Raw genomic sequence first — 72,089 nt, 5'->3', positions numbered from 1 at the left:
GGCTCTTTGATTTAGTGTTTGTTATATTTTCTGTCTTAATCTCTACTCGGTAAGCATGGTCATTGCATGCAAGATGCTCACTATGTCTCTAGTCCTCATGTTATTACTAGCTAAATCCTTGTTAAGTATAAGTTTTCCTATTGCTTGTCCAAGTGTAAGCAAAACGATAGGTTTCCTGAGTGATCTAGGGTTGAACACAGAGAATTGATATCAAATATTAGCTATAAAGCTTACTTCTTCATCTAAGCGGTATAAAATATTTATTTATACAGTATAAAGTAAAGTATCTAAGTTAATTTAATATCTACAACATTAGAGACTTCGTAAAAGGTGGTTAAGATGGTGGAAAGATGGAAATGTGGACTAACTTGTATTAAGAAATGGTGAAGGAATACTTTACATTACTAGGCGATTAAGCCATATGGCAACCTTGATGCGATAAAAATTAGTTAAGTAGCTTCTAATTAAGGCGAGCACCTCTTAGTGTCTTAAACGCCACACTTGTCGACTGCTCGGAATGAAAATGATAAAGCTTGATTAAGCGATGTCTATCTAAAAGCGTTTACTTATAAGACTTATATTACCTCTCTTTTAAGGGTGGCAACCTCTCGGTGCCAAGTCACCACACTTGTTCTCCTTTCAGGACACAAACAGTGGAGGTTTAATTACCAAAGTGGAGTTTGTTTCCAAACTCTCTCTTTCTCGTGTTAGTCATATCCTTGCTACTTACTCTCTAGGGTAGTTGGCGACATTCATTGGCCAAGCAATGATTATAGCTCAACTAATGCGATAAACCTTATAAGCTAAGCTTCTTATCAAGAACTTATCACCAAGCATAAACTACTTATAACATAGTGACAGATGAACAGTAAAGGAATGATGGATTGAAAGTGGATAAACATGTATGTATTAAAGAATATAGGCCTTAGGCCACTGTAGAATGTGAACAATATACATTATAATGAAATATACAAGTGGAAAGTAAAAGGGAATGAGAAATATTACAAGTTAGGGGAAACTAAAATGGTGAAGTCTTCTCTGATCTCTCTCTAATCTCTCACTTATAGACTGACCAAAGAAGAAGAATGATGCTTTTAAAAAGGGGGAAAGGCTAGTCCTTTCCGCCGGCTCCAATAAAGCTCTCTAGGGTTTGGCCCATTCAGGCCAGACTGTTCATTTGGTAGAGATTAAGTTCTTTTATAGGAAACTTTAGGCGGGAAACTTTTATTCTTCTAAACATATGTCAGCACCGATTGTAGCCTTTGTCACATCATATCAACTGCAACTACTATTCTTGTCTGCTAGTGATCTTCTTCGTGTGATGATGTGGTTCCTCGCCTAGGGATTTTATTCGCCAGACAGGGTTCTTATCGCATAGCCTTTACACGCGATCCTTTGCAATTCACTATGTCTTCTTTTATCTATAAACCTGTGATAAAACACTTAAAACCAGGGTAATGCAGTCGTGGAGACTTATGTAAGTTTCATTATCTAATTAAGTTGCATTATCTAATAGTTATGAATTTGCGATAGATGCTACGCGTTTTGACACATTTATCATGCATTTTGACTCCATTGTTCTACCTAAAAGGCATAATAACTTGTATATCTACAAGTTATGTAACACCACAAAATTTTGAGGTAATTTCTTAACGTTATTATAATAAGTTATTAAGATTTTTATATTTTGGGTGTTAGGTTATTTGTTTTTGGTGAGAACGAGAAAAGAAAAGAAAATGATAATAATAATATAATATAATATAATTATATTTTATTGTATATTATTATTATTTTAAAAGTGACCTAGCTTTATGTGTCATCCATCTTTCTTCTTCTCCTTCTTCTTCCTTCTCCACTTATGACCAGCACCGTACACGCCCCTTTCCTTCTTTGTTTTCTTCGTCTGACCGAACTTCCTCCCTTCCTATCAATCATCTGTTGATCTCCATCTCTATCGTTCAAGTCGTAACTCTATGAAGTACCGTCGTTCAGATCTAAGCCATGTTGTTCATGGAAGCTTCGTCTACCTTCGTTCAGCATCCGTTCGGTCGAAGCTGCCAATACTCCATCCGACGTCGTTGCTCTCCGTCAGCTGAGCAACCATCTCTAACCTCATCGTCCTTACGTCTCAGGTAGCCAACTGCTGTTCGTCACACGAGAAGTCCATCGCGGAGCTGAAGTTGGTCTTCTTTCTAGCCGTGCATTTGAGCCACGCTTTGCTTCTCCATTTGAGTCGCACATCCTCGTCCGACTATCATATTGAAAGCCCACTGCTTTTGCACGCCATTGTTGACTAAGTTTGTGCGTCACTGCCCTCCTTTTTACTGTGAAGCGCTATGGATGTTTGGTAAGGGCGAATTTGTTAATTTTGTAGTTATTTTCCATAGCCATTTTAAATGTAAATGTTGGAATAATAGGTTGGATTAATTGGTTAAGTTACTAACAAATTCTTGAAGGTGTTGGAGTCGAGTTCTTGGAATATACCACAGGTTTGGTTGGAGTTCGATTCTCTGTTTACTTAGATAAATGGTAGAATTTGAAATTGGAGTTTGGGTTGGGCAACTTTGCTTGTTTTAGTGTTTGAAATCCTTATGTTTATGGTTAGGTTGATTCTTTGGACTTCAACTTGATTAAGGAACATAGCTAAATTTCAGGTAAGGGATTTCTACTACTAGACTAAATTTGAGATTGGCATGTGTTGACAGATATGAAAATTATGATATAATGACTTGGTTCAACTGTTTGTATAGATAAAAATTATTGTTGGTTTATGCTTTTAACTGAGTATAGACATCATAACTACTATGTGTAGTTTAGTTACCTTGATGGGCTACGACATTGATTGAGTTTAGACGCCTGGACTGTTATGTGTTGTTTATGTATATATACTGATGGTTCATGTTGTTGATTGAGTTTAGGTGAGTTGACTGTTATGTGTAGTTGGATGTTAATAGACTGTGCTGTTGGCTGAGTTTAGATGATCTGATTGTCATGTGTAGTTATATAGTGATGGTTTGTACATTTGATTGGATTTGGATAGCGTGACTACAATGTGTGTCCTGGATATAAGTATATTAACGAATGTTACTGTTGACTGAACTTAAATTGTTGACCGAACTTAGACTGTTGACTTGTTATGCGTAGAAAGTGAACTGTTACTTTGATTTGTGTTTTAATATGACTATCATGGACTGTTTAAGCTGGAAAGAGGGGGTAACTTTTCGCTTTATCTATGGGATGGTATACCTTGCAAACACGGTGTCCTACGGAATCATCACATGTTGTGTATCCTTTGGGATCACTAGACTAAAATGTGCATCCGACGGGATCACTAGACTGATATGTGCATCCTATAGGATCACTAGACTGATGTGTGTATCCTACGGGATGATCACTAGAATGTTATGTGCAGGGTACCCTTAATAGGAAGCTAACGGTTATTACCCCTAACGGAACCAGTAGTGGGTCTCTCACTGGGTATATCTTATACTCACCCTTTTATGTTTAAATTGAGTTATGATTAGAACATCTAATTTTTTTTTTTTGTTTTAATGATTTCATAGACGATGTCCTACATTCTTGAAATTGTTTGAAATAGGGTTCGAAGACAGTTTCTTTATTATTGGATGTTTAATGATTTTAAACAAGTTTTATGAAATCTTTATATTTTGATGAAGTGTATTAGTAGTAAAGTAATGATCTCAGCTTAGTCTGAAAAGTTGGGTCGTTACAAGTTATCAATAACTACTTGCGAAGCGACTAAGGAGGAAGTATGGCTGAGGAAATTCTTGATCGACATGGAAGTTGTTCTAAATATGGATTTGTCAATCACTTTATATTGTGACAACAGTGGTGCTGTTGCAAATTCAAGGGAACGTAGAAGTTATACATGGGGAAAGCATATCACACATAAGTACCATATTAATTATCAGGAAAATTGTACATCATGGTAATGTTGTAGTGACCCAGATATCTTCTGAGCAAAACATTGTTGATCTATTTACAAAAGCCTTCACGGCTATAGTATTTGAGGGTCACATATAGAGTTTAGGTCTACGATGTTTGTAACTAAGACAAGTTGGAGACTTATTGGATATATGCCTAGTTTATTATATTCTTATGTTTATTGTACTTGTATGTATTATTCTCTCACGATTAAATTCATCATTGTTTTATATCACTAGGAGCTTTAGTCCAAGGAATTTATGTCCTAAAACTCATAGTTTGGAATTTAAAATCATATTCTATTTCAATAAAGATGTTATTGAGAAATTATTAGTGAAATTGAAAACTATAATTTCACTAATAATTTGAATAAGTTAAGCTAAGGTTTCGAGACTATCTTAATTAAACTTAAACTTTATGCAAAGACATAAACATGGATCGATTTTGAGTATATAGCCAGAACGGTCTATAGTATATGAATAAGGTTGGCGCCTTATTTTAGGGACACTATGGATACGACCCACCTTGTAGTTAGTACAAATGATGTGATTCTGAGTCGTTCATGTGGAGACATGAAAATGGGAGTATCCTATGTCAAGAGGATAAGACTAAACCATAAAATAGTCACTTTTACATTATAACACCGTTTACTATATAAAAAAATTAATGATTTTGATTATTGATGACCTAGGTAACTTAATCTTAATATAAAAGTCGATCATGTTCACATGGGATTATCCTTATATCTACATAGGTAAGGGTAGCTCATCAATGTTGGCCCAAAAAGCCTCATATTTAAAGGGTAAGACCGAGTGCATCGTTGGAGACATAGGATGCAAGACTGAATTCACTTCTACCACCTTTAGGGTTAGTAGATAGGTTGTTCCCTTAAGGATTGAACCAAGGTCTTGAACAAGGAGACCTTAAATCAATTGTTCAATAGTGGATCAATAGGACTTAAGGAGCAAGATGTAATCTCATAGGTAAAACGGTAATTTGATCCTACCAAGATTACAAACATTTTATGAAGGATTAACTTACTAATCATGGTTATATCAAATAGACATAAATATATCTACATTGAGAGAAGTGCAACTACATGACTTTAGTGGAATCACCCGTTAGTTAACGAATGTTGATTAGCTTGGTCGAAAAGAGTTTAGATATTAGTCTCGAATCGTTGGATTCCATGATCTATAGGTCCATTAGGTTCTCCTGCTAGCTCATATAGATTACACTTAGAACAATATGATGGACTGATTCAAATTGTTCAATTAGGTGAGGAGAGAGAAACCAACAAGTATATGTGATATAGTCATCGATTATCATATTAGAGATAGATTTTTATGTTTAAATGAGATTTAAATATAGAAAATATGAATTCAGAGTCATACTCAGATGCTCGAAATTAATGAAAATGGTCAAAGAGTTGTAAAAAGTCAATCGGGTTCATGCTTGGAAGGTTGACTTTAGTTAAGATGAACAAAATGGTAAAAAGTCAAAATCTTGACTTTTGGTCTAAAAAGCAAAGATTGACTTTGACCAAATGACCATTTTAAGTATATGTGATATAGTCATCGATTATCATATTAGAGATAGATTTTTATGTTTAAATGAGATTTAAATATAAAAAATATGAATTCAGAGTCATACTCAGATGCTCAAAATTAATGAAAATGGTCAAAGAGTTGTAAAAAGTCAATCGGGTTCATGCTTGGAAGGTTGACTTTAGTTAAGATGGACAAAATAGTAAAATGTCAAAATCTTGACTTTTGGTCTAAAAAGCGAAGATTGAATTTGACCAAATGACCATTTTGCCCTCTAACAAAAGTTAGTGGAAAAATCCAACATTTTGTTGGATAATCTCACTAACTCTAGTGGGCTAGGTGTTACCTTATTATGAAGACATAAGCATACTAAATGTTAGTGAATAATGTGTTGTGGGATTTTGGTGAAGAACAAATATGTATAGTTTTTTCTCATAAATTGGGTTTTGCATCACCAAAATTATTTCTCAACCCTAAGCTCAATTCCTCAATTCCCATTTCTTTTGCTCTCTCGTTTCCTTCATCCAATAGGTCCTACAACTCAATTTTGAGTCTAGAGGATAGTAGATCAATTCTAATGGTGGTTTGGGGTCGAGTATGCATAAAGATTTTCAAGTAATTGGAGCTATGAAGATAAGTTTTCTAAAAACTCTAATGTCTAATTAGTTTACAATTTAGGGTTATTACATGTTAATCCTAGCACTTAAGGTAGAATTTTGATCTGATTTCTGTTGCTCATGTCTAAATTCCATCAATATTAAGGCGAGCAACCTCTTGGTGTCTTATCGTCACACATACTCACATTTCTAATATGTATATTAAGAAAGAAATTAGAAACAAGAACGTATTTCTACATTCTTTTCACCTCCCATTTAGTTAAGTTCAGTCATCACTCTTTCAAGTGACAACTTTCAATACTTTATTCTTTCTCTCAAATAGAATGAGGTATGGATTGCAGCACTTACTGAACAAGATAAATAAAACAAACATCCAGATTTAATGAACTAATTACATCATGCTTCTTATCATTTTTACAAAAAAAAAAAAACTAATATTGTGAAGAGATAAATAAATGGGAGACTGAAAGTAGTAGGAAATTTCATTTATAAATAAAACTTTAGGTCTTTTGGCCATGGGGTTCGAATTACAAATACAAAGTAAAAATAAAATATAAGTGAAAGCATAAAGAAGTTGGTTGAGCCTCTGAGCATAATCTCTTACACTCATCAGCTCCATTTTCTGCCTATTACATTGAGGAAGAGAATGGGTATGGTTTCCACTCAACTATGCTTTAAGTTCTCACCTAAAACGCAGAAGGAAAGTAAAGGATGAAATGAACTTGTTCTCTAGATTCACGCATGTTATTTTTAAGTGATAGCTTTGTATTTATAAGTGAGGATCAATGAGACTAAACATCGTCTGGGCTTCATTAATTTTCTGATAAAGTTGTGTGGTGCCATAGATGTTCCTTTTGTCCTTTTCTGACATTTGCGCCAACCATTTTTGTCTCCTAACGATGTAGATCACCTAGCATTATTTCACTAATCATCCGGTTGTCGCATGTCTTCTTGTCTGACGTTTGTCACTTGGCTATTCTTCTTTCTTTCGATTAAAAAAAATCATGCATTTAGACATAAAAATCATGATAAATAGGAATAATACTCTTTTGATACTTCTAACGCATAACTCTCTTATTCTATCTATTTTGCTATGTGTTTTCTTCCTTTTTCCCATTTAAAGGCTTCATTATTCTACCTAAAAGGCCACAATAACTTGTATTTCTATAAGTTATTACATCCCTCGTAAACAAGAGTTCATGACTTAGTCTAACACTTAGGATTAAGACTAAGTTACATAGGTCATCCTAATGAAATAAAAACCTAGCTAGTCAACAGAGTTACATCTAGTGGTTACTATTTCGTCATTTGGTCTTATGTAAACTCATTGCATAAGATACCACACTCACATGTCACGTACACAAATGCATTGAATTGTTGCATTTGTATCAAATACAACGTGGGACATATATAAGATGTTACTAGGATAAGGTACCTAGCCTTATCCCTATTCTATAGATCGTTTAAGCTATATCTCTAACATTAATCCATGTATGTTTTTACATACAGTTCAAGACTCATATAACAGCTTAGGATGTTAGTTTATAGGATTTAGATTATTGAGACATTAACACTTTATTGAAATTACAATAATAATACTTTATTAATAACTGTCAGTAGATTACATTTACCGTATACAAATTTAGGGACAAAAACCCAACAATTACAAGTGTAATTATTTAACTAATTACATATTTGAGCCTTAATAAATACAATTACAAACTGATACCTTTATAAACTAAACAAGTAGCTTCTAACTTCAAAAGGATACTTCTAACTTCTAACGACTAGACTTGAGATTCGCTTTCACCAGCGTTTCATCACCTAGACTTGAGATTCACTTTCACCAGCATCACACAATAGACCTGGGACTCACTTTCACCATCATCTCACAATTGAATTGGCATTTCTACCAGCGTCTCGTAGCAATCTCAATCTCATCTCAGACCTAGGACTCGCTTTCACCAGCATCTCATCGCCTAAACGTGATATTCACTTCACTAGTATCTCACGATAAACCTGGGATTCACTTTCACCAATATCTCTTATTTCCTTCCTCGCATAGATCTAGGATACACATTCACCAACATCTAGCATCAAGAACACAACTCATCTCGCTCAGACCTAGGATCCACTTCTACTAGCATTTACCCTCCAGACTTGGGATTCACTTCCACCAGCGTCTCGCATTAAACCTAGGATTTCCACCAGCATCTTGCGATATATCAATCACCATTACTCGTTACATAAATAACACCAACATCAAGTGTGAGACATTAGCTTAACAGATCAGACATAATACCGATATCACACAACAAGCATCAAAACAAAAATTTCAAATGAATGCTTTTCATACAAACATTCATAAAATACTTCCTTTCATTTGTAAAGATCAAAATTACAACACTTATGTGATAAACAACATGCCTTCATTTAGAAAGATCATTCATTCAAGAAATCATTTATGAACAAACATTCATTTTTAAGGATCACTCACAACTACACTTAGCCTCAACTCTTCCTCCATTTGGCTTCCGCTTCTTGCCTAGTGGTTTCCCTTAACTGGCTTCTCAACATTCCAAAATCTCCTCTCACCAACTCAGTAAAATGTTTAGCATTTTATTGCCATTTCTTTCAGTCTTGGTCCTATTTATAGGAAGCTTTCACATCCAATGGTCACTTATACACTTTACACATGTCACCTTATTGTTTCGTCGTACCTATGTAGACAACTCAAACTTGCCACGTAAGCTAAACGTCAGTTACGATTAGACACTTTTCTGAGACACCAGCCTTATCTTTAAGAAAGCTGAACTTCTTTAAATCGCCTGACTTTCTTCTCGGAAATGAACAAACATTTACTTTCCTCAAAGGGGCATTTAGTACTTCAACCAAACACTCACCTTAACGCTATATTCTTAGGCATAGGTACTTCTTCCCATGTTGCTACCTCGATCACCTAATTCTTAACGAAAAACGCAGACTTTTTCTTCACCAGCAGCCTCAATGTGTTACCTACTTCACGTGATGGCTCAAATACTTCTCTTCGCATCACCCTTTTTCCAATTGTATCCTTCTTTGCAGAAGACCTCTTTCTACACTTAGTTAAAGTAGCCTATCTTGACGAAGTTCTTCTTCAACAAGACTTCCTTGTTGGATCAGGCCTCACACACTATGTATTTTGTCTAATCTTTTGGATGTTTTGTTTTCTACCCCCCCCCCCCTCATATCAAGGGCATTCAATGTTTGATTTGTCGTCTTGATCACCTTTTGGTCATAGTTGCATCACATCTTCTTGTTATTGACAACCTCAAACCTTGTTGCATAACATGTAGACTAGTTGGGTGAAAAAGGGATATTTTGTACTTAAAGTTGTTTGTACTTAAACTACTTTGTGTAGACTCTTACATTGTTATGAAATACTTTTTTTATAATGATTTCTGATTTAAAACGTCCAATGTGTTATGAGTTAGCCATTTGATATGTTGCATGCCTTATGTGGAATTAGTCCACATGATACAACATTAGGCGATTTAGTAATAAGTCAGTGTCTAAGCGTTCCATAGAATGAAGTCTTCCGCTAATTTAACTAAGTCTATGGTGTGCACTAAAGAAGTAAAATATTGAGGAGAGAATTCTGTTTACTAGGCCTTCGACACATTATCTTGCAGTGAGATAGGCTTTGAGAGCCTAGGCCGTCATATCTTCTTCGATTTTTGTGGGTTGACTTTGGTGATGGAAAAAACAAAGCACTAGAGACATGCAGCAGCGGAAGATATAGATCATGCTTTACTCTATATGCATCTAAACGATTTGATGCATCTACCATGTGATGAATCTAAACGAAGAGAGAGGAAGGTAAACGATGTACCTACCTTTGTAGTTCTCAACTTCTTCTCTTACTGAAAATCACGAGCAAGGACAACCACCAAGCTGACCTACTATGCTCAGGACCAAGAACGGAGTTGTGGGACTTGGTTATGCAAAGAGAATTTTAAAGAAGGATGGGATTAAATCGTTTAGGTGTTTTTCTAGAGAAATCCTCATCCTTTTCTCATTCGGTAATGAGAAGTTTTATATGAAATTTACATGCAAATTTCATGTAAATTATTTCATATCTTATCAACACCTAATCAATTTATTAAATCGTTAATGAAATTAGTGGCTTCAAATTCATAATAATTTGCCACATTTCCCATTAACTGTTAATTAATAAAGTAATTAGCCAAAGGGGCATTTTGGTCATTTGACCAACTTAAGTCAAAGTCAAACTTTGACTTTTCTTAGTTCAAAGTCAACATTTTGACTTTTTACTATTTTTTCCATTTTGACTAATTCTAATCTCCTGAGTATGAAGCCGTATTCATTTTTTTAAAATTCAAATCATATTTGAATATAAATCCGGTCAAAGTTCAAAATCAACATGTTGATTTTAACCGTTTTCTAAACTTTTCAAGCTTTTAAATATGAATCTATATTCATATTTATTTAAATCATATTTAAACACAAAACCGACTTATATCTTATATACATATCGGTTTCTCTCTCTTATCTTTATTCGAACAATTCGAATTACTTCAACATACTTGTTCTTAGTTGAATCCATATAAGCTAGTAGGGGAACCTAATGGACCTATAGATCATGGGCTCCAACGATTCGAGATTAACTGGCTAAACTCTTTTAGATCAAAATTAATCAACATTCGTTAACTAAAGTCATTCCACTAAAGACTCTTAGCTGCACTCCCCTCACTATAGATATATTTCTGTCCACTGATATAACCATAATGGGTAAGTCGATCCTTCACAGGTTGTTCTTAATCTTGGCTGGGTTAAAATACCGTTTTACTCCCGAGATTACATCTTACTCCTTAAGACCCACTGATCCACTATTGAACAATTGGTTTAAGGTCCAACCTATAAACCAGAATCCTTCTCGGACCAATGAGAAGGTGGGGCCCCTTGTTCAAGACTTGGATTCAGTCCTTAAGGGAACAACCTATCTACTATCCCAGAAGTGGGTAGGAGTGAATTCCATCTTGCACCCTATATCCCTAGCTATCCACTCGGTCTTACCCCTAAAATGAGTGGCTTATTGGACCAACAATGTTGAGCTTCCCTCACCTATGCAGATCTAAGGATGCTACCGAATGAACAGAAGTTCATAGTTAGCTCAAGATTCAGATCAAGTTACCTAGGTCATCATAAATGAAATAGTCAATTTATAGTTTACGGTGTTATAACTAAAAGTGACTACTTCGTGGTTTCAGTCTTATGCAAACCATTTACATAGGATGCCCCCACTCCCATGTCTCTACATGAACGATTCAGGATTACATCGTTTGTATTAACTACGGAGCGAGTCGCATCCATAGTGTTTATCCAGAATAAGGCACCCAACCTTATTCATATACTAATAGACCATTTGGGCTATTAACTTGAACTTAATCCATGTTTATGTCTCCACATAAAGTTCAAGTATATATGACAAACTAATAAATAGCCTCGAGACCTTAAAAAATATTGGTTTTAAGATTATAGTATTCAATAATAAATTTTATTGAATCAAATAACAAAGTATGAGTTTTAGGACACAAATTCCAACATTTGGGAGAGGTTGTGACAGTTCATAGTTGATAATATTAAAGAAGAAGGTCAAAAGAAAATTGTATATAATTGACACCAACTTGAAGTATGCATAAATCATCCTACGACATGTAAGTTTGAATAATTAACTCTAATTATCAGTTTGTAATGCACTTTACCATAAATAAAATTGTACCAAGTTAATTACGTATTGCTTGTTAACTTGGTATAGTTGAATTTAGAAAGTAATGTAATATAGAAAGTAAGAGAATATATAAGTACATATATAAGTAACGTAATTTAAAAATAAAAAAGTTCATAAATAGTTATCACAAAAAAATTATAAATCTTCAAAACAATAAATATGAGGCAAAAGTGCAAAAAACAAATAAAAACCTAAACTCAACCAGATATTGGATTTATACCTGCTCTAGAATTGTGACCCCTACCCTCACAACCAGAACACCATATTGTCTTTCTAATCTCTAAGCAAGATTGGATTCTCTTTTTTCTTGGCCCTCGAGATGGACATTTGAATTGAGAAGGACGTATAGGGTTTTCATTCGAACTTTATAGACTAAAAATTTGTGGCACATTACTAATAGGTCGAATGTCCTTACTATATAATAAAATTAAATGAAAACAAGATAAACAATATGTGTGCATATTCCAATCCAAGACTCCAAAAAGCCAAGGAACTACAAGCATAAGAACATAGTATATCATCTAGATCCCATTAACCACACAAACAATTACAGTTGAGGATGTTGACTAAAAACTGTTTGGTCCCATTATGGACTCTAAACTCATGTTGGTTGGTAAGACATCTCTGTAAAATAAATATTCTAAAAATTAAAATCAATGATACATACGATAAATTAATTAAACATTCAAACAACTAATTAATCACTCACATCCATTGACCTTTATCCCTTAATGCTTTTTGCAGCACATCTTCTGCATATGAGATTGATTTAGAATGTCAAAAACTAGAATAATTACTACGACATTCATAGAACCATGGTAGACTCAAACTTTGAATAAATTCAAGAAGGCCAATAACAAGTAGCTCATGGGCTTCCTTTAGACTGTTGTTCAAACTTTTAGATCGTGGTCATCAAAGTGTACCTTTTTTCTTGTACAAAATGCCATGAACCATGTATGTCCTAATTCTTCTAATTCAAGCCTAAGTGAATCATCCAACTACCTCATGTAATTTTCATAATTAATAATTGTATAGGCCCTAGCACAACTTTAGAATGGTTCTCTAATTGGAGCTTACTTGTAATATTTTTTTAAGATTCTTAAATATGTGAAAATAACACAATTCATGTTCAGCTGAATTATAGATATTACTTATAGCCTCTGGAATACTTGTATGCCAATTAGACATAATAACAAAATCATTACACTCCCAAAATGCAACTTTTAAATATTGAAAAAACCAAAGCCATGAATCATCATTCTCTAAATCAACAATAGAAAATGCAAGGGAAATGGTTTTTTAGTTACCCACATCCAATGTACTCACAACTAGTGTAGTACCACATAATTTGTTCTTCAAGGTTGCACCATCAACTGATATAATCAAAAATCAATACTCTCATGCATGAATTGAAGCAACAGGAGCCATAAAATAGTACTTGAATATGTCATCTTCATTTACTTCTTATTTTGTATATGTAATTATCAAAAGTTAAATACAGAAAAGAACCATAGGTTGATAAATGGGTGATAGACTGTATAAGTATGCACTGTAATTAGTATTTAAAACCTATCTGGATTCTTTTCAATCAAAGTATTGGAGAATGAAGGCAACAAAGCATATGATGACTCCGAAGACCCACAAAATGAATTTAGGGCAATTACATAGCCTCTCTAAGCTTTATCGATCATACCGAACATTAACCTCATGTTTTCTTTTCATGAAATTTATTGCATTACAAAGATAACAATGAGTCGTGGAATTCTAATTGAAGAAGGACTTCAGATACTATCCACAAAGTAGCCCAACTATGAGCATCCTTTACAATGATAATAGAGCATTTATGAACATTGTTAAACTTCCAAACAATCCATAAACCACTCTTTTTATAAAAAGAACAACCTAAGAAACCATCTATAAGAAATATCTTCGCAAGAAAGTTCAAGAGACGTTTGATTGGAGTGAGCAATCCTAAACTTAAAATTATGTTTCATAGAAAACAAATACATAGTTTTCTTTAAGGCATCTTTGCTATCAAAATTTGAACCTTTTTTTTTTTTTTTTGTTGAAGTTTACGGCACACGAATCCAAATTTATTATGTCAATGACATTAGCTATGCTACTTGAACTTCTCGATGAGAAATCCATTTCATTGTTTTTGGACCTAGAATATAGTGAAATAGGAGAATTTAATGAACAAGATAAGCGTATGGTCGACAATAATAGAAACATCTTTAGAGAAGAAACCTGAAACAAAGGACAATAACCATAACACATATCTGCTTCGACGATCCTAATAACATTAGGATTCCTACAACCATCATGATGTATGTCAATCGAGAAATTATATATTCAAAGGAAAGAAAAAGTTTAAATTGGATTAGATCAACAAGCCTGTTGAAAAGATGTGTTCAAAGGAACACAAACTTCAATGAAATGGTATTCATGATAATGATTATTTTCATCACATCTACCATTGAACCAATCTTTTAAACATTTAACATCCATTGCAAGAGATTCTTCATTAAAGGAGATAAAGAAAGCTAGACTATGAGTTCAAAATTCAAAATTTGAAAATTAAAATCTATTACTAAAACTTATTTTAATTTTAAAATATCAACTCTTGGAATTCATGGCAAACTTATCACTTAAAAAGAATTAATTGACCTTGAAATTAGTTTGAGATGCATATCTAAACCGACTAATTACAACCTTTGAATATTGTTAATATTAACTAAATTCATAAATAGATATATTAAGTAATATAATATGTTATTTCAAAGTTGAAAACAACTTTTAAAAGTTGCAGCTACAGTCTAAGATTCAAAAATTAAAAACAACTACTGAACTTGTTTAAATATTTAAACAAACTATCAAACCCTGAGATCATATATTAGGAAAAAGTTACAATTGGAAAGAAGACCTTATAAAAATTAGAAATTAATTATAGTGTCATAAGTGTATAAATCGAATTAATTATACTACAATGACAATAGGGCACATATCCAAACAATTAATTACAGTACCATAAATACAAATATTGAAATAATTACACTTCAGTGGCAATGAGTGCATTTTATTACTTCAGAAAGTATGATACACGTGATATACATGGATTTTGCTCAAACTTAAAAGGATATCAAGTTTTGTCATATTACAAAATAAAACTTAAACTGATACTATAGGCCTAGTTTAAGTATTTAATCATGGTATATTTGAAATAAATATTTATAAAATTAACCTACTTTATTATTATGAGATCTCAAGCATATGTCAAATATAATGAAAAATGAAAATCAATGACATATATCATAGTTTTTTTTTAAAACAAATATAATGAAAATATAAAGGAATTTTTTAAAAAAATATAATAAATCGGTAAAATATTTACACTTGTATAGAAAAAATTTGAAAACAGAAAAAGCTTACAGGCCCACGATGGAAAATATAAAAATACCCAAGTCAACACACGATTAATCAGTCACACGTGCACGTGTAATTCTTCTTCTAAACGATCATGATAGTGATCGTGTAGCAAATAATACAAGATGGTGTAGCAAATGATGGAAAAAATGCTTCGTGTAATTCTTCTTCTAAATGATCACGATACACGATCGTGTATGAAATTATACACGATCGTGTAGAAGATGATACACGATTGTGTAGTTCATTTTAACAATAGGAAAAATGCTTCGTGCAATTCTTCTTCTAAATAATCATGATGCCACTAGAAGAAATATGGTCTTTAATGTCGGTTGAAAAAAATGAAAACGGTGCTTTAATGTCGCTTTTTAAAATGTGGATGTTTTGTCGGTTTTAAACCGACATTAAAGAGAGAGCTTTAATGTCGATTTCAAACCAACATTAAAGGTATTTTTTTTAATTTTTTAAAAACTTAAAGTATCTTCTCTCTTACTTTACTTTTTTCTTTCTCACGATGCCCACATGATTTCTTCCCTCTCCATATCAATTTCTTCCATCTCTTCTCAATCTCACTTTCAACCCTCTCTTCTCTGGCGAATAGTCACCGCGCACACAGTTGTCGTCGTCCCTCGTGCCCAGCAACCGTTGCGTCTGTCACTGTTGTGCTCGTTCGTCGTCCGTTCGCCGTCCTCGTTCCTTACGTTTGCGTGTTTGTGTCCAGCCTTCGTTACCACCGTGCCCAGCCCTTTCGTCGACCACTAGCCGCTAAATAGCTTTTCGTACTCTTTCGCGACTTCATCGGCGTTCTTTCTTCTTGTTCTTGCTGTGAAATCTCATTTTCTATACTTTAGTTCTTTTTCCATACGAAATTGGAGAACATAGTTTCATTCGAGGTTAGGGATTTTCTTTTCTGTTAAAGCATTTATGTGTGGTTTTATCCTTTTAGGTTTAATATATACATATGTTCCATTAACTCTGGAAATTGAAAATTTGATATTCAGATGTTCTTCAACTTGGCGCCGAATTGTTTACGATCAGGGAAGCTTTATAAATCTTCTAGCGAAGCTTAGAAAATGGTTAGTAACTTTCTTACGTTCAGATTTCAACACTTTTCTTTTGTATGCTAGTTTAGTTTAGTTGCTACGTTCGTATGTAAATTCTAGTTGACTTATTTCTTATACTTTCATTAGGCTTTTCGACTTGGTATGATGCTTCTTGTTTTGAATGCTTCTTAGATATTGTCATTTATCTTGTTTGTTAATTTTCAGATTCTTTTCTTTGGTTTGTAGGCTACTTTGGCTGATTCCTTTCTAGCATATCTTGATGAACTCTCTAATGTAAACAAGTTTTAGGTTTCTAAAGGCTTTTTACTTCTCCGTGTAAATGAAGTAATAACTATGTTGGTTGTTATGCAAGTGAAGTCTTTAATTTGTTTGGTTTACTTGGTGACTTTAATTTGTTTTGTTAATTTGATGGAGTTAATTGTTGTAATGTTTATAAGACTTGACCTTAAACTTAGTTTTGTAGCTATATTTATTAGTTCTTACTATAGCAAATAACTTTCTTATCTTAAAGTTTTGATGAGAAATTTTCATGAGCTTTTATTTTGACAATTGTTTATTTTAAAGTACTTTTCATAACTTAGTATAACCTTTTTGTTGTAGTTAAGGTGTTTGAAAAAATATCTGAGAGATCTTCACTAGATTTTCATAATTACTAATGTGGCAGCTATTGGGTCTCCATGGTTGTCATTAAAGTTTAACTTTATTTTGAGATGTATTTACGAAACTGTGAGCTATAAAATATGTTTTCTTGTCATGTTTCATAAGTAGAAATCTTCATGGAGAGTTTGAAGACTTGTCACAGACTTAAGCTAATACAATTTCGTACTCATCTTTTTCATTAGAGAAAAGTCATTCTACTGAAAAAAAAGAAGAGATATTCTCCCTCTCTTCCTTTTGTTGTGGTGGAACTCATAGAAATGACTTTTCCTTTTTCGATTTTGGTTTTATAGTAAGTGAGTGGTCCAGGGGCTTTATAAAATAGCTTGAAGCAAACTCAATGGCTTGATTGCTGGGGCTTGGGGATGTCTTTGAGAGAAAAAGGTATCTATAACATGAATCTAATGACACTCATTGTTTTTGTTACTTGGCTTTGAGCTCACTATGGTTTAATTGCTTAAAGAGATCATGGAAGTATCAAAGAGATACATAGGAGGTTTGTTCTATTTCAGTATACTTTCTATTCATCTATTTAGGCTGTGAAGAATATTTCAAAAGGACCATTGTAACTGGGAAGGCTAGTATTACAAATGGTAAGACATGTCCATATTTTCAAGAATTAGATATTCTTTATAGAAATGGAGTGGTAAATACTGAAGCTGTCTTTGATAGTACAAATACTGAAAATAATTCCAAGGCTGAAAGAAGTATAGATCCTTTTCATGAAGATGCTTGTTAGCAGCAACAGACAATATTTATTTCTACCAAACAGAAGTATACAAGTAGGTTGCCCTTTGCTAGCAGCAGACAAGACAAGGAACAAAAACTTTGTATGATATTTATTTTTGGTAATTGTTCTCTTGATACAAATCAAGGAACCATTTTTTTTGTTTAACCCGTTCTATACTCTTTCTTTTTTAATTTGGTTTTGTTGGCTATTTTTCTCCATTTGTTGGCACACTTGTTATTGAGTTAATTTTTTTAGAATTATCTGTTGTGCAGGTTATAACCTTGGATATGGGCCTTCTTGTAGCTGGCACAAAATATCGTGGGGAGTTTGAAGAAAGATTAAAGAAACTGATGGAGGAAATAAAACAAAGTGATGAAATAATTCTATTTATTGATGAGATGCATACATTAATTGGAGTAGGGGCTGTAGAAGGAGCTATTGATGCAGCAAACATATTAAAACCTGCCCTTGCAAGGGGTGAACTGCAAGTATTCTCGAGACAAAATAGTTCACATAAAAAAGTCCAAAACAACTAAGAGGTTATGATTGTGGGAAGCTATTGCATAAAGAACTTCCACTCTAGGTTACAGAAAGAAAAAAATAATGTATGGCAACCTAACAATTTTCTGTGATAAGAAACCGAACACTCCCAACAAAATAAGGCCAAAACAATTTAGAGTCCTGGGCAGTGTAAAATACTGAAATTCTTGTAAGTAAATGGATAGTAGTTGAAGACATCATCTTTTTTCCTATGGATTTGTGTAGATTTAATGCTTAATTTCTCTGGTTATTGAATTAGTTAGTTTGTAAGAGGAATAGGTCGATATTCTGAATTCTCCAACAGTTTCTTTAACCGAGGTTAGTTCTTGACATCAAATGATTTCGTGATATGTTTTCTATTGAAAGCTTTGATCTGAAAAGTAAGTTACAATATATATGTGTGTGTGATATGTTAGAATAAGTCACAACAGTATATGCTGCTGCTGATGATTAGTTCTTAAAAAAAATTCTAAGAATTGAAGCAAGTGATATGAAATCTTTTTTGAGTTTCAAATTTATTTTGGTTGGAAGTGTGGGTTTCTTTGCTCTGTTTAGTCGAAGATTGTAATTAAGAGTTATGCCTTCTTGTGTGTTCTCCCATCTACTATGTTTTCTCAACAATAATTTTGATATTGCTTGTAGAATGATTGAGGTCATCCGATTGAAAGCTAAGCGATTGTGTAGATAGCCAGACGATCGTTGAAGGTTGAAGATTGAGAAGGCGTTTAGAATTTCTTATTTAAGTCTTGTATTAGGATCTTGTTTCATGTACTATTGTAGAATGTATATATAAACACAATATTAAGTTTTCATTTTGTGTATACAAATTTAAAAGAAATATTATAGTTTCTAAAATAATATTAATTTTATTAATTTGTTGGAGCGAGAAAAAAATATTTATCTATATGGACAATAATACAACAATTAAATAAATATAAATTTCTAAAAATGGACAAAAACAAGCCTTTAATGTCGGTTTTAAACTGACATTATTGGCCTCTTTAATGTCGGTTTTAAAACAACATCATAGCCCAGTCGACATTAAAGGGCTTCAATAACACTATCAAAAATGTCGGTTTAAAACCGACATTAAAGCCCAACCGACATTAAAGGGCTTCAATAACACTATCAAAGATGTCGGTTGAAAACTGACATTAAAGGCCTTTAATGTCGTTTTTAAACCGACATTAAAGCCCAACGGACATTAAAGGCCTTTAATAACGCTCACAAAGATGTCGGTTGTCAAGTGACATTAAAGGTCAGATTTCTTGTAGTGTGCACAATCGTGTGAGAAAGATACACGATCGTGTAGGAAATGACACACGATCCTCTAGCAAATACTTCAAATCTAAATAATTTTTTAGATCATATCAAAGTGATATTTAAACAATCTTGATATTCTAAAAGATGAGCTATAAGAAAGAAAGAGAAGATGAAGGAAGAAAGAAAAAAAAAGATGAAAAAAAATCTTGGAAGAAATCTTTATTTTATTTATCCAAAAAAAGATGAACGCAGGAGCTGAAGAAATCTGAAATAAAAATAAAAATAAAAGAAGAATGAGCTGAAGAAATCTGGAAGAGAAGATGAGTAAATTACAAAGAAGAAGAAGAAAAAGAAGTGACAAATCGTCCGCAATATCAAGGAAAAATATGAAATTTTATGAAAAATTCTACCGACTTGATGGGCTTTTTGATTTTGTTATACAAACCGTAAATATTTTGGTATTTTTTTTATATTTATGAAAATTAACCAAATATAAATATATATCACATATCTCGTTCAGTGTATAAGATGACATATTATACATATTGTCTTAATTTTTTACACTCATCTGATGGAAAGCGGTAGACAGGTGTTGCAAAAATACAGATCAATTTTACTCTAATTGCATCTAAACTAGTTAGAAATTAACATGCTACATCTACTCTAATTATGTAAAATTAGGGTTAAAAAAATATATGTTCGAAGCTTCCCAATCTTTGTAATCTCTTTACAAACTCAAACATGGGACCACCACTAGTGTTGATCCGCCATCGTCTGGACTTATAACTAGGTTGTGGGAACCAATAAGTCAAGGAATTAAGTGAGAAAGAGATGAAATTTGATGGTGGGATTTAGATTTGAGAATTGAAAGAGAAAATTGTTTTGGTTTTAATTTAAAAGTCAACAACACAAAATTAGCAAAAGTTTTTATTTTCATTTGAAATGAATCCTATAAATAATCTAATTACATGCAAAAATGCATGTAATTAGTTCACCAAATATCAGCACCTAACTACTAACTATTAGTGGAACTTAATAGACAAGGTGTTTACATCTCATGTAGTCATTTACCCATTAAGTATTAGTGGGATTATCCAACAAAATGTTGGATTTTCCTACTAAGTTTATTACAAAGGCAATATGGTCATTTTACCATTCAAGTCAAAATCAAACTGTCTTTTTCAATTCAAAAATCAACATTTTGACTTTCCACCATTTTGTTCGATTTGACTAATTCTGACCTCTCGAGCATGAATACACATTCATTTTTTTAAATTTTAAATCACATTTGAATATAAAGTCGGTCAAAGTTTGTCTCTACATAAAATTCAAGTCTGCACTAGATAGCCTTGGAACCTTAGTTTATTGGATTCAAGATTATAGTATTCAATTTTCACTAATAAGTTCTCAATAACCACTTTATTAAATAAAATATAATTTAAACTATAAACTACGAGTTTTAGGACATAAATTTCAACATTATCAAATATGTCATTGTGCTAACATGAGCTCAGCTCAACTAGCATCTGTATGTACTTGAGGACAAGAGGTCCTAGCTTCAAATCCCCCACCCATTAAATGCATAGAGTTGTATATATCAAGTATTGTCATGCCCCCACCTTAAAACACGTCCCTCCCTTGCATTCCGAGCATGGTCATGACTTAGGCATCTTCAACGCTCTTAAGCGAGCACCAGAATGCCCAGACTTTAATTTAGACTCTTCTCAAGCTTAAAAGTTACACTTTATTTTAAGTGAATACCATAACGCCTACTCATAAGACTTCAAGCTTTAATAAGAATGTGCCTTGTGATAATTTAACAATTTTATTCCTTTAATAACGAACTTAGTACAATTACAAGGCAATGCTTAAATAACTTAAAACTTCTATACTTAAACTCTAATGCCTTGCATAGCTCTTAACCCCTGGTACAACCACTACAAGAAATTAAGGTTCTCCTGTGCACAAAATTCTATTGAGGTAAGAGATATCAGGAAAGAGGCCTTCCACCCGATGCCATAAGGGCTACATCAGGCGAGTGAATAAGTCCCAATGTTTGGCTTCTGACGTCGGGCAAAGCTCAACCATCCCTGACGCCATATAAATAAACGTCGGGGAAAGAACAATGATTAAATAAAAATTTACTTTTCCCTAACGTCATGCAAATAAACGTCGAGCATGACTTCCATATTTTCAACATGAACCTTTATCGCGTCGGCGGAAAGGAAATTATTATTTAATTGTTTTTTTTCCTGACGCTATGCGTATGTACGTCGAAAAAGTGTCGACTATTCTCGATTTGTCCATTCATGGCATAGGGAAAATGGATATATGTTCCCTACGCCATTAGTAATGCGTCAGTAGTATGGGTTTTAATTTCTGACGCATTACTTATGGCATCGAGAATAACAGTGTTCTCCTGACATTTTTCATTACGCGTCAGAAGTTTCCCAATAAAAAAATCCTCTTTAGTTCTGTAATTCATAGAACTGAAAGAGAAGAAGAAATTACAAGAAAGAGAGAGACCGAGAAGGAGAGAGTTTGCCACTGCATCGTGCCCGCCGCATCTCATCGCTATTCCCTTCCCATCGTTCATCGTCGTTTGTCGCCCCCGCTCTTAATTCTGGTAAGTGGTTTAGTTAGTTTTTATTTTTGGTTATTTTTTGTTTAGTTTTAGTTTTGGTTTATATTTTTATTTTGATTCAGATTTAGCTTTAGGATTTAGACTTTAAATTAGTTTTAGGATTTAGATTTTGAATTAGTTTCAAGTTTTCATATCAAATTTGAATTTGAAGTGGTTTTAGGATGTAAGAATTAATTTGAGAGTAAATTTAAGATTGTGATTGAATTTGAATTTGATATTATGATTGAATTTTAATTTGAGATTATGATTGAATTTTAATTTGTTATATTGAATTTGAGGGGGGTTGATATTGAATTTGAGTAATTGTTTTAAAATTTTCGTAATTTGTGGTTGAGATTTGTTTTGACTACCCTACAATTATGGTAGCCTTTAGTTAAAACTTAGTTGTTTATTTCTTAGTAGTTTTGTTTGTTGGAACTTTTAGGTAACTTTTAAAGATTGAAGTAACTTGTTGTTGATTTGTTATGGTTATCCTGCAGATATGGTAGCCTCTTTAGTTTAAACTTGGTTTTGAATTAGTTAGTAGTTTTGGGGTTCGAAATATTAGGTAGCTTGTAAAGTATGTTGGAAGAGTTAGGTAGGTTGAAGGTTGAAGTTAATTATGGTTAGTTTGTTCTGGCTATCCTGCTGTTATGGTAGCCTCCATAGTTTAAACTTAGCTTTAATGAAAATTTTGGGAGATTGGGCATAACTTATTCATGGAGTAAGTTTGAGCATTTGAAAAGAGGAATATAAGACTAATCAAACCTATTTATGTTTTAGGTCTTTAACGATGGATAAGGGATGGATGAAACTTAGGAATAAATTCTCGGTTAAGTATAGAAAGGAAGTGTCCCAATTTTTAGAGGTTGTCGAGTTTCACGTCGACGATTACGAATGAACAAAGTGTCCATGTAAGAGATGTACGCGAACTCAATTCGAAGTCATTAGAGGGTGTGGAGCGACATCCTATACAACATGGGTGTATAATGGAGAGCTAGTGAACCTGCATATAGGTATAGAAAACTTTGATAAAAGAACTAGTAGTAACCCTTTTGATGAAGGAAGTAGCAGTGACCCTTTTCATGAAGAAAATGAAATGTTGGGTATGCTTAATGATTTACAAGCTTCGACTGAACATGAAGAGGAAACGAAGGAAGGTATGGAAAATGAGACGTTGTTTAATATTGGTTCAGAACAAGAAACAACAAACATATTTCAGGAGTTATTGAATGAAACACATAATGAGCTATACTTTGGTTGTTCAGAATTTTTCTCCCTGAACTTTTTGGTTAAGTTTATGCATGTCAATGTTCTCAACGGTTGGAGTAACAAGTCATTCGACATGTTATTAGAATTGTTAAAAGCATCGTTTCCAATGTGTAATACTACTATCCCTAGTTCATTTTACAAAGACAAATTAAAACTGCGTGACTTGGGTCTAGGATACAAGACTATTCATGCATGTAAGTACGACTGTGTGTTATACTAGAAGGAGTTTGACGATTTGCATCATTGTCCAACTTGTGGTAAGTCTTGATACAAGGTTAGTCCTAAAAAAGGAAAAAAATTCTACATAAGGTATTGCACCACTTTTCGTTAATACCGAGATTACAACGCTTGTTTGTATAGCAAGAAGGTTCGTCTAAGGTGAGATGACATAAGGATAAACGAGTTGAAATAGAGCATGTCTTGAGACATCCAGCTGATGCAGAGGGATGGAAGCATTTTGATTGTGAATTTCCTGATTTTGCTTCAAATTCACAGAACGTTCGTTTAGGATTAGTTTCAGATGGGTTTAATTCGTTTGGGAATATGAGTACCTCATACAGAATGTGGTATGCGGTGTTAATTCTTTACAATTTGTCATCTTGAAAATGCATAAAAGAGTCAAACTTTTTCATGTCATTGCTCATACCTGATCCAAGATCTCCTAGTAGGAAAATTGATGTTTACCTCAAACCATTGATTGAAGAACTGAAAGAGTTAGGGACTTTTAGTGTGTACGTATGATTCTCTTACTGATCAGTTCTTTCAGTTGTATGCAACCTTGTTGTGGGCAATTAATGACTTTCCGGCATATAGTGACTTATTCAGGTGGAGTATGAAAGTGTATCGGGCATGTCACATATGCATGGGATAGATCATCATTCGAGATAAGATGATATCTTCTAGAAAATCACATTTGGCGTAGAAGTAAGTTACACAATGGAAAGGTAGAGTATAGAGTTCCTCTAGTGGTAATGAATGAGCATGAAATCTTAGAACAACTAGATTTATTAGATTTTACGTTATGAGTAAACATCCCTCACAAAAAGATAAAAAAAGAAAGAGAGCTCTTAATTAGACTAAGAGAAGTATCTTTTCAAACTTCCCTACTAGTTGAGACTACTATTACATCATAAACTTGATGTAAGCATATTGAGAAGAATGTTTGTGACAACTTGGTTTGTACATTGTTGAATATTGAAGGAAAAACAAAGATACCACAAATGCTCGGTTGAACCTACAAGATTTGAAAATAAAAAAGGATTTACACATGATATAAGTCGGTAACAAATTGGTGAAGTCACATGCAAATTACACGTTGACTAGCAGTGAGCGAGTTTCGTTTTGCAAGTAGCTGAAATCAATTAAGTTTCTCGGTAGATTTGTTTCTAATATTTCATGATGTGTGAATGGTAGAGACGAGAAAATATTAGGTCTTAAAACACACAACTATCATGTTTTGCTGCATTGACTTCTCCCTATTGGTGTTTGCTTGGTTTGTTTACGCGTTACATTTTTACAAGTATTATGCTCGTAGATTTAACATGAGGGGCTCTAAATGAGCAACTATTAGGCGACTAAATAGGGTGATGCGATAAAAGGTGTGCTCCTATATTCATGTGTTGCTAATCAAATAAAAATAAACGTTATAGCGTAAGTTTTCCTCTCTATCACCCAAGTATAAGCGAAGAAAGGTTTCCTTGTAAGTCTTGGATCGAATACAGGGAATTTCAGCTCCTAATTTATCCTATCGTGCGATATAAGCTATACAGTATAATTATGAATAGTATACTAACTATCCTAACTGTTTACACCATTAAGCTTGGAGCTGTAAGATGAGCATGGTGAGATGGAACAATGGAATATGAACTCATTGTAAGCATGGTGGGGAAGGAAAAATTTAATTATCTAAACGCAATAATTTATGCTTTAATACTTCAAGGCGATACAAAGCATGTATTAACTAAGAATTAGGGCGTGCAACCTCTTAGTGCTTTTGCCATACTTGATCACCTTTCGAGATGAAAATACACAAAGTTAAACTATGATTTGTATATGATTGTCTAGAATGCTCTATTAGTAACTTATCCTTAATCATGGCGGGAAACTACTCGATGCTATCACCACACACAATATCCTCTCGGTAATATATGCAAAGGATGAGTTTGGCGATAAGACCATATTATTATAATCTTCTTGCCACTCGCTTAGCTAAATGCATCTTACTTGTCAAACGATTACGATCTATATCATTGCTCTTCTCTCGAATGCATAATGTTCAGATATTCGCGTTTAATTTAACAAAACTAATAGCACATCCATTCTGATTTTCTAAGTATCAAAAACACATTTTATTACTAATTAGCTAACCAAACAAATTGAACATGGGAAGAATAAGAAATATGGAAGAATGGAAGAAAAAATGCATTGCTTTAATACAAACAACTTTAAGCCTCATGGCCATGGTGTTCATCTTACAAGACAACACAACAGAAATATAAATTGGAATACAACAGAAGATGTTACATTGTAGAATCTGATTTCTCATACTCTTTGGCTTTGTTTTTCGCCTGTTTATGAGGGGAAGATGGAGGGATGATTCTCTCTCTCTTTTATTTTAAGCTATCACCTAAAACTCAAGAGAAGGGAGAAGATGAACGATGTAAGAACTTGCACACGGACCAAATACATGCACTTCTTTTTTGGAGTGAGAGGCTCTATTTAAAGGCGAGAGTTGATGTTGACAGGACTCCACGCTCCATTAAGACCTCTAAAAAGCTGCAACGGCGTTTCGCAGATGTCATTTCATCCTTTCTCTGAATTTCCCGCCAACAAATTTTGTTTGCTATTGCCTTAAACGCCTATCTTCTACTTCTTCTCGTTGAAAAGGTTAAACTGGTCTTCTCGCGTAAAAATTATATCGCCAAACTTCACTCCATTTTGTCTAAAATCCTGCAATACAACCACTAAAACATAGTAAAACAGATGAAGGTTCTTTTGTATCATGCATTTAGCAAAATAATCAAATTGCCTACTTTTTTCTCTGTTGTCTTCTATATTCATCCAATAAGACTTATTATTTTACTTACAATGCTATAATATCTTGTATTTCGTTAAGTTGTCACAGCCCCAAATTTAAAATAATGCTTTTCTTCAAGCATCATCTCAGGATTCTAAACATGCTTTCTTTCGTGCATATCGCTAAACCTTTCATGATGATTTTTTAATTTATCTTCCACTCTAGCATTTCTTCTTTTCTTCACCTACTCTAAACTTGAAAATATTTCTTGATTCTAAACACATCAAGCTTAAGTCTCAAAATATCCTTGTTCGTTTTCAGAAAAATCTTATTTCTACTTTTTGTAAAATGGTCACTATTTTTAAAAACTCTTAGATCCTTTCTTTTTCTTACAAACACTATTATTAACCAAGTTATTTATTTACATTGGGCGTTGAGTGGGAAATCATAGGTACTCTATGAGTACATTCCTCTCCTAAACTATAACTCTTATCCGCACTTGTTTATTTACTCTAAGTTTCGTATGAAGCTTTGCTTCTTATTTATTTTGGTTAAAGGCGGCAACATAGGAGTTCTTATTTCAATTGAATTTAGAATCAACAAATGGGTTTGTTTTTTTTTTCTTTTTGAAAAAAAATGGGTTCCTTGATTTTTCAAAAGCTTTGACTCAAACCTCACACATCCCCAAATTTAGAGTTTTGCAAGGTCCTCATTGCGAAAAAGTGAATGATTAGATGAATGTTAAAAATTTACAAAAGAGGTATGCGGTAAAGCTTGCTCACCTAAGGATTACAAGAAACATTTACTAAGTTCATTTCGCTAGGAAAAGCCTCATTGCTAGGTACAAGGTAAATTGCACTTAGCATAATTTTCATCATGAAGGTTATCCTTGTGTGGAACAAAAGAAAGCAAGCAAAGAATATATTAATGAAGCATGCATCAAGAAAAGTGCATCGAATGAATAATAAATAAAAAAGGACATAATAGAAGTTTGATTGATACTTGCAAAAAGTTTCATACAAAAGAACATAAAATGAAGAAGGTAAAATACAAAAACTTCCAATACGACGCTCCTAAATTTAATTCTCTAGGCGAGGGTCAAAATCATCAAGAGCAAGATCTGGAATCTGAATGGGAGTAATTGATGCAATCAATCCAGGCTCGATGATGGGCTAAGGAACACGCTATAAAAATAGTGCATGTATTCCATTTGTGCTACAAATTGCCTATCGTATCGCTCCATAATTTAACGTGACTGGATGGAGTGGGTCATCATCAAACTGGATAAGTTTGTTAAGGCAAAGGAGAGTTGTGCTACCATGGAGTTGATGGTGGAGATTATGGCTTCTAGGCCTTACGCCTGAGTGTTAAGGTTGCAATTTGATCCCTCATCGCCACATTCTCCAAGAGCACTTCTTTCAAAATCGTGTTCATAGGCTTCGTGATGACATTGCAGAGTACATTGAGAAGATCAACTTCTTTCTCCGCATGGGCTTTCTTCTCTAGTTGTGCTTCTTCCTCTGAAGGTGCTTCTTTCTTTGAACTTTTCTCGCATGCACCTTCCTCAACAGGGATGTCTTGGAAGAGTGAGTCATAAATGGTTAAGGGAAGCTCAGGGTCAACTATTTCTATCTCCTCTGTCGCCTTCTATGTAGGAACATCCCTTTCAGATAAATTCACAATGGGAACATTCAAATCAATATGCTCAGGATCCAAGTGATGATAGAAGGGTTAATGGGTGCATGGCTAGGCAACACAAATGATCATCGTGAAGAAGAACCTTGAGGGGTTTGGAATTTTGGAGGAGGTTAGATGTGATGAGAGTGGGGTGGAGAGGTAGAGTGAATATGCGAGGGGTTCCATGATAGGAAAGGGATGAGAGAGGTGGATTTTGCAACAAACAACCAGGCGAAGGTTGTACTGACTAGGGAAAATAGGTGATTTAGGCAGGAAGGGTGAAGTTGGTGGAGGCGGGTCAAAATTTTCTTTGCTCGATAGTGTGGAAGGGTCTTCAATATCTTCGGAAGGAAAAGGTGGGTTATCTTCATTTTGTAGAGAGGGAGAGGGTATTGAGTCATCTTGGCGAGGAGATTTGGTGGGGGAATCGTCATCAAGGATTCATTTAACAGTTTATTTTCTTTGCTTCTATTGCAGTGATTCCTTGATGGATTGGTCTTCTTGGGTTGGATCAACCGCTACCCTTGCGGTTGTTGATTCCCTTTTAAGCACTGAAGAAGGTGAGGAAGTATCATCTTCTTCATTATTCTCATTTCTTAACTGTTGTGTCTTCAGTTGGCGTTCTTCCTCCTTGTTCTGATGGAGGGTCCTTATGTAATTCAAGTTTTCCAAATTACATTTGCCTCCCACTATAGCAATTTGCAGGTATCTCGCGAGGGTAGACAAATATTTAAGACACAACTTCTCCACCATGAACAAGAATGGTTTAGCGCCCTTTGGGTTCCTCATCTAGCCAAGGAATGCTATATACCCCTAGTTGAATGGTTATTTCACCATAATGCAATACAATAGAATTAATAAAGAACAACTAGACATTCACCTCAGTTGTTAATTGATGCAGATAGAGCTGAAGCCTCCCAATTGGCGTCCACGTCCAAGTTGTCCCTGGCCATGAGATTAGTTTTATGATTTTATTCACATCTCCCTCCTTGGGGTCTGCAATAAGCCTTTGGCCAGGGTACACTTCTGGATCATTAGGAAAATCGTACAATTCATTTATCTCTTATGTGATGAAGTAGCACCTTCTTGCCTTTCATTATCACGTACGATTCGTCCGAATGGAACTTTGCTGCATAGAACATATCCACTATATCCAACCTAAATTTTGTCTTGCCTATGAAGAATTTCCCATTTCATTGCTTTGATGGGGTCATGGAGAAAGTCTGCTAGAAGACCATTGAATGGGAGCAGTCTCTTCTCAATTTTGATAAATTTATCTAAATCCTGGGCGCTCATTCTGTTTCCTCTCTCGACATCCTCAGGTCTGGATGTCCCCGCCTTACTTTTACTTTTCTTTAGGAGTTGGGCGTTGACTAGCCCTGGTTCTTCAGGCCTTAGACTTGGTTCCAATGGACACATTCCTTCTATTTCTCTACTTAGTTCTTTCGCCACAACATCCCTACGATCTACCTCTTAATGCTTAGTCGCCTTATTCCTCATGACCACACTCTCTACTTGCTCACTTAGGCCTGTAAGCGTTCCATTTTTCTTCTTTTTTGCGGTTTAGATCTTCGTTAACTTTGTATTTGTCTCCACCAAAGACGTAACATTTTTCTTTTCCTCTTTAAAGGTTTGGCAGAGACACTCATCTTCCTCGCGATCTTTTTCTTTCTCCCTTCTTTCTTTCGCTTCCTTTTTCCTTTTCTCTTCCATCATACACGCCTTGTGTGTGCATCCCTATTTTTTCTTTCTTCATCCTCCTTTATTTTTTACTCATCTTCAGCCTTCTTTCTATAAACTGCCTCACTTTTCTACCTTTTTACTACTTGCAGCTTTTCCATAAACTTCAACACTATCAGAAAACTAAGAAGGTACTTATATTCCTTCCTTCTTGCTTGCCTCTCTATGACCCACAAGCACCTTATAGCCCCATGCTTCAATTGTTTATATTTGGGCTGGTTGTCATCAAGCCGTATCGTCTCCATGTCTGGCTCCAAATCTGGCAATCCTTTACAAATGTTCTCTTCTCGCCTCATCCATTCATCTTCGTCGAGAATGGAATCTGTGGTGCCCTTTTTAGGCCTTTGTGCTTGCTTCAAAACAGATCTAATGGAATGAGCTTGGGACATTAATGTTTGCATTCAAGGCTTGAGAAAGACCTTCCTAGAACCTTCAGATTTGGATTTCTAGGAAGAAAATTCAAGTTTCTTGGATGCTTCGAGGCATTTCACTTGTGGTTGAATGGAAGAAGCATCCTTTTCGAGGTAAACTGGGTGGTTGGGAAGTTTCAGGTGTTTTTTGTGTTGGTCAGCCATTGGGATATAAAGAGGATGAAGTTAATATTGAGTTTTATGGTGAAAGGATGATTTTTTCGACGAGGGTTTGAGAGATTTCTTCACATGAGACTCTGAAGGGTTCGTAAAGAGGTTGAGAGGGTTTCACTTTCCTATTTATATGCGAAACGCAATCATTACACTAATCAAGCCAATAAATGCATCTGACATAAAGTCGGTCCATCTTTTCAATACCCTCTATGACCGTTAGATGATGGTTACACTTCGATTCTCTCATGTGGTACACATTTTAGAATTCCAAATTTAAAAACTTTGTCACCTTATCTCATATCGCGTTATTTTTACAACATTCTCATCTCACGTAAAGGCTTTTCTGCGTACCCCATAGGCACAAAATGTTCTAACTAAGCTAGATTATAAAGCGATCAAAGAAAGTAATAAAGGAAAGCAATAAAGTAAAGCAGTAAATTGCAAGAAAACAAATAAAAAAAATAATAAAGGGAAAAGAATGAAATAAAGCAATAAAGAAGCACAATATAATGCGTTCCGTATAATTAATATGATCTTGCGAGAAGGTCAAAAATGCATTTATGTGTTTAAAGGTAATGTTCATAAAGGTGTTTTACAATAAATTCATAGAGAATTTGTTGCATTGTTCACCTTTAAGGTATGCCTTCGGTCTTTGTCCCTTTACCTTAAACGCATTAGTCTCGTCTAGAGACATGATCTCCACAGCACCACATGTGAAGATTTTCCTGACCAAAAACGGTCCTGACCATCATGAATGAAACTTACCTGAAAACAGTCGTAGACGAGAATTGAATAATAGCATTTTCTTTTCAACTTTAAATTTGCATTTACAGATGTAGTTATCGTGTCATGCCTTCGTCTTTTCCTTATAGATTTTGGCATTCTCGTGAACTTGAGAACGCCACTCTTGAAGCTCATTTAGTTGTAGTAACTTAGCCTCTCATGCGGTGTTATGATCGAAGTTGAACTTTTTGCACGCCCATAACGCTTTGTCCTCCAACTCTAGTGGTAAATAGCATGCTTTCTCAAAGACTAATGTGTAAGGAAACATTCCAAGAGGCATCTTGTATATGGTGCAATATGCCATTAACGCAGAATCCAGGTGATCCACCCAGTCCTTGCGAGACGAAAATACCACTTTCTCCAATATCTTCTTAATTTCTCTATTGGACACTTTCGCAAACATAGTCAATACCAGATAATTGACTATGTCTGCATACTAGGGCTCCTTTATTTCAAAGTGGAAGAGTTGCTCATCAGGAAATCCATCTTCTGTCACACCCCCTCCCGTACCACCTGCTGTCTTAGCCCGAAAGACGGTGTGAAGCCAACAAACATCGTCTCCTCTAACGATCCCTACTGACCCTACTGAACGTTAAGCCCGATAAACATACCAATCTCAGATATAGAATATTCAACATGGAACACCACACAGAGGAAACCACGAAAACCTTCGCCTCATACATAAGATGCAGCCCTGACATCACTTGGTTTGTAAAATAACCTGATATAAATATCACGACCAAAACCTATACAACTAGAGTTTTATGACCACGACCTCTAAGACGATATTATACAAACCTTACAAAACATTTCAACATGAACATACTCAAAATACAAATCCAACCATGTACTGGAGTTTGATCCAGAACTTTCAGCAGACGTTGGCAGTGTATCAGGCACCGAGAGCTCAATCTCTACCTGAAAAGTGGGAAACATTTTGAAAAGAATGAGCTACGAGGCCCAGTGAGTGACTAAATTTAAAACTTTAAATCTGGACGTCAGAACATGCGATAAACCTTTAGACATATAAATATGCTCAAACAAAGCATTTAACATAAACGTGTAATAAATAAGGTTTCCTAAAATATCTTCCAAGTTCATCATAAAAAAAAATCTAACAAAGCATAACAAGTACATCAACCGTTTTAACTAACATGACCGATCTACGTGGTGTAGGACACGCCCAGTACAACCAACGTTTACTAGTCCGACGATGTAGTGGGGCTCGCCTAACACTCCCATCGTCTTTGTCGTAGTGGGGCCTGCCCAGCACTCACGACAGCATCGTTGTCACGGAGTACACTCAACGTCGACAACGGAAATATAACCTGTGTGCACACGGTACCATATAGCCTCAGGCTCAATATCTCAGTCATGTAATCAATGGAAAGCTCCACGAAGTCACATAAAATCATTTAAACATGCCTATTTATCATTGTCTTTTGTAAAACTCAAGTTTATTCAGTTTGCTTGTGAAAAACTTTAAATCATCATACAATATTTGCTAACACATGCTTTACTTTAAAAGATGTCGTTTCAACTACTTTTTATTACGCCATTAGTCACGTGCTCGAATATAACCCTCATTAGGAAATCTAAGCTTAAAACTCATGTTTGAAACTGTTTACAAAAACATGTATCATTCATAGAAAAACATGTAAAACATGTAGTTATGAATAATTGTTTAATAACATTTTAGAAATTGTTTTGTCACTCACAGTCTTATCTAGTTTCTTGGTTTGTAGACTCAGCCTGTCGACAACCAAAACCGAGCATTAGAACCATAGATAGCTTTTGTACTTCCATGCTCATGAATTTCTAAACAATTAGATTAAGAATCACATTACAACCCACATTTCCAGATTTTCCAGATTCGATATCCTAACTTCTAACACCCATAACTTCCTCAACAGTTAACCAAAATTAATGAAATACACATACAAATCTTTAATTGCGAACACTCTATAACTTACCTGAATAAATGAAAACGAGATTCCCAACCAATTCGTCCAGAATTGCCCCGAACACAGACAATACTGAATTGAAGGTTCTCTACCACTCCTTATCTATCTCCTGCAATTAACCCCACTTAAAGTCATTTTTGGCTCACACAATCTTCATGAACGTTGTAGGATATTGAATAAAATTTCTAACCATACCAAATAGAGCTTCTGATTCGACTTGTGCACTTCTAGAATACTCAAAGCATCAGAGAACACCAGAAATCCTCCTGGTTCGCTCGAAAATCCTGTGCTCTGTTTTCCATTTCAAAAACCATTAACTTCTCATACTATTCAGCTCAAGCTTCCTTCATGCAATTTATTATAAAATGAACTAACTTTCAAGAAAATCAAACCTTACCTCTTAGTTCCTTCTAGATAGCTCAAAACAAACAAAACAATCAGAGGTTGACAGTTGCACCCAGATTCTGCAATGGCTGGCTTTGCATGAACCTTTCCCTATCTTCTTCAACCTCAAACCACTAAATTCTTCTTCTTCTTCTTCTTTCACTCTCTCCTCAAAGTTCTCTGAAAGTTTGGATGGAAAATGATGGAGGAAAGAAATGAAATTGGGCTGAAAAAACAAATGGGCTTGCAGTGGTGGGCTTGCTGTCCAATTCCACTTCCTATCTTTTCTCTCTTTTTTTTTCCTCCTTTTAGCTTAGTAATCCCAACTATGATGACAAGAGAAAATGATCCTAGGAAAATCTCGGGTTTACATCTTCAATGTCTTTCTTCTCTCGTTGAAACTTCTTATTTTAAAGACGCGACAAGTGATCTGCCACCTGGTTCTCAGTGCCTTTGTGGTATACAATCTCCAAATCAAATTCCTAGAGCAATAAAATCCATCTTATTAACCTCGATTTAGCGTCCTCTTTGCCATGAGATATCTGATCACTGAATGATCAGAATGCACCATAACTTTGGAGCTTACAATGTAGCTCATAAAATTTTCTATCGTAAATACTACTGTGAGTAGCTCTTTCTCAGTGGTAGAATAATTTTCTTAAGCTTCATTGAGAGTTTTGCTCGCTTAGTAGATAGGATGGATCACTTTGTTTTTCTTTTGACCTAATATAGCCCCTACCGCCACATCACTCACGTCACACATAAGTTCAAATGGTTGTGACCAATCTGGCGTGGTGAGAATAGACGTTGAGGGTAATGCGTCTTTTATAGTTTGGAGTGCCTAGTTACATTTCTCATCAAAGTCATAGGGTTGATCAGCACAAAACAATGTTCAAGCATATTTACGAACAATATGTACACTGCTGTTACTAAATTATATAATTTGATCCATGACTTATGTGCAAGAACGATAAGAATAAGTGATTTGGATCGATTACAATCAGATATCATAATCATACTTTTCAAATTGGAAAGAATAATCCCACCTGCCTTCTTCGATGTAATGAAATCAAAGTTGCTGGTCTGGTCTCTTATATTTAGATGTATCCCATTGAATGACGTCTATGCACGTTAAAATAGTTTATTTGGAATAAAGCACGTCCTGAGAGGTCTATTGCAAAAGCATATGTGATGAGTGAATTAGAGACTTTTTGTTTGACATATCTAAGTGGAATTAAGAATATTTGATTCACTAGCATAAGCATATGTGATGAATCATGATAGCATTCCGAACGACGAGGTAGTTGGTGAGTTTGAAGTGTTCATGTAGAAAGTACAACCATTAAGGGCGTCAAGTTTACGAACCCTATCACAAGAAGAGAAACGCCTCGCACATTGCCATACATCAGTACATCCTCAACAATGTAGATGAAAAGACGGAGTACAACAAGTACGCATTTCTAACCTTCAACTTCACTAGCTATTTTAAGTATTTGTTATTGTTGTTAAACAAACTCATATACTTATCAACTTTAGGACACACTTGAGGATTATATGTCCACAAGCTCAAAGCGTTTCTGAATTGTATGAAAAACATCAACAAGCATTTTCTGATTGGTTCATAGCTTAGTTAGCGTACATGAATTTGCAAATTGATATATTTTATTTGAGAATTTATATATACTCATTTACACATGAATTTCAAGTTTTAGAAATGTGTGAAAGAGAAAATCTTTCTCATGATTTCTTCTCTTACGAGGGGACCTTCACTTGACGTTTGGTCTTATAATGGATGCATTGTCAGTGAGGTACAATTTCACACGGTAAAGTGTGATTCTTGACGCACTACACAAAACAGTAGAGTCATGATAATCGGTGAAAATAGTGGCAATGAAAGAGCCGACAACAATTTCTTTGGTGTTTTAGATGAAATGTTGAATGTTTAATATCCGCTGGGATGACGTGTTTGGCTATTTAAGTGTAAGTGGTTTGACACAGATAACAACAAAAGTCGTAGGACACGTGGAATTAGGCTACAAATCAATCAACACATCGCGATTTTTTATTTGTCAAGAAATTGGTCATTCTCAAGACGCAGGCACATCAAGTATTTTACCTCGATGACCCAAAATATGGTACCAATTTGAAAGTTATTCGAGTGGTCCAAAATAAATGTATACGAAACATGCCCGAAGTAGAGGATGAGCAACTAAATGTATGGGAAATCGTTGTTAGACATCATGTAGATGAACACATTAAGGATGACACTCTGTGCAGACCTGACGTTGATCCTACAGTGATAAAAAGACTGATTATGCATCATGTCGTTGAGGACTTCATAGACAATGATGATGAATAATTATCACATTAAAGTGAATCAAGCAATGACAAATCATGTATCCATAAATTTTATTTTTTATATATATTCAGTTTGAGATACTCTCATTTGTTTAATTAATTTTGGTTTTTATGTCCACAGGTACTATACCATCATTTCCTAGAGATTTTGAGGAGACAGATGCTCTATTTCTCGAGTTCGAGGATGCATTCAATAATGCGGGAGGATCGTCCTTAATGGGTGACACTTCAGGTTAGTTCCGTTACTTTGATGATAATTGCAAACATATAAAAGTTTGATTTCTGACAGTATTTTGTTTTCTTAGTTAGATGGACCTCAACCCTCTTCGACTCTTAGAAGACGTCAACACTCCTAAAACATGGAGTTAGAGAGGTATATCCATAATAATTGCAAGATTTTGATTACCATCGCCCTCGAAGCGAAGAAGTCAATCTTTCCACATAGTGTTTGATTCAGCAACACTATAGGTGTCTGTGTAAGAGATATATCTTAGTTTGCTACCTTAAGTGGGTTGATGTTTCATTAGAATACATTGATGTGGTCAAGGGCGCTCTACGGGTAACTTCATTAATTAATTCGTAGTTATTTTAAACTTACATAAGTATAAACTTAGCTAATACATATGCTCTTTACTTTGTAGCGCTATTTCGTGCTTGATTTCACAAATCAAGCACTGTTGACCATCAAATGCTCACATCTTTCAAGGAGTTCAGGGGAGACTATCATAGACATTTCAAAAAGTACAGCAACCTGAGGAAGTACGTGTCAATCCACCGCATAAATTGGTGAATCGTCTAGAAGATTGACACTTCCTATGCGATCTCTATTTGAGTCAAGCATTTCAAGTGAGATTTACATATTGTAATATTACATTACTTCTTTTTTTTCTTTTTTTTTTTCTTTATCTTCTTTTTTTTATTTTTTTTTCTTTATCTGCATGTATAATTTAAAAAATGTTTACATGCAGAAGCAATCAAGGACCAACAAGGCTTACAACCATGGTAGCGGGTTCAAGTCGTTTCTACAATGATAGTAAGAGCTCACTGAAAATGAGGTCAACTAGTCGATCGTGTTGAGTTGTTTAGAGAAACACACGCTTGGAATGGCCAACTTATTTTGCAAGCTGTCGCGGATGCGCATGTAAGCTTATGAAAATCTTTTGTCTTGTTTTGTACTTTTATTTTTTAGTTCATAACTTAATTAAAAAATTTGTTGTAGAATCAAATGCTGGAACTCCAGTCCCAACCCACTTTAAAAGGTTCTAAACCACTCTCTAGAGATGAGATATGCAAGACCATTTTAGGTAGACAACCGGGCTACTCAAAAGGTCTTGGTTGGGGCCACAAACCCAAGTCCTAGAAGAGTGGTAGTAGTTCGTCGACCTTAATATTGAAAGAAATACACTCTAGGAAGGTTAGTGAACTAAGAGCTAGCCTTGAGTGCTTATAGTCAAAGATTGAGGAATAAAGAAGCAAGCTTGAAGAAGCTAAATGCTTGATTGAAGAATAACGAAGAACGTCGAAGATGCATACCCAACAAATGGAAGAAATGAAGAAGAAGATTGAGAAAATGAGTTAGGCACAGAGATGACCTTGAACAATTGCAGTATGTATTTTTAAACTTTTAAGTTGTTTAATTTTTTATCAGTGATATATATCTAAATTTACTTTTATGTCATTGTAGGTATGAACTTGTTGGAGTATGGTGTCTGCAGCGATTAAGATTTTGCATTTTTTTTTCTTTTTATGTAATTTCTTTGAAAATTTGTAATTTTTCGACTATTTAACAATTTTGTGTTAGTTGTGTTTTAGAATTTTACTTTATTTAAATTGAATCCAAATTGAAAAGAGTATCGCATGATTAAAAAAAATCGATATAATAATTGGAAAAAATATACAAAATATCTCACAACGCATAAAGGGCATGGGGAGTGAGGCTTGTCCCCCAACGTCTTGACCAATTCAGCATTGGGAAACCATATCTCTAGACGTTTGGTTGGGACATCGAAAAAGCCCTTTTTTCGACGTTCTCCATCCATCGACAATAAAGGCGTCGGGAGAAAGAAAATCCCAATGCCATCCCACTTGTACATTGGAAATTGCTACCCCGACGTAATACTGCCAACTTCCTTTCCAACGGTGCCATGTACGTCTAGAGAACATTTCACGATGTGTTTGAGTATCTATGCCAACGCAAGATGGCGTTAGGAGATCCCCGATTTCTTTTAGTGAATGCAGTGTTTCGCCTTCTCACGCGGCCTCCTCACTTTGCTTACTTGGGGAAGAGAAACTTAAAACATAAGTCTAACGCTTAGTTAGTGACATTTTAGGAAAGCCTTTTAGAGAAAATAGATACGTGCATAAATTCATTTTATAAGATCAACTTCACATCGCCTTATATTGTGCTTAAAACAATAAACACCACATTAGTGTCCATTTATTTCTTTCGCTTGGACATTAAACCTTTTCCATGTATAAACTACTGTGATGTTTCATTTCGCCACTAGCATCCCTGTAGAATTCATGTTCAATTCCAGTTGTTCAGGAGGCCAGCTCGAATACAAACCACTTAACACACTCACCATGTAAACTGCACACAACTCTTATGTGCACATAATATCTAGTTTGACAATAAGAATAAAGCTAATGGTTTACTCGCATACAAGTAACTTATTCAAGCAACATAAAATGAATACTTTAACTTGGAAATCTTTCAAATGGTCATGCTTTTTTTATAAATCAGAATAAAAAAAAATAACATGCACTTCACTGTACAAACATAACGTGACTTGACTTTGAAATAAAAGGTTTAGAAATTGTTGTTCTTTTCTTTGGAAGAATCACTCGCAAAAACTAAATGTTTTCTACTAACCCTTTCTTTAACACCCTTCTTCTTCTACTAGCAGAGCTTAAATACTTAGGACTTCCTTATACTTCCTTTGAACTCATAAGATCTATTTATACTAATCCAAAACTGGATTAATCATCCTTAAACTCATCTTAGCTCGCCAGTTCCTACCTATCGTTTTACATGTGTAGGTTTAATATCTTCTCTAATAATGTTGAACTTTAACCCAATATGTAAGAAGTTTGACTAACTTGAATTAGTGAATCATCACCCTCTCACCTTCTTTCCTCACCTGACTATTCCTTACCTAGCTCGTCATCATTGTTGCCTTCCCTTCTTAACTTTCTTTTTCGCCTAGCTCTTCCTCACCTAACTCAAAACGCCTTACTAAACATCCCTTCTCGCGTTATTTTGTCTTAGCACATTGTCTAGCTTTATTACGCGTACTACTCTTTCTCGCGTCGTCACTTAGCCAAAACACATCCTCCTTCCTCAAAACAAGTTGTTATCATACTTAGTAACTTTCATAGCTTTCTTCTTCACAATCTCTTTACTTCAAAACGCGGGTTTCATAAAGTATAACTTTATAGTTTCTTGTTGATTATTACTTTTATTTACGAGACCAACAATGATCGTATTTTTTAAGGAAAAAAAATCTACTACTTTAAATGAATTTTAAATAAGTATCGATATACTATTTGGGATATCAAATGTTTGAATGATATACTATCATTTTACAACTTATACATGAAATTCAACTACGAGAGAAATATAAAATTGATACACACAAATGAGGATAAAAATAAAAAATCAAATCAAGAATAATAATCTTTGTTATATTTACAAAACTTGAAGGTGATAGCTAGATAAAGATTTCCATATATTCTCTTCTTTCTTTCTCTTTTATTTATTTATTTTTACCTTTTTCATACCCATGCTCGGTGTGTGTATTATATTAAACAATATACCAACTATTAGTCTAACCGAATACAAATTCCCCACGTTGTTTCTTATGATTCGGCATTTATCGTCTTCTGCCCTTTACCAATTGGAAAAAAGCTCGCCTCTGGCCCCCGCATTTTCCCTCCGCATTGGAGCGGAAATAGGACTGAACACACGCCGGAAAATTGCGGACGTTCTAAGAAAAGTCAGACCAAAAATGGTGATGTGGGTATTCGGGTACGGCTCTCTTATTTGGAAAACTGGATTTCCTTTTGACCAAAAATTACCTGGCTGTATCAAAGGCTACCGCCGTGTCTTCTATCAAGGTCCTCATTTCTCTCTGCTTTTTCGTTTCTTTTATGTATCTTCCACTCTGATTCGAGCGAGTTTTTTTGTTACTAGGAAGTACTGATCATAGAGGAACTCCTGAATTTCCTGGAAGAACTGTGACATTGGAGGCTGCGGAAGGGGAAGTTTGTGTATGTTCTTTATAATTCCCTTTTTTACTGTTCTGCTTAAATCCTCTTTTGTTAATGGATTGGGATTCTTGGGGTTAAAGGTTATTGTTATCAAACATTGAAGAAGATGGGATTATTCGCAATAATTTACACCTTTTGGATTTGTCTGGAATGTTCCAAGTGTTTGGCTGTCTTCCTATTGGAAAACCATTTGGTTTTCATTTTGGTTTTTTGTAAATGAAGTCTATAAACACTTAGTTGCTATCTCTTGATTTCTTGCTCTATTATGATTTCCTTCCAACATATTGTCTTTGGAATTTGCTACATTTAAGAAAAATGAAAATTATGGTAAGAAATTTTGAGAAAATAGGCTTATTTCCTAAAAACCAAATTGTTATTGTGAGATAGTTGGAGCTTGGATGGAAAGGGGGAGCCGTGATCAGCTGAATACCGAGTTTCTTTGGGTTTCAAAGCCTTATATCCCACTGGAAATTTAGCTGCTACTGACTGGATTTTCTTTTTCTTCTTTTTCTTCTTTTTCAAGTAAACTGCCGTAGAAAAAAGATGGGCTGAGTTATCGAATTATGGTTTGTCCTCTGTCTTTCTTTTGTGTTCTTCCATTTTTCATCCAATGAAAATCCTGTATTGTGTGTTTGTATGTGCTGGAGTCTTCATGGTTTTTGGAAAAGTTGGAGTTGAGTTAATATATTTTTCTATTTAACTACTGAGAATACTTTTTAGTAAAAAAGAAAAAATAACTGAGAGCACTTCTTCTAAATTAACAGGAAACCAAACTTTTCTGTTGAGTAAATGAAAAGAGACTAATTACTAGAATATTTCATAGAATCATTGGAAGTTAGTGATCTTTGGATTTCTCATTACTCAAGTTAAAATAAAATAAAATAAAAATAATAAACCGTCTGACTTACAACATTTAGGTGTTAAGAAAATTGGTAGAAAATTAATTCTTAAGTAGAGGTTAGCCACTATAGATTGAACCTATGACCTCTTGGTTATTAGAACCATGTCTTCTTTTTTACAATTAGGCCAATTCATGATGATTGTCATAAGCCTTCTATTATAGTTTAATAAAGGCATAAGTCTCGAGGCTAAAACTTATAAGCTTGCCTTGAGACCGGCCTCAATAGTCTTTTAAAACATTTTATGAAAACTGTTTTGGATCCTCTTTTCAAATCAAAATTATCATAGTTAGAATAACTCATTCATTTTTGGTGGCCATAGTGGGGTGTTGCTTACAAGATCACCAAAAAGGAGGATAAAGAAACTGCATTAAATGTAAGTTCTCTTTAAACTTTTGTCTTTCCAGATGTTATCCTCTCCTTTTGACCGATTCTGGCTCATTTTTATGTTACATAGTAGTTTTTATCTTTGCTTGCATCTTCTGTATGGCGAGATTGCACAATTTGTCTATTTCTTTATCATTGATCTATCTGCATTGACTATGGAATTGTTCTTTTATGCATGAAAAACACTATATCTTGATGATGTTTATTCTGTTGTTGACTGTTGTAACATGTTCTCTTAGCATTTGGAAGTGAGGGAGAAACAATATGATAGGAAAGAATATGTCGATTTTTTCACCGTAAGTTTCTATTCTTTGAAGTCCAAAGCATCTTTATCATTCTTGGTTTACTTGCTCTGTTAGCAAACCTTGTTGAAAATCACTCTATTTTTCAGGACCCCTTGGATACCACCCCTATTGTTTCTGGAGTAATGGTGTAAGTAGCAGTATACAGTAATAATTACATTCAATTTTTTATCTAAATTACTATTTTATTTTCATTTATTTCCTCCTGGACAAAATTAGAAGCGTTGCGGGTTCTATATGGCAGGTATGTTGCATCTCCAGACAAGAAGCTAAACAAGAATTACCTTGGCCCTGCATCTATCGAGGAGATTGCCAAGTATGTATTCGATATCAATGTCCATATATACATTGTGACATTTACTGAGATAAAAAGACTAGTAGAATTGGTGGTTGTACACCCTCAATTAATTAAACCATGATGAGATAATCTAGTGGCTAAGTAAATAGTAAAGAACATAGATATAGGCCCAAGCTATGGCTAAATAAAATTTAATAACACTCAAGAATAGTCAAGAAGCATCTAAGTTAGTTTGAACACTAATTGATATCTTACAATGAGACCAATTCCTTTTTGTTTTATTTGATAACATATTAGCAAGTTGATTCTTAGTAGTAGTAAGCTCAATTAGTTTCTATTAATGATTTGCCTTGCACTTTCTATAGCTAAAAAGAACCCATTATCAAGAGAAACTACATGCCAGGAGAGTGAACATATTGGCAGTAGGGTTATAGATTGACTTTTACTAACAGAGCCTGAAAAGTAGAGATGATTTTAGGTCAAGACATTACAAAGCATAAGAACTAGAAATTAATTTTCCCCATTAATCTCATTAGGCATTACATTGAATCTACAGACAGGTAGTTCATGCGGAAGGGCCCTCAGGACCAAACAAGGACTATATTTTTCAACTCGAAAAGGCTCTTCTTCAGTTTGGTAAGCCCCTGGTACTGTTATAGAAGATTGAATTCTGATCTAACTTGCTATTTTTTCTATTCTGTGGTTAAATGTCACTGTTTTTTCAACTATTCTTTGCTTAGGATGGTATGATAAACATGTAAACGATCTAGCAAATGAAGTTAGAAGCCTTCTTTCAGATGGGAAGCTGACTGCTGCTTAGCGTTCAACATCGAACTTAAAGCCCTGGAAGTAGTATTGCTAGCCTCTTTCCTATCATCGTCAAGTGATATTTAGTCCCACTGGAGGGTGTTTAGATGCATCTTTATTCAATTATTGTTGCCTCCAATGGCAAGTAAAGGTGGAAATTTTCTTAATGTTAAGTATTTAAGATTGTCTTAAACGCTGAATTATTAAGTTGAGAACTTTATCTCAGCAGATGCGCAATTATGCTATGCTGAGACACTTTCCAATGTGCACTTAAAACTGTCGTTTATAATGTCAAAGGGTTATGAGGACATTGCATCTTCAACTAATCTGAAGTCCTACCACTGATGTATAAAATCAAATTACTAATTTGAAACGAAGGATAAATCAAAATTATATAGGTGTTCTTTCGTTCGTCTTTATCATGAAGAGTAAAAAATATTGTACAATAATACTACGTCCAATCTCCTAGATATATAGCTCTATCATCGCTCACTACAAGCTCTTCAATAAAACTAAGAAATAAGGGAACTACATAGAGAATTAGTTTACACTCGATCGTTTCAACGTTGATCAAGGATCAGATGCTAGAATCTTGGATGCTTTTCCGGTTTCAATCACTGTCTTCATTGTCATCTGTAGGAAAACCACATCAAAAGCCAAGGGTGATATAACAAAACCGGAAGCAGAATCAATCAATCACGAAATCAGATTTTAAAAACAATCAAAAGCTTCTATTCAAGAATCAAAGCCAGCATGTCAAGTTTTAAAAAGTGAACAATTTGTTACCCTCATTAAATTCTTCACCTTGGCTTTCATCAACATCGCCATTATCCTCCTCTTCCTCACCGTCCTCTTCTTCTTCATCGTCGTCTTCTTCTTCTTCATCATCCTCCTCTTCATCGTCATCAGTATCATCTGCATCATCGCCATCAGTTTTAACTGGTATTTTCGGTTTTGGAGGTGGTGCAACATAACTGGTTGTTGATCTTCTACGTGAACTTGAGACAATATTACTTAAGTCGATGCCTTCAAGTTCTTTGGCCCTTTCCTTCTTCTTTTTGACTTCCTTAATTTCTGACACCAGATAATGTGCATGATTTTGGTTGAGAACATTGAAACAGTAATGAAAAGCTACAAACAGCTGTGCTATATCTGTAGTGCTAGTATGTTTACTAATATATAGAGAGCCACCAGCAACACAGGATAGAGCTGACAACCCAAAAAAATCCCACCAAAGAACAATTTCACAAATAAATCTAACTTCTACTCCATATCTTTTTCTTATATGAAACTAATTTCATTGAACAAGTAAAATTACGAGGAACCAAGCCCATAAATAAGATTGTAATCTACTTTTTTCCCCCACATCCAATGGTAACACTCCATTCCTTTCGTTCACCTTTTTCCGTGGGATTAGCAGACAGTCCTTCTCTGGATAGTATCCCTTCCAACTCCTTTATAAGTTGTGATTCACGTTTGCTTTCAGGTGCCTGCTTGACTTTCTTATAAATCGATGGAGGAACACTGTACGAGAGATTACTGATCTTAAATCTTAATTCTTTACACATCAACTCAGAAATTAAGCATGTAATTGGTGAGAGATAGAAACAAAACCTCATCCCACATGATTTGATAACAGATTTCAAGTGCTCCACGCGCTTGCCAAAGACAGGAGTTGAACTTGAAACTTCCTTCTGTGAGGTTTAAAAAAATCACCCGGAATTCAATATGTTAATTATCAAATGTAAGAAAGGAGAAAACGAATCTAACCTTCACAGGTTTTTCATTGGATGAACCAGACTGATCATCTTCAGAGACATTTTCACCACCTTCATCACTATCCTCATCTGATGTATCCTGGACATGCTTCCTTTGCTTCTTGGCAGAGACGTTCTTCTTTGTAGACCTTTTCCGCTTTTTTGTTTCATTAGAGTCCAGTATTCTTCCTTTAGTTGCATTTGTCTTTCCAGGGTTTACCTCATCGTTTTCCTCCTCACTGCTGCTCCCTTCAGTAGAATGAGAGCTTTCTTTGCTAACCTTTTTCGGAGTTTTCAAATTAGAAACTTTTTCAGCAGCTTCACAAGAAGTTAATATCTGATTTTAATATTCATAAGAAAAAATTTATTAGTATGGTTGTTGACATTATAACCTAGAGAAATGGGTACTCAACAGGATTGACTCACCTCCTCTACTTGTTGGCTTATCAACTTCTTACAACTGTCGAGAGCATTTTTAGTAAGTTTAAGGTCATCCTCCAGAAGGCGGCGAACTCCAGCCATAGTAACTTTCCTGAATAAACACATTCTCTTTATTATTTATTTGTTTACTATTAAAGGGATTGAAGGACAGGAAGAGCGTCTATGCAAATAACATTAAAACAAATAGACAGCAACAATTTGAGACTCAATGACTTTATGAGTACTTCATTAGCAATTCTAATACCTATTCTTCAAACAACTACTCTTTTTCAATTCCACTATGTTTTTAATGAATTAGAAGTAAAGCAACGCATTATGAATTTCTAGCAAGAATGGTTCCATCATGATGTTCTTCCAGACCAATTTTGGGCTTTAAGAAAGCAACGGGGATCAAAATACAGGAAAAGGTACATAGCTATGTAAACGAATGAAAATTCATAGCATAAAGATGATCCATAATGGAGAAAATAATAACTTACTCTGAATTAGCTTTAAGATAAGAAGTTCTTTTTCTAATCGCTTTCATAATTGTACTCTCACTAGGAACATCTTTGTCATCTTTGCCTTTGATTCCTTTGATTCCATCAGATTCAACATTTTTTGTGCTACGTCCTGTGAGAAGGCCCATAACTGGAGAGTCTTCCAGTTTTTCCTCATCTTCCAAGCAAGGTTCCTTTGCACCTTTCTTGGACTGATGCCCTTCAGGTGACTCAGGCATTTCTTCTTTATTTACACTTTTTCTCCCTGTCAACTCAGAATCCTTGGATACATTGTCTTCCAAATCAGCTTCTAAGCACTAGGATACAGAAGAAAATAAAGAACTCAATTCAAGGATGATGAAAGATGTCCAAAAGACATTTTCTTCCAAGTACTGAAATAACTAGAAAATATAAAAACGTTGTCATCATGAAATTTTTGGGACAGTAGTTGTGATCAAGAAATTTAAAACTCTGAATCTCAAAAGACGCCTCAGAAAGTATTTGGAGCACATTACTTCCAACTATGACCATATTTCTCAATAAGAAACCAACTTCGTTGAAGCATATATTAAATAGTTATAGAAGAAGCCACCAAGGCTTACAAAGAGAGACTTGAGTTCATGGTCAACCTAGGACTAACTGCAGAACAAGATAGAGACAGAGAGTACACCAAGAGAAGGCCAAAAGAAGAGTGATGTCCCACCCCACCCAACCTCTCCCTCCTCTCCAAAATTCTATAATTTTTCTCATTCCATATCTTACCAAGTGTGGTTTTCGTAGTCACTATCCAAATGATATTTGTAGGCTTGAGTTTGGATGCCATATTTGTATCACATTCAAATTCATACACATGGAATCAATAGGAAATCCCAGTAGAGTTCAGCAAACTTGCTCAATTCAAATGATGAGTATCACATGCTAGTGACAAGATGGTGTAAGGTGTTGTGTTCATAAGTTTAAAATTCTTCAAGGAGGGTATCCATGAATAGTTTGAATGACCAAGAAGCAGATGAATGAGCTAACTTGATAAGGTGAACCAATACTCGTGCCAATAAGATATAGGTTCCTTCTGTGATTTATGGGTTCATTGGTCTGGATTAATAAGTTGATGACATGATATATATACCTACAAGAACACAATTCTTATAATTTCTTAGGTCTACATTCTTATTATATACCTTTGTCAACTTGACTTCGGCTTCTAATAAAACAGTGTATCAACAAAACAAAAGATAAAAACCACTTATTCTTTTAGGCTCTTCTCTTTCAATTATCATCTTCCCTTAAATATAAAAACTTATCTAATATCAAAACAGAGAAATATATAGATATATATACATATATTCATATGCACTTAACACGATTATCATAAAGCAGAAGGCATAACAGAAATAGTATGCCACCTCCTAGAAAACCAAGACGTCACATAAAGAGAGAAGAAAACATTACCTTCACCAAACACTGCTTGACATATCTTTTGTGTACATCTAAAGTATACGTCTCCATACACAAGTCCTTTTCCAACAATCTTCTAACCCCCTCAAATGTCAAAGAGCTGTAACCAATAACAGACAAATGAATAGCAGATTGGATAAAGGTATCAATGTTTTTAATGTTCTAAGAATTAAGGTTTATAAGATAATAAAGTAATTGTTAGACATTAAAAAAAGAAAACACTAGGTTTATGTGTAAAACCCTATAACAGGGAGAAAAAACCATGATAAAGAGTCGATTTTTATTATTTTCACACACTCAAAGTTACAAAAGAAACTAGATTTTAATGCCCTAATACAAGAAAGGAAATAAACTTAGGGTAAAATAAAATACTAAAATACCCTCAAGACAATAAACTATCAACAAATTCTTTCATTCCCAACACTCTCCCTCATGTTGGAACATAGATGTCAATCAAACCCAACTTGCTAACACATGAGTAAAAACTTGGCCCAAGTAAACCTTTGGTGAGAACATCATAAACTTGTTGACAAAATGAAAAATACGAAATATACGAAATACAAATACAGCCAGTGTCCAGTTTCTTTTTTATAAAGTGTTTGTCAATCTCCACATGTTTCGTTCTATCATGTTGTATAGAATTATTGGCTAATGTTCTAGCCAATTTATTATCAGAATAGAGCTTCGTAGGGAGAAAACTACTCATAGCTCTATATTTACCTTCAGCATTACTTCTAGCAACAACACTTTACTTCTTACTTCTCCAAGTAACTAGGTTACCTCACACAAAGGTACAATACCTAGAAGTAATTTTCTATCAATAACTAATCCTACCCAATCAGAGTTGGTATAAACCTCAATGCATTTCCTGTGAGTTTTTCTAAACATCAGACCTTTACTCAGGGGAGCTTTTCGAATATCTCAGAACTTGGTTCACAACTTCCTTATGTTCTTTGTAGGGTGGCTGCATAAACTGACTAACAACATTGACAGCATAAGAAATATCTGAACTAGTGTGAGATAAGTAAATCATCTTTCCCACTGGATGTTGATACCTTCTTTATCGACCGGAACTTTGTCAACATAATCTCTCAATTTTGCATTGAATTCAATACAAGTGTCAACATGTCTATATCCAATCATACATGTTACTTTTAACAAGTCAAGGATATGTTTCCGCGATGAAACAGAGATCCCTTCCCTTGATCTTGCCACCTCCATTCCAAGGAAATACTTTAGATTCCCTAAATCTTTGATCACAAACTCGTCAACCATTTTCTTTTCCAACCTGGTGATCTCAGTTGTATGATCTCTTGACAAGTTGACAAGACAATATCATTTACATACACAATTAGAACAACAATTTACCCAGATACTAACCTTTTTGTAAACATGTGATCAAAGTGTCTCTAAGTGAAACCTTGGGACTTAACAAATGTAGTAAACCTATCAAGCCACGCTCTTGGGGACTGTTTCAAACTATACAAAGACTTTCTGAGTTTACATACCTAATGATCAAACTGAGCTTTAAAACCAGGGGCTCATATAAACTTCTTCTAATTCACCATCCAAAAATGCATTTTTCACATCAAGTTGATGGAGAAGCCAATCTTTATTAACTACAACAAAAAGGACCCAGACCGTGTTTAACTTTGCTATAGGGAAGAAAGTCCCAAAATAATCTATCCCATAAGTTTGAGTCAACCCTTTTGCCTACAAGCCAGGCCTTGTACCTATCTAGAGCTCCATCTAATTTATACTTCAAAGTGAATACCTACTTGCACCCAACTGTTTTATGCCCTCTAGGAAGAGTACAAAGACCTCACGTATTATTCTATTCAAGAGCTCCCATTTCTTCCATGATGGTAAGTTCCACTAGGGAATTTCCGTAGCTAGAAAACATTATCCATGATTGCAATCTTATGTAAGTTTTCTCGGTATTGTTGTTGTATCAAGGCTAGAAGTGAACACCCTGAACTTGGAACACAAGTTACTGTAAAATAGAAAGTTGTACATGGGTACTTGGTGTAGGAACTGGTACCCTTTTGCAATGCAATTGGCATGTCAAAAGAGATATCATAATCCCTTGATTTTTCTTATTCCTCATCTGTAATGGAAACCCTCTTATGTTTCTGTCAAAGTCTCATAACTACTTGCAACCATGTTATTCTCTAGAACTAACATATCAGTCTTATCATTCTCAGCCAAATCAACAATGCCATCCTCAACACACAAGTTAGTATCATCAGGGCAAGTAGTACCTCAAGCTCGTGTTAGTTCAAATCCATGGACGGGAGCCAGCAAAGCAGTAGAGAACACCATTTCCTTTATGAGATTCTTCTTGCAATAAGTTATCCAAGGGATTTGTTTAGTGGGTATAATAGTGTCATGGGCACTCAAGATGGGTTCAGAAAGGTCAATAGGGGGTGAAGATGGCTAGGCTAGCGAGAAAGAAAGGTTAGATCCTCACAGAATGTTACATCTATGGAGATGAAGTATTTTCGAGAGGGGAGAAAGCATTTATAACCTTGTTGGTGAAAGGGATATCCAACGAAGACACATTCCTGAGTAGGAGGGGTAAACTTAGTTTAGTTAGAGCCATGATTATGGACAAAGTGCACCCAACAACCCAAAGAGGGACATCAAAAATAAGTCATGTGATAAGGTATGACTCCTTAAAGCATTCTAGAGGAGTTTGGAGTTGGAGGACATGGGAAGGCATCCAATTAATAAGATAAGCTGCAGTGAGATTGCATCCCCCCATAAGTATGATGAAAGTGAAGTAGACAGGATAAGGATTTTTCTTTTCAGGCATCGCATTCTATTGAGGGGTATAAGCACACGAGCTTTGGTGGACAATGTCTTTAGAAGACAGAAAGTCACGAAGGGTATTATTAAGGAACTCACGACCATTATCACTACGAATAATAGCAATTGTGTTGTTGAACTGAGTCTCAATAGTAGTGGAAAATTTTCTAAATATTGATGAAGCCTTAGATTTATTAGTGCAGAGAAAAACTCATGTTGAGGCGGGAATAATCATCAATAAAGGACACAAACCAACGTTTTCCAGAAGAGGTGGTAAGACTCGAGGGACCTTAAACATCACTATGAATAAGGGTGAAGGGCTAAGTATGTTTATAAGGTCGAGACAGAAAGGTGACCCTACTGTTTTGCACAATGCACGCATCACAAGACCAAGGAGACATCAACCTTATTAATAAATGAGGAAACAAATATTTCATATATTGGAAATTTGGTGAAGTTGAAAAATGAGGAAACACATGAAAATGCTACAACATACAATCTTTTGCTAAAGTTGAAAAATAAGAAGACATCAAACTAGTACTATAACAATTCCTAAAGAGAACATTGTCGTCAAGGAATTAGAATCCTCTATTGTGCCCAGAAGCGTCAATCGTCTTCCCCGAGCTCAAGTCCTAAAAAAAACATTATCTGGTAATAAGGCAACTTGAAAATTCAAATCTCCAATTATCTTACTAATAGATAGTAAATTTTAAGATATTTTGGGTGCATGCAACACATTTTATGAAGTTAAACCATCAAATGGTTCAAATATGACCCCTGCCCGCAATTGGAGCAAAGAACCTTTCTACAATCCGAATCTTTTCATTACCAACACTCGAAAGATATGGTGGAAAATTATCATAAAATCTAGTCAAATGATTTGTAGCCCCTAAATCAAGTATGCATGGTTTCTTGCCATTTAGGCTGAGGAGACTTAAGTATTGTACCTAATTGAACAACAACCCCATGGCGTGAGACATTAGAGTCACTTTGCAATTCACTTGACTCTTGAGGTTGTGATTGAAGGGAACTCATCGATTCACTCATAAGAGCTCTCCCAAGGTTGGGCGGGCTTGGGTGGTCTACAATGTGACTTCCAACAATTCTTTCATATGCCAAGGTTTCTTGCAATGTTCACACATTGGAGTCTGTTTCCTTTTTGCTTGTCAATATCAAAACCTAATGTGGCATTAAAAGCAGCAGAATCAGTAGCAGATACAGTCATGATTTTCATAACATTGACTCTATCTTCCTCTAGACGCACCTTAGAACACACTTCCATAAGAGAAGGTATAGGCCTCTGCCTTAGAATATGGCCTCGCAATACATCGAACTTGGAATTCAAACCAGCTAGAAAATCATAAACATGATCAATTCCTCCATCTTAGAATATTGGACACCTCCACACAAACAATCCCAGATAATTTCATGACACAAATCCAAATTAGGGACAATCTGTTAAAGTATGAAGTGGCGTCCATCGTTCCTTGTTTGCATTCGTGAGCCTGTTTACGTAGAGTGTAACGACAAGACGCATTCTACCTTTAAGAATATAATTTTTGAACTGCAACCTAGATATCTCGAGCAATTGCAACATACAACGACGGATTTCCTACCTTTTATTTTATATATATGAATGTCCGGGCCAGCTTGCGCACACCTCGACTAATCTCACGGAAAAAACTCGTCTGACCTTATAACATTTGAGTGTCAAGGTAACTCATCGGAAATCAATTCCTAAGTAGATGGCCACCATGGATTGAACCCATGACCTATTAATTAATTATTAAGAATATGTCTCCTTTTTTACCACTAGGCTCCCTATCTTATTAATCAACAATGACCGACGCAGGGAGTCTTCTGCTTTCCAAAATGCGCTCTTGAGGATCTCCTAGTCTAGGTCTTGGTATCTCAATACTTTGATACCTAAACTTGTGGTGCCCCTCAAGGTCCATGTTAATGGATTAAGACCAGGAGAAATAATTCCAACCATTCAGCTTTTCTCCTGCAATTAACCCTATAGAGCCAAACAAATAGTTGGCAGTAGTTAAAGTTGGAAAAATGGTTACGAGATTCTCTAGATAAATCAGTAGACTGGAAGGAATGTCAAAATTCACTGTACTGAAATTTATGTTTGTGGAAGCATCTAGGGCTGCCCCAAGAGAGCAATTTGTTGCTGAAAACTTGTTTGAAGATTAGCCAACTGTTGTTGTACCATTATCGAAGATAAACCAACTGAATCTTGATATTCATAACTAGGCGACGCAAGATAAGGAAGAACTGGTTGTTGCGAGAAGCTTGTTGCTGCAACAGGGAATTTATCTTTGTGGTAGGTAGACAACTCACTAATCTCAGTTTCATGGTGTATGTTTCGGTTGGCGACGCTAGAGTTTGATAGATACGCAAGGATTGAAGATAACGATCAACAGCGGCTTGGATGGCAACAACAGTGTCGACAGTGGAAAAGTCGACGACTCCGGCTGATGCATTGACGATAGTGGTTAGAGGCCCCATCGACTACTGTGGCAGAAGGGAGGCTAGTGCCGAACTAAGGTTATCTTGCACTGGTTGGTTTTCGTTGATGGCATCTAGGGTAAAAAAGAAAACTAGATATGTGGAAAACCCTAGAATAGGTTGAGAAAACCACGATGGATAGTCACTTTTTATTATTTTCACACACATTGAAAGTTTCAAAAGAAGACAACTTTATAGACTTTAGCAGGCCCTAATACAAAAAAGGAAATAAACGTAGGGTAAAGTAAAATACTAAAATACCCTCGGGGCAATTAACTATCAACGAAGACCCTTGTTTCCAACAGTAATAAATAAAATCTGTTGCAACTGAAAAAACTTATAAGCTTCCAGTTACATTGCTTGGTGACTAGTAAGATTATACACTCATACTTTCACATTATCCAAACTTTCTAACCAGTAAATAATGGTGGTTAACAACATCGTAAGATTTTTAATTATAAAAGGACAGGTTTCTTGAACCCATAAATAATCTCCCACCATTGAGTGTGATATCAGCAGCTCTTACAAGTTGAAAGTAAATTGCGAAAATTTTCAATTGCGTGAAGTAGAGCAGCATCCTGGTGTCTTATCCTTGAAATAAAATACACCATCTTTTGAAGGTATTTTTAAGAGAGAAAAAAGTTCACTCAAATCCACTCACATTGCTGATAATTCTACACAACCTGCAGTCAAGACAATTGCTCTATACCAGATGTTCAAATTCCAGCTGGTTTTAGATCTATGGCACAAAACTACTTGTCTAAGACTCTTAAGGGAAAAAAAATAGGCAAATCCAGAAAGAAACAAAAAGTCAGTCCAAATTCTGCTTATTGAGAAAACAGCAAAGTGAAATTACGTTTGGTAACTGATCTTAAAACCCCTTCGCTTTTGTTTTCTTAGATGACCTGTTTCTGAGTCATTGGCGGCTTTAAAAAATCTTTCAGTTCATGGAGTTGTAAAAAGTGACGTGAGAGAAAACAACGTTATCGTTTTTGTCAAGTAGAGCTCAAAGGTAAGTCATTAAAATGTAGGTTCAAGTACCTGCACTGCATTTGCAATGTAATATTCTAGAAAAAAAAAACTGAAAATTTATCGGCCGCCCATCCATGGTTATTAAAATTAGTTCAGGAAAAAAAAAATCAACATCTGATATGAAATTGATTTCCAGACCAACTACCAGTGACGAGAAATTATTTAGGAGACCACCAAAACATGGCTAGCACTAGCAGTTAAGAATTGTTGGATGTATGAGAGATAAACTACACAAGTATCACGTTTTTAGTATCTAGTGGTTAAAAGTGCAGCCAAATTGCAACAGCCTAGTTCAATAGATTTTCCCCAGTGCATGAAAAAGAAAAAAAAAATGGAATCGAAAAATATAATTATGTCAATTCAAAAATTAACAATTACAAACAAATATAAATGTTCTGTTGCTACACACGTACATCCACATGCAAGAAAGTGACGTGAACGTTATTCTTGTCGTGTGTTTAGACACAAGCCTACACAATTTGATATCAAACACTAAAAGCCGCTTATACAACCGCCCAAACATTTAACCATACCTAGAAGAATGGAAGAGATACAAAATTCACCTCTCTTTTACAGATTTACACGCCCAAAAGAAACCCTAGAGGCTAAAGCCACCATGAACTTAAAAACAAGAAACTCAGCTGACGGAATAGGCCCGAAAATTTAAACGAGTCCCAAAACGTACATACACATAATTAAACAAAACAAGGAAAATATTACCAAGATAGAAACAAGTAAGAGCAGAAAATCAACTAGTGGTGATCTAATAACCATTTTCGCAAGTGCAGGATAAAACATAACAGCATCATTAACAGTAATTGAAAACAAGAACACCCAAAATCACAGAGAATAACAGAAACATCTCGCGAAAAACACAAACTAAAAGACAAGCTTGACAAGTCCGCAGAGGAATTACTGTGATGGGAAATGAGGAGAAAGTGAAAGAAAGAAAAAGCTCACTCGGCTTGTTCCTTGAAGTGAGAGATGCGAGAGCGCATAGCGTTATGAATCTTCGTCTCTATATCAACAGCTACATCCATGGGTTCTTCTTTGAGAGCATCGTTGCCTTGTAATTCCTCCGCCATTTTGCTGTTCTACGACTCGCACCGATTGTTGTGCGAAGAAAAGGAAATTATGGGCTCTGGAGTGTAGGTTGTGTTAGGACTTTCGAAGAATGACTATGCTTGACAGGTAAAAAAGAGGGGGACATTTTTGATACTGTGTGGGTGCTCATATAGAATGAAGATCTCGCCAAATTTTTAATTTCGATCTCCACTGTCCGTTTGTGTGAAATGAGAAGCTTTGGAAACACATGTTGACCAACTATTTAGTAGAAGTCACGTCTCTGCTTCAACCGGTTCGGTCGGTTTTTGGATGGTTGATGGAAATTTGATTAGGCTATTTGTGTAAGTTGTCGTCACTGCCCGTTCTTGCTTTTGAATAATACCTTTTTAAAATGGTTAATTTACATAAATGTCTATAACAAATAAGAAAATCTCATAAAACTCGTTTATTTTTTCATAAATATCCTTGTTGGTTTTGAATATTGTGAGACGGGTTGTATACTTCTTTATTTCTTCCTTTTTTTTCTTTGTAATTTTTTCATCCCCTCCTCCAAATTTTCTTTCTTCGGCTTTAGAGTATAAGATCCAGTCGTTTAAATCTTCTATTTCATATTCATTATCTTCGACTATGTACCGTTGCATTTTTAAATGATTGTGAACCAAAATCTGATTGATCCTGTATTTTGTATAATACTATCATTAGATTTGAAGTTTTTCATGGTAATTTACATTAAACTACACGGCTGCTTACCATCTGGCATAAACGATCGTGTATACGAATCCGACAATCGTTTATGTATAAAGCTTTCTTATCATTGTTTAGAGTTTATTATCTGATCGTTTAAATTTGAAGCATTTTTCTCCATCGTTTAAAATGAACCACCCAATCATGTATCACATGATCTAAACCATCATTTTAGACTGTAGTACACGATCGTTTAGAAGAAGATTATTTGCACGCATGTGGTTGATTAATCTCGTGTTGACTAGAACATTTTTTGTATTTCTTATTGTGGCCCTATGGGCTTTTTCTTTTTTCAAAACTGTTCTATACAACGTAAATATTGTTAGAATTGTTGTCTTAAAACTCGCAGTTTGTAATTCAAAATCATATTCTATTCAATAAAGTTGTTATTAAAATTTTGTTAGTAAAACTGGATACTATAATCTTGAATCCAATAAATTAATGTCCTCAGGCTATCTTGAGTAAACTTGAATTTTATGTAGAGTCATAAACATGGATCAAGTTCAAGTATACAGCGTAAACAATCTATAGTATATGAATAAAAGCTAGGCGCCTTATTTTGGAGATATTGTAGATGCGGCCTGCTTTGTAGTTAGAACAAATGATATGATCTTCAATCGTTCGAGTAGAGAGATATGAAAAATGGAGGCATCCTATGTAAATAGTTTACATAATGTTGAACCATGAAATAGTCATCGTTATAACGTTGTTTACAATATAAAAATGACTATTTCGATTATTGATGACCTAAGTAACTTAATCTTAATCTTAAGTTAACTATGAACTCTTGTTCACACATGGTTATCCTTAGATCTTCATAGGTGAGGGCAGCTCATCATCGCTAGCTCAATAAAGCCCCCCATTTCAAGTGTATGACTGAGAGGATAACTAGGGACATAAGGTGCAAGACGGAATTCTCTCCTACTCGCTTTAGGATTAGTAGATAGGTTGTTTTCTTAAGAACTGAATCCAAGTCTTGAACAAGGGGACTCATCCTCTCATTAGCCCGAGAGGGATTCAGTTTGTAGGTTGGACCTTAAATTGATTGTTCAATAGTTGATAAGTAGGACTTAAGAAGTTGATTTAAGTCATGTGAAGGATTACGAAGGATTAACTTACTAATCATGGTTACAATTATATCTATAGTGGAGGGAGTGCAACTATGAGACTTTAATGAAATGACCCGTTAATTAACGGATGTTGATTAGCTTAGTCTAAAAGAGTTTAGCCAGTTAATCTTAAATCAATGGAGTCCATGATTTATAGGCTCATTAGGTTTCTCTACTAGCTCATATGGAATAAACTTATAACAATATGATGGAATGATTCGAATTGTTCAAATTAGGTGAGAAGAGAGAAACCGACAAATATGTGTAATATAGTCTTTGATTATCAGATTAGAGATAGAGATTTATGTTTAAATGAGATTTAAATGTAAAAAATATGAATGCAGGTTTATATTTGGAAGCTCGAAATTGATGAAAATTGTCAAAGTTATAAAAAGTCAAAAGGTTGACTTTTGACTTTGAAAAGAAACTTTGACCTACAATATATTCAAAATTTCACGTTTAAATGGGATTTAAATGTAAAAAATATGAATACAGGTTTATATTCGAAAGCTCAAAATTGATGAAAATTGTCAAAGTTATAAAAAGTCAAAGGGTTGACTTTTGACTTTGAAAAGAAATTTTGACCGACAATATATTCAAATGTGATTTGAATTTTGAGAAAATGAATGTGGATTCATGTTAGGAAGGTTGAGTTTCGTCTAGACAGACAAAATAGTAAAAAATCAAAATGTTGACTTTTGACTCAAAAAATCAAAGTTTGACTTTGACCAAATGACCATTTTGCATTATGATTTAAGGTTATTACATGTTAATCCTAGTAATTAGGGTAGAATTTTGCTTGTTTCGTAAATGCATCGTTCATTCGTGGATGTGTCGTGTTAAGATCTAAGTGAGTGACCTAATAGGTGGTTAGAATAGGATGATGCGATAAAAAGTGTAAATCTGATCTATGTGTTGCTAATTTCATTAACGTTTTGCATGTCAAGTTTTTTTTTTCAAATGAAAAATTGTACAATTTGAAATACCCATATAATAATTGCACCTGTTTTGAAATCCATATTAATTGAACAATTGAATCAACCCAAACTTTCCATCAAAGAACTAATATTTACCCAATTGCATATATCATTGAACCATATACATATATTTGGTCATTACATACTTACAACATCCCAAACTTCTACCATATAAAGAAATTGTTCCACCTAACTCTATGTCTAATATGAACAAAATATATCAATCAATGCCCATGCACACCTAGGCATAGAGCCTGAGTTTCTTGATCAAAAAGTAGACCTATTGGGTGAAGTACAAATTTCTGGGCATAATAAAAGATCTTGGGAATATGCAAATGGAATAATACAATGTTGAGAACATGTGGTTCTGTTGCCTTAAAAGTGAACTAAGCAAAAAATGAGAAGTCAAAATGTATATCTATGAGATATAGATGACAACATTCTAGATGCACTTTAAGACCCATATTTAAAACAAACACAACACGTTAAATGGAATACTCCAAGTGGTATAAAAGGATACTTTCGTATGAATAATTAAGGAGAAGACAATTTCCTAAACATAAAATATATGTGTCAAATGAACACAACCAAACCTCACATTGCAGCTAGAGACTAACAATTAGGTCTTATCAATAAGATAAGCCAAATTCAAATTCGAAAAGCTAAAGAAATCCTTTCACAATTTCTTAACAACTAGCAGAAATATAAATACCGATAACTTATAAAGGTCATTGTCCACACGAGATTTCAAAAGAAATGTAATTCGCGAAATTGAACTTTGTATATTGATTGATATAGTGTTGTGGAATCTCTAATATTTACTCGTTTGATTCTTTCTCTCGAATACAAAAAGTAAAATCTAGAACTTCGTGGTTTTCGATCTTTAGGAAGCTGTAGTTGCAAGTCAGTTCGAGCTTCAATCTTCTGGAATTCTAGGAAAGTTTTAATCTTACAAATTTTTTATCTTTCAGAAGGATGATCTCGAGGTTGATAATAACTTACACGTCTTAAGGGTTTTTAGAAGTTTGAGTCTTCAATTCTTCATAGCTTTAGTTCTTCCTCTAATCCAAAGATCCTCAAATGAATGGTAGATGTTTCTATTTATAGAGAAATTTTATGGGCTTTAGGTGGGTTTGGGCTCATTTGCTTGTTGGGCTTGGGTTTGGTCCCTTTGCTTGTTGGGTTTGGGCTTGGGCCCATTTGCTTGGTGGGTTTGGGCTCGGGTCCATTATTTCTTGGCCTAATTTGTATATTTAGGGCTTAATTAGATTGGGTACGAGAAAACTTAATTATCCAAACTCAATCGAATTATAATTATCCCAACGTTTACTATGATGACTTAATTGGTAGAATTTAATTGACCAAAATTTCTTGCTCAACAAATGCCCCCTTTTCGAGATTCGTACACGTGCATGAGTGGGTAAATCTCGAAAACAATAATCTGAGACCAAAAATACAAGTGATTTGTTCTTGATTTTGGCTTCCATTAAAAAGGTCAAATTAATCACTATACATTTGGACATGAGTGATTAAAATGCTATATGAAATTTGGTTAATTTTTTTTTTCAAATAATTGGAAGATTGAAGCTTAAAAGTAGTGAAATTGGAATATTGCCAATTCATGAATGTAAGTTGTCGTTATTATTATTATTATTTTTGAAGCTATATCACATTTTTTTAATATAGTGTAAAAGGAGAAATGGAAGAAAGTAAAATTAGAATGTATTTACTTATTTTATTATTATTATTATTATTATTTTGGAATATCCTTTTAACATATTTAGAAGAAGAAAAAACAAACCTATTTAATTTTTTTTTTTACTTTTTACCTTTTCCAATCTGTTTTACCTTTTCCAATCTGTTTATAATTTTTTTCAAAGCTATTTATCTTTCTTTCTATTTATTTATTTATTCTTATATATATTTTTATTCTTGAAAAGCAATCTTTTTTAATATATCAATAATTTTTTCCACGTTAGTTTCTCTTCTTAACAAAATACTCAAATATCTTCCTTTTTTAAATTATATATATATATATATATATATATATATATATATATATATATATATATATATATATTAAAACAATCTCATCTTTATCAAGATCTTAACAATTTAAACATCAAATAACCCTAAATCTCAAAAATGTTTTAGATATAATTTGTTTTTACTCTTTATAAATATTTGAAGCTGAGATGCAAAGAGGAATGGGAAGAAGGGGAGATTTTTTTTTTATTTTGGTCATTGCATTGTTGGATTTTCTCCACCGGTTTCCTCCGTTCCACCGCAACGCCTCACCATCGTACGAAAACTAATTGTTTGTTCATTTCTTTTTTTTTTTGGAATAAGTTGTTGTCGAAAAAGAAGTACAGACGAGAAGGAGAAAAGGAGAGGAAAGAAAAAAAATGGAAGGGAAGAAGATAGGAAAAAATATATACACATAAGAGAAGGAGAAAAAAAAATGGGAAGGGAAGAAGAAAGAAAAGAAAGAAGAGAAAAAGAGGAAGAAGAAGACATACAAAAGAAAGAAAAAAAGGTGGAGAAAAAGAAAAGAGAAAGAAAAGAGAGAATAGAGAAGACAAAGAGAAAGAGAAGAGAAGAAAAAATAGAGGGGAGGGCGGCAGTGTGATCTTTTAGGGTTTTCTATTTTTTTAAAAATCTATTTATGTAAAAAAAATATTTTTTTCTTTATTTATTTTTAATTCTTTTTTTTTTCACGCTAATCGAATTTTAAATTAGTCATTAACATTGTTTTTCTTTCTTTAAATCTTTTCTTTTTCTTTATTTTTCTTTTTTTTTTTTTTTTTTTTTTTTTTTTTATATTTATGTATTATATAAGATTTTTGTTCTTTTCTTCTTCTTTTTTTTTTTTCTATAAATATTTATTTGTTTTTAAAATTAGTTTCTTCCTTTTCTTTTCTTGTTGACTTTTCTTTTTGTTTGCTATTCTTTTTTTTTTTTATTCCTAGCCTACTTAATTTTTTTTCAGGTTTGCACCAACTTGAAGCTGTACCAAAGGTTGTCCTTTTTTTGTTATTATTAATGACTTTTTTTTCTTTTATTTTTTGGAGGTCCCATGCAATATGGTTTCTCCTCGATGTTCTGCTTCTTTCACAGTCAGCTTTTGGGGTTTGTTCATGATAAACGATGCAACTCTATCATGATGCTATGATGCTTTATCGACGCGTGCATGGTGTTTGTTCATGATAGACGATGCAACTCTATCATGACGCCTTGTTGCTTCATCGACGCTTGGGGTTTGTTCATGATAGACGATGCAACTCTATCATGATGCCTGCTGCTTCATTGACGCCTAGGATTTGTTCATGATAGATGATGCAACTCCATCATGACACCCTATTGATTCGTCAACGTCTTGAGTTTGTTCATGATAGATGATGCAACTTTATCATGATGTCCTACTGCTTCTTGGGGTTTGTTCATGATAGACGATGCAACTCTATCATGACGCCCTACTGATTCGTCAATGTCTGAAATTTGTTCATGATAGACGATACAACTCTATCATGATGTCCTGCTTCGTCTACTTTGCTTTCATGTATTCTTTGTTCCAAGACAATATCATCAGCACTAACTTGCTTCTGGTGATCTACTTTTGCAGAACAATGGTTTACATCACAGAACGATTCTTGTCCAGTGTTCGACACCTTGTAATACTTTCTGATAGAAATCAACTAAGAGAAGATGGACTTAGTCTCCTTGTGAGAAGCCATGGGCTGGCTCTTTTGCAGATCATTGGCCACACTTATACAACAACTCAATTCTTCCCAGATTATCTGTGGAGATACCTTTGTCTGAGGGAAAAAGTGCATAGGTCTTACAATCTTCTATCCATAACGAGGCTCCTAATTTTGACAGAGCTGTTACTCTTGGACAACGTTTAATTGAAGACCAAACACATTGGGCGCTGTGACCAAGGTCCCTGGAGAGAGTTCTGCTTTACTGACTGCTATTGGGAGTGGCTAGAGCTTATAGTTGGTCGAAATGCGCAACTTCTTTACAGTGCTCGTTTATATGACGACGTAACAGCTTCTTTGTACACTTATGATCATAATAGTGTTGTTGTTCGAGCATTTTGTGAAGCATGATGTCCTTCGACTAATACTCTTCATACTATGGTGGGCGAGTTATCCATTTCTTTGTGGGACCTATGGTCTTTTGGGGGTCTTCCCATTAAGGGAGATTTCTACGAGGAAAGGATCCCTTCGTTTAAAGAATTAACCTGCTCGCGAGATAAGACGAAGTGTCTTCTGATGACCTATCAATATCTTTTCCAGGCGTATTACTCAATAGTTTGTACGCAAAGGAATGACCACGCTACATCTTTTAAGAATGACTCCCAAGTGACTATTAGCAACTGGATTTCATTCTGGTATCTTGGGTCTAGAAGCTATGATAAGCTAACAATGCAGAAGCAAAAGAAGGCGTCACACTCCAAATCTACTCAAAACCTTGATGGTTCAAAGATCCAAGCTCGTGAATGGTCTTCTAGGGAGAGCATGTTATTTGCGGAACTTGGAATCAGGGATGATCTGAAGGATGAAACGTATTTAGCTACCTTCTTATCTTGTTGGTTGTGCGTTTTCGTATTTCCCCAGAAAGGATCATTTCTTCGCCCCGAAGTATTTAGAGTTGCAAGCTTAATGGCCGCTAGCACTATTTATAGTCTTGCAGTTCCAGTTTTGGTGAACATATATCATGGGCTAGGTTTGATAACCAAAGTCTCTAATTCGATAGGATGCATGGACTTTCATTTTTCCATGCATTTCGTCCATGGCTGGTTAGCCCATTATTTTGGCACACATTATTCACTTTCCACTGAAGTTCGAGGCCCCAAGATGACTAACTTTTCAAGCGAAGGCGAGTTTATTTATTTTGGCAAATATGAGGCGCGAGAATTGATCCATAATGATGTAAGAATTTAGTGGCACGCTAACCTCCATAATAGGAATAAACATGAACGCATGGTTGATACCCATGATTCATCATTTCTGCAGACTTCATATTTCATAAGCATGCATTCCTGCTACTTGTCCTCTCGTTGTGAAAATACCTGGATCATAACATCATACAATCCGTATCAATTTGGACGACAATTTGGCTTTTACTAGGATATCCCTAATGATATAGGGGGCATGCCACCTGCGATCATACTAGATAATATATTATATCACTGGAGAATATGTATGAGGCGTAACACTTTATCTGAGTTATACTTGCCCGCCCGTTCGTTAGAGCCTTATAAGCATGTGACACAGAAATTTACAGACTGGTGGACCATGAGGCACGAGACCTATTTTGAGGATAACAGACACCATTTGGTAAGTAGTGTCATTCCTCCCCCTTTACAACCCAAACTACCCAAGAACTGAGTGAGTAACCTGGATGGTAAAGAAATTCGCTTGGTTGAGGCGATGGCTCTTACTCTCGAGGAGGAGGTAAATGAGCATAAAGATGAGAGTGATAGCAGTAAAAGTGATCATCATTGGAAGAGACCTTTGAAGAAAGAGAAGGTATCAGGTGATGATCTCGACGAAAAGGGTTCAAGTGCTTTAGGAGTCCCTAATATTCCACCACTGGTTTGCACATTTTCCTTTCATATTTTTTTTTTGTTTTTGTTCATCTTCTTCACAAATGACTTATTAATTTTTACTTTTGCAGTCACCCTTGAACGATCATCTTGAAGGACTTATAGAGCTAGCCAGTAATGAATCTTTGACGGGATCCCACGCAGTTGATTCGGTCTTTGAAGAAGTTGGTACTCGAAGACTCTCGCCACTAAACCAGCCGAATAGTCCTTACGTCCATCTACTCTTCCCGAGGAGATTCATCGAGGCAAGATGACAGTGAGAGGAAAAGACATTGAGAATCCTTCATCCAAAGGAGATGCTTGCTTTAAAGCACCCTTACAAAAGGTCAGCTCGACACATGCTCTCCTAAAGTTTTTTGAATTACCATTAGGCACTTATAATAGACAGACTACGAGAAATCCTGAGCCTTCTTAGTGGGTTGGTGAAAAGGTAGTTTCAAACTTCTTCTAGAAAACAACCTTATGTATGTGGAAGGATATTCAAGATAAGATCATGCGAACTCATTTTGAATATATCCCAAGACTTAGGCCAGAAATAGCGACGGTTCTCTCAGGGATTGAGAAGATCCATACAGATGACTTGACTCCTCTTGAAGAGTATCTAAATAGTTACCTTAAGAGGGTAGACAATTTCAACGATGTGCAATCTTCATATTCTGCACAGTTGTTGTCAACAGACAAAGCTCATCAATTAGATTAGAAGACGTCTGCCATCAAGGAAGCTTTAACTTTGATGGAACAACTACGAGGGGATGCCAAAGTTATTCAGGAAAGAGCCGTGGAGTTATCTTTAGAAAAGAAGGAACTGGATAAGTGACTTCAGAGCATAAATGTTGAGTCTGGACAACTGTCAATCTTATCTTATGAAAAATCAGAGGCCATAGACCAGCAAGAACTAGAAATTGCCAAGCTCTAGGATGAAGTCAACACCCTTGAAAGCATCCCTGCTATTACTGAAGAAGCGATTGAGGCTCTGGCTAGGGTTCGCAAGAGCATGGAATCTACACGAGAAGAATTTAAGAACTTCAAGTGGAAGTTTTTATTTATGCCCCATTTGCCTCATTTTCTTTTGTTGTAATCCTTGTAGATGTAAAAATTTTGTTGAATGATAATGCAAAAGAACTATTTTTTTATTCTAGTGTAACTACATTTACATTTATTTTGCAATGCTTACATATGAGAAGACAATGCATGATTTTTTTTTTACGTGTGACTGAACTTAAAGTGAACTTTAAGCTGCCTACGTACCCTTTTTATAATATAGGGATCAAGTCATAACGTAGTTCAATTTTTGTTTACATAACTGGATTAGGCATAAAACTTCTTGAGAAATTTGCCGTTGATTGGGCCAATTCGTAATCCGTCTTGATCGATGATTTTGTATGCTCCATTCGTGAAAACTTCTTTGACAATGTAGGGTCCGTCCTATTTAGGTGCGAACTTATTTCCCGTATGCCTTGTCATGATGATAGATCTTCTTACTGCGAGTACTAAATCACCAACTTAAAATGATCAGGGCCTTACATGTTTGTCAAAGGCTTTTGACATTCGTGCTTGATAACATTCGAGTGCTTGTTGAACTTCCAGTCTCTTTTTGTTAAACGCTTCGGAAGGCGTAATTTAGCATTGTCTTCAGTAGTTAGTCCTTCTTGAATTGTCATTCTTAAGGAAGGAATTTCTCTTTCTAGTAGGAGTATTGCTTCAATGCCATAAACCAAAGAATAAGGTGTAACACCTGTAGGAGTACGATAGGTAGTTTTGTAGGCCCACAATGCTTCCCCAATCTTTTCTTGCAAATCTCTTCTTGTCATGGAGACCACCATTTTCAGAAGACTGCACAAAGTTTTGTTGAATGCTTCTGTCAGTCCATTTGGTGCGGTGTTGTACATAGAAGACTTGTACTGTTTGAAGTTAAACTTTTCACTTAGCTTGTCCATCAAAGTGTTAACAATTGTCTTCCGTTCTCAATCACGATATAAATGATGTGTGTTCGAACAAAATTTACAATGTTTTCTTTCTTTGCTTCTCTTAATGGCACGACTTCAGTCCATTTAGAAAAATAATCAGTTCCTGCAAGGATGTAAGAATGACCAACCAATGATTTATGCATGATAGGTCCAACCAGGTCAAGTCCCCAAGCTTCAAAAGGCCATAAAGCTATTGTTGGATGAAGCGGCTCTGGTGACTGATGTATAAAATTTGCATGGAATTGACAAGCTTCACAATACCTTGCAAAATACATCGAGTCGTGGATCATGGTAGGTCAATAGTAACCCATTCTTTTCAATTGATATTGGAGCTTTGGACTAATCTGGTGGGCCCCACAAATACCTAAATGTGCTTCTTCTAAGGCCTTTGTCGATTCCTCTTTTCCTAGACATCGCAGAAGAAGTCCTTCATATGAGCGTCGATAAAGTGTGTCTTTGTAATAAATAAATCGTGCAGCTCTTCTACGTATCTCAGCTCGATGTTGAAGATCGGTAGAAAGTTTTCCATGCTCCAAATAGTCTATATTGGGCTGACGCCAATCTTCTTCATTAATTGCATACTCAGATATCACATCAGCTTCTTCATCAATATCCTTGTTTCTGAAGCTTCTTTTGGGTAGGGGAAAGCCCAGGCCTTTCATCAAATATTTTCACGCTTTTAAGCTCAGTACGAATTGTAAAGTTGTAACCCGCCTTTGCCATTAACTTATATACCTTTGGGTCGAATCCCTCCACTGTTCTTCTTTCTAGAAGGCATGCCTCTAAGCCCTTTTTCTCAAGTTTTTTTTACTTCTACTTTTTCTATCTTGGTAAGTGGCGCAGTGAAATTTTCCTTTAATATCTCGATGCTTCCAATCGTTAGGTTTTTCGAACATTTTGCAAATGGTGATTCTCCCTTCTTATGTCGAGACAAAGGAATATAACGTAAAACAAGAGGATTTGAGACTTCCTTTTGTAGGATTGCTATCTTTTCAGTCTTTGGCGCCCTCGACTTAGTTTGGGTCATTGGTTCATCATTTTTTTGACCATTGGGTGCATCCCCTTTATTTGATTTCTTCATTGTGATCATTTCTTGCTCGTGCTTATAAGTGGCCTTAGCCACTGGAACTTCAGTTGATATGACTTCACTCACGTCTTCCCTTTTTGTATAAAATTTTGCATCAACAAAGTGAAACTTAGCCTTTGTAAATGGCTTAGTGTCGGCATCAACCTTCCTAATTCCCTGTTTATAAAATTTAAAGCATTGATAGAGTGTGGAGGTTATTATTTCATTTTCATGTATCCACTGACGCCCTACTAACATTTTATAAGTAGTCCACGAATCGATCACATGGAATATTGTGCTTGCCTGAAAATCTCCTATGATGATCTTCAAATGAATAATGCCTATTGCCCGTTGTGCTTCTTGATTAAAGCCTTGAATCACCAGTTTACTATTTGATAACTCTTTCACTGAGATACCTAATTGATTCATTGTTGACTTGGGCAAAATGTTGACGGCAGAACCATTATCTATGAGAATTTGATTAAGCTTTTGCTCCCGAATGTATCCTGACACATATAAAGGTCTATTATGAAGCTTTGACCCAAGTAGCAAATCTTCATCACTGAGTGATATCGACATACAACAGGAATCACATGCTTTCGTTGGTGATGTAACAATAGTCGAGACATCATCTTTTTTTAATATCTCGATGATTGTATCCTTAACTTCTTGCAATAGTATCAACAAATCATTTATGCCTAAAGAAAACAAATCCTCTGGCTTGGGTGTCACCTCCATCACATTTGTAATAGAAAAAAACACTAGAGGCATGTTGCAGCGGAAGAAATAGATCATGCTTTACTCTATATGCATCTAAACGATTTAGAAGTTAACAACTACATGCTATGTGATGATCCTAAACGAGGAGCCTAAAAGGTAAACGAAGAACTTATCTTTTATAGTTCAGAGCTTCCTCTTTGAATTCTTTTCCTTCTCAGCCTGAATATCACGAACAAGGACAACCACCAAGCTGACCTACTATGCTCAGGACCAAGAACGGAGTTGTGGGACTCGGTTTTTATGACGTAGAATATATAGTGAAAGAAGAGAAGCGAATCGTTTAGGTTTTTTTTTTCAGAGAAAACATCATCCGTCTCATTCGATAATGAGAAGTTTTTATATGAAGTTTACATGCAAATTACATGCAATTTATTTCATATATGTTCAACACCTAATCTTTTCATTAACTCTTTAATGAAATTAGTGGCCTTTAATTCAAAATAGGATGCTACATCTCCCACTAACATTTAGTAATTAGAATAATTAGTCAAAGGGCATTTTGGTCAATTGACCAATTAAGTCAAAGTCAAACTTTTTGAATTTTTACTAATTTTCCCGTCTTGACTAATTCTAACCTCCTGAGTATGAATCCACATTCATTTTTCTAAAATTAAAATCATATTTGAATATAAACCCGATCAAAGTTTTGATTCTCAAAGTTAACAGTCAACAAGTTGACTTTCACAACTTTGAACGTCACAAAACTTTTCAAGCTTTTAAATATAAATCTATATTCATATTTATTTAAAAAAAGCTTAAAGTTTATTTCTACTGACTTATATCTTATACATTTTTCAGTTTCTCTCTCTTATCTTAATTCAAACAATTCGAGTTACTTCAACATTCTTGTTCTTAGTTGATTCCATATGAGCTAGTAGGGGAATCTAATGGACCTATAGATCATGGGCTCCAACGATTCGAAATTAACTGGCTAAACTCTTTTAGACTAAGCTTAATCAACATTCGTTAACTAAAGAATCATTCCACTAAAGACTCTTAGTTGCACTCCCCTCATTATAAATATATTTCTCACTACTACAAAAATCGGATTACTTGACGTTAAGACAGTGTCAAGTAAACGTGTACTTGACGTTTTTAAAAGCGTCAAGTAATCGACTGTCAAGTATAGTCTGATTACTTGACACTAAAAAACCGTCAAGTATACGTATACTTGACACTGCAACACCATCAAGTATAAATATACTTGACCCTTAAAAACCATCAAGTATACGTCTACGTGACACTAAAACACCGTCAAGTATACGTTTACTTGACACTAAACCACCGTCATGTATCCATTTACTTGACACTAAAAAACCATCAAGTATACGTTTACTTGACACTGTATTAACGTCAAGTAATCCATCAAAGTTCACCTTTTATGTGTCAAGTAATGTTGTATAGTTGACGCCTTATACGTGTCAAGTAAACATATACTTGACGTTTTTACATGTAAAGGAATATCGTATACTTGACATATATTTAACGTTATGTATAGTACTGTTTATTAATATATATTAAATATACAAATTTTTCATTTTCTGGTTCTTGCATTAGGTACATTTGTTTCAATAAAACATATCCATCAACAAAATAAAATTTTTCAGAACCAGTATAGTTACGCAACAAGAAAATGACAAAATAATTAAGTAAACCAACAATAATTTCATTTGTTCTCACCAATGTCATCAACAATTATATAATTCAAATCCAAATATAGCCAACTAAAATTTCCTATTTGTGGCCTATTCCAAAATCAACAATAATAATAGCTACCTCTTATATAACCAATAATAATAACTATCTTGTATACCAAAACTAAAATCTCTATCCCCTTGCATCTATTGCATCATCTATAAGTATAATGGCTATGAACAAAACGTTTACACAAAAAATGTTATGGGCATTCTCCTATGTTAGCCGTTTACAAAATTAAGAAGAAGATCATATCCAGGTGTATCTATCATATGTACCGGGATAAACATTCAGCCCACTTCACTCGTACTTCATCCAATTCAAGCTGTGAGTACGAGTTTCTTGTATCAATCTATAAAACATAAAAAGTCAAGTAGACACTTTGTTAAAAAAATAGTCATATTATAGTATTTATAACGTTACAATGTAAGTAGTTTGAAAACATACCGCATCAGTAATAATGCTTGTGTCCTTGCTCAAGATTTCGCGTATGTATCTCATGACATAATATCCACATTCAACAGTTCCTACCTGTAAAGGACACTATAACACAAAACCAAATAATAATGCATATTAGATTATGTGCTAAATTAAATTGTAAATAAATTTATAAATATATTTACCTTTACCGCTTTCCAGAATGTTGTTTTTCTGGTCTTTTTCAAATTCTTCTGAGATTGGAAAATCGTCAAGGCCCTACATTTCCCAAAGTATAGTATAAATTAAAATGAACTAATTTCTTTAGTGATTAAAAATAAAGAAACATAAATATAGTTAGCTTACATATTCGTTACGTATTTAATATCATCTCGGGAGTTTGTTCTCAAGGAATCAAGATGGTACACCACATCATCATATGGATTAATAATTACTAATGACCAATGATCCCTAAATGAAATAAATATGCAAGTAATTAGTATTTTCATACTAATGCAAGTTTAAATTGATAAAAATTATACTTACCCAAGATTATAAGGAGCAACAACCAATTGATCTTGTTTGGAAGTCATTAATATACTACAAAGGTTTCGAGCTCTAATCTCTCGAGTACTATGGCCAGCTGAAATAAGAGATGGATCTACAAAAACGTACTTTGAAACCTTCTTTAAATCAATAATGAGTGAGTATAAGTACCTACAATAAATTGTGAATATATATATATATATATCATGAAGAAGTAACATTTACTTACGTAATATAAGCCACCATTGATAAAGTCTTAACTTTTTGCATGTTGCAAAAATCAATAACATCTTTTCGCAAAACATAACTCTTTCGAGATATACCAAATAACTCAAGAGGTAGTTGAAATGAAAAACTAGACCCATCAACCATTACCCTTTCAGTATATCTAAGAATATACTTCAGTTGTATTGGTAGATTTGATGGTTCATTAGTAACTTCCACCTCCTTTGTCATCGGCCTTGAAGATTTTACCTAACACAAGTAAGTAACAATCTAAGAACTCATATACGTAAAATTGTTTGCTTACAATCCACCTTCACATTTACCTCATTCTTTGTCATCGGTGTAGTAGCAACCACTTCCTCCTCTTTCACTTCCTCTTCTTCTACGACCTTCTTCTTTGATGTAAGAGATACCGGTGGTACACTAGTAGCAATCCCTTTCTTCTCTTTTACTACATTTTCTAAAACTTTCTCCTAAAACCATCGATATTTTCAAAGCACAAGTAAATGATAGCTTCACTTTGATAAACAATTAATATTGTAACTTTACTTTAGAAACAAACATTTTACCTTCTTTTAGACTTTGCTTTTGGAGCAACTACTATGTTCCGATGTTGGGATGCTTTGAACTTTTTGTTTCAACTCTCGAATACGTTTACGAAGTGCTTCATTTTCATCAATAATTTGTTGGGTTGTATCCACCTTGTTTGACTTTCTTGGCTTTGCTTGATGAAAATAAACAGTAGGTGTAATGAAACCACCCACACCACGTACTCGTCCGCCATATTCTGGAGTACCCAACGCTTGAGTCAATGCATCATTGGGTGATTCCTCATTGGGTGCTTTATCCAAAATCTCATCCTAAAAAAGATTAAATATGACCAGTAATACGTTAGAAGTATATTCATGTGATTTGGTGCAAATGTAGCATTGAGAATCTTACTATTTCATTGGCAACTTGTTATACATCTTCGTTTATGTATCCTTCATCTTTTTTTGTCCGAGCTTTTTTCCACATATTAGCTCGTCCAAAATCATGTTCTTTGAAAGAACCCTTTTTCTGTATATCATTAAGCACACCATAGTTAAATTTTAGGATACTTGTAAAATACAATAACATTCTTAATTACCATATCCTCGGCAAGATTAGCATAGCCACGTCTTGACATATTATGAGTATATTTACTCCTCTATCTTCGATCTTGCTGTTCTCTTCTCAATTTCTATACAAATTTTACGTAAAAAGATTAAAGTAACAAACATGTGCTTTATACTATGATTGATTTGATTACAAGACAAAAGGTTAATACCTGAAATTTTGAAGACATTCTTGACCTAACAAACTCTTGCCAAACAGGTTTATCAATTATGTGAGCATACAACGAAGGTGGATCTATCAAGAGTTGTGGTTCATCCATAAAAGGGATAATATATTGAGTTGTCAACCAACTCTTGAATTGACGAAATGAAACTCCAGCCGTTTTCATAATGGCCTTCTTACTTCGACCATCAACTACGAATGCTCCCTAGACAAATCGAACAATGCGTTCATTTAGAACAACTACAAGTAATATATGCATGATTGGCTACCATAGTACAACTACAAGTGTGTCAATGTATGCATGATTGGCTACCATAGCTGCAGGATAGCCACAACATAGTACAACTTAAACTATACAATAAGTGTGTCAATGCATGATTGGCTACCATAGCTGCAGGATAGCCACAACATACTTACAACTTAAACTATACAATAAGTGTATCAATCTATGCATGATTGGCGACTATAGCTGCAAGATAGCCACAACATAGTACAACTTAAACTATACAATAAGTGTATCAATCTATGCATGATTGGCTACCATAGCTGCAGGATAGCCACAACATAGTGTAATATTTGCACGATTTTAAAAAGAGAAAGGATTATTACATACCTCAACCATGCTGCATATTTTTTCTTTTATTTCAGTTGGCACTACACTTAGAGGATTCTCCATGAAAGGATGAATTAGGAAGTTCTTCACCATGCCAAAACCAAGTCTTATAACTTTCATCAATGCCATTAAAATATAAATGATCTCTTATGTTTTTGACAATTTTCACACTTTAAACAAGGGCAACGTATAGAAGTATTAGTTGTATTGGAAAATCCAAATCTGATGAAATTCTCTACACCCAACTCAAACTCTTTAGATAATCTACTCTTTGACATCCATGATTTATCCATACTTATAATATGATAATCTTGGATCTACAAAAAAAAAAAAAAATTACAATATTCAAAATCAGGTAACTCATGCAACTTACTATCCTATCAACAAACAAATCCCAATCTAGCCTAAGTGTTCTACTACTCGAAATCAAGCTCAAATTAACAAGTGTTGTAATGGTTTGGTTTATTTTCTTAAGAAAATAAGTTCCAATTAAATAAACAAAAAGAACCAATTCAAACCAAAAGTGGA

The 72,089-nt window shown here is 34.7% G+C and overlaps 2 protein-coding genes across 5 annotated transcripts; one reads left to right on the top strand and one right to left on the bottom strand.

Moving 5' to 3' along the window:
- The first annotated feature begins 39,812 nt into the window (after positions 1–39,812).
- On the top strand, positions 39,813–43,236 carry LOC103504050 (gamma-glutamylcyclotransferase 2-3). Its single transcript, XM_008468483.3, has 8 exons — positions 39,813–40,094; positions 40,171–40,247; positions 41,469–41,522; positions 41,773–41,829; positions 41,925–41,965; positions 42,080–42,151; positions 42,690–42,769; positions 42,874–43,236. Exons 1-8 carry the CDS (start codon positions 39,839–39,841, stop codon positions 42,951–42,953), a joined length of 717 nt encoding a protein of 238 aa, XP_008466705.2. The 5' UTR covers positions 39,813–39,838; the 3' UTR covers positions 42,954–43,236.
- Positions 43,237–43,306: 70 nt separating this feature from the next.
- LOC103504049 (uncharacterized) lies at positions 43,307–54,704 on the bottom strand. 4 transcript variants are annotated; one of them, XM_008468481.3, is made up of 9 exons: positions 54,387–54,704; positions 47,067–47,172; positions 45,618–45,934; positions 45,124–45,229; positions 44,711–45,034; positions 44,555–44,634; positions 44,340–44,464; positions 43,745–44,014; positions 43,307–43,573 (listed from the first exon to the last, which is right to left on the bottom strand). In XM_008468481.3, exons 1-9 carry the CDS (start codon positions 54,509–54,511, stop codon positions 43,551–43,553), a joined length of 1,476 nt encoding a protein of 491 aa, XP_008466703.2. In that variant the 5' UTR covers positions 54,512–54,704; the 3' UTR covers positions 43,307–43,550. The 4 variants fall into 4 exon arrangements, with proteins under 4 accessions (XP_008466703.2, XP_008466701.2, XP_008466704.2 ...); XM_008468479.3 differs by having other exon boundaries at positions 43,727–44,014; positions 54,387–54,671; XM_008468482.3 differs by having other exon boundaries at positions 43,727–44,014; positions 44,711–44,977; positions 54,387–54,616.
- Between the last annotated feature and the right edge of the window lie 17,385 nt (positions 54,705–72,089).

The sequence above is a fragment of the Cucumis melo genome, chromosome 3 (genome assembly GCF_025177605.1).
Source record: "Cucumis melo cultivar AY chromosome 3, USDA_Cmelo_AY_1.0, whole genome shotgun sequence".
Taxonomy (NCBI): Eukaryota; Viridiplantae; Streptophyta; class Magnoliopsida; order Cucurbitales; family Cucurbitaceae; genus Cucumis; species Cucumis melo.
This window is presented reverse-complemented; position numbering and strand designations above follow the sequence as displayed.

Bases quoted from the DNA above. Each gene is read 5' to 3' on its own strand.
- LOC103504050 (XM_008468483.3), top strand. From the start codon at position 39,839: ATGATTCGGCATTTATCGTCTTCTGCCCTTTACCAATTGGAAAAAAGC. The intron at 40,248-41,468 runs GTATGTTCTTTA...TGGTGGCCATAG, and splicing joins CTGCGGAAGGGGAAGTTTGT to TGGGGTGTTGCTTACAAGAT. The intron at 41,830-41,924 runs GTAAGTTTCTAT...TCTATTTTTCAG, and splicing joins AATATGTCGATTTTTTCACC to GACCCCTTGGATACCACCCC.
- LOC103504049 (XM_008468479.3), bottom strand. From the start codon at position 54,511: ATGGCGGAGGAATTACAAGGCAACGATGCTCTCAAAGAAGAACCCATG. The intron at 45,935-47,066 runs GTAATGTTTTCT...TCTGTATCCTAG, and splicing joins TCAAGCAGTGTTTGGTGAAG to TGCTTAGAAGCTGATTTGGA. The intron at 43,574-43,726 runs GTAACAAATTGT...GTTTTCCTACAG, and splicing joins AGGTGAAGAATTTAATGAGG to ATGACAATGAAGACAGTGAT.